General features: G+C 44.6%; 2 protein-coding genes across 2 annotated transcripts in view; both read left to right on the top strand.

Moving 5' to 3' along the window:
- The window catches only part of LOC140389142 (natural cytotoxicity triggering receptor 3-like), a 2,746-nt gene extending 1,215 nt beyond the window's left edge, over positions 1–1,531 (top strand). Inside the window, exon 2 of the mRNA XM_072473299.1 lies at positions 1,377–1,531. Coding sequence (XP_072329400.1) covers positions 1,377–1,531 — 155 coding nt within the window. The remainder of the gene's footprint in view (positions 1–1,376) is intronic.
- A 29,671-nt stretch (positions 1,532–31,202) lies between these two features.
- LOC140389421 (uncharacterized) lies at positions 31,203–49,729 on the top strand. Its single transcript, XM_072473565.1, has 5 exons — positions 31,203–31,251; positions 33,250–33,588; positions 42,013–42,147; positions 43,142–43,173; positions 48,982–49,729. Exons 1-5 carry the CDS (start codon positions 31,212–31,214, stop codon positions 49,177–49,179), a joined length of 744 nt encoding a protein of 247 aa, XP_072329666.1. The 5' UTR covers positions 31,203–31,211; the 3' UTR covers positions 49,180–49,729.
- The last annotated feature ends 22,360 nt before the right edge of the window (positions 49,730–72,089 follow it).

The following is a 72,089-nucleotide window of genomic DNA, read 5'->3' as shown; positions in this document are numbered from 1 at the left end:
ATATACGGAGGAAAGGCGCATATACGGAGCAAAGTCACATCTGTCATGATCCCACTGAAACACAAAATATACAGGAGGATATTAATGACCTTCAGTTCCTAGCCATAACACCAAACATGTCCCTTGCTGTGATCCCCGGAGATGCTGATAAACTTTCACAAACAAATCTAATTTCAAGATGATAGTGGAAATCTCAACACGTCAACATCTCATTTTAAAAACTTTTACTGTAGAAAAGAGCTAAAAATGCCCTAAAAGGGATACTATTGACTGAAAATGTGCAAGTAGGTGGATTGACCATGCTAAACTGCCCCTTAGTGCTCAAATGTTAAATGGGGTTACGGGGAAAGGGCGGGAAATGGGCCTGCGTGGGATGGTGTTCGGGAACGTCGGTGCGGATTCGGTGGGCCGAGTTCCTCCTTCTGCATTATAAGCGTTCTCTCATTCTACCGCCTTTTAGCAAACAGTGCACGGTTGCTCCCAGATTCCAATGGGTTGTCCCCAAAGTAGCAACTTTGACTGCCTAGACTACAGGAAGTGTACATTCGATCAATGGCCATCTCCTTTCGGAATCTGGCTGTAGTGGCTCACAAAGCCATGCAGACTAAATGTTATTCTTCACCACACAAAGTTGCTGCCTCTCTGTTATAATCAATGATTTGTAGGGAAGCCTTCAAACTTTGCTTCCTCTACTCCCGTCCCATGGCAACGTGAAACTTTGTGTCGAGCTTTAAATGCTGACTTGTAATTCTGGATGGCAAGTTCCTTCCATTTTAGAGATAAATGGACGGTGTATAATGCAGCTAGTTTCAACTCTCTGCCTTCAGTAACTTTCTCTGCTACCGGAAGTCTCGGGGACTACTGATTGTCAACTCAGACTCGTTCGATTGTCTCAAAGAGCAAAGGCCTTGCATCGTCCAATCATTTATATACGCCAAACCTCCCTTTATCGTCTAACAAGGAAACTAAATAGGCCGACCTCCGAGCAGACTGCTGAATAGGCCACATGACCCACTTCGTGTACCGAAGTTTAAAGCTGCAGTCACAGAATATACTAATTTTATAACCCCCATAAAAGGACGAAAACATTGTTCAACGCTTTGTATTGTAAAACTTGTGGCACCAAAGGAGTGAGTAAACTATTCAGAAATAATAGAAAATCAACGCCAGGATCCAAAACAAACTGGAAGGACTGAGCCCAATCATTAGTGCAAAGTTAGTTGTCCAGAATACAACTGTGAACACAATATATTATGGACAATCTGCGCGTACGAGTGCACAAGTCAATCGGAAACTCACTTCGTGAATATTTCGATCAGCTGCTCGAGTGGAATAAATACAATAATTGTTCAATTTGACTGTTTCGTTCTCCACAGGCCAGAAACAACCCGATGGCACTGGAAGTTCGCTGCCAAGGCAGCTGATTTTGATGGGAGTGAAACTTACAGGGTTTGCAATGTCCATGTCTCTGCTAAGGTATCCACTGCAGATCGAGAAGAAGCCACCCCAGTGGGCAAGCGATTCATGGTAAAATGTTAAACTAAACCGACTGACAATTTGGATAACTTCTGTTCGCATTCAATTATGAATTTAAAGTTTAAATGAAATAATTCTAGCTGTTAAATGGAAACGCAGAAAAATGTCTATTATGTCCCAACGTGACTTGTGTTCGGGTACGTGTATATATCCTTCATTATCTTCCGGCACTTTTACATTGAGGCGGTTTACGATTAAAACATTGCATTCTGTGTTATTGGAATACGTTTGTTGGAAGGTGTAGTTATACGCAATTTCATGTCTCAGTTCCCAGTTTAAGTAGTTTTACTTCTTAATTTCTGAAAAATCACAACCGACATCGACATATGTTAAAATATTTCTACCACGTCTCCGCCCCCCCCCCCCCTCCCCCAGCGAAGACAAGAAGAGGTGAAAGGGGTCATTTAACATCAATGACACAAGGAACAGAAGACCACGTGACGTAGAAGCTGGATATTTATCACTATAAGAGATTATTTGTTGTGTCACCTCGTTCATAATCATTAAATGTAACTGTGGTTTGTATATTCTACATGCATGCAACTCTGGACTTAAAATTGCTATTATCGTCTGAAATAAAGGGAAGGCGTTTGTTTCGTTGAGAGTCATTCAATTTATGCAAAACACTTCCATAGAATCATAGAACCCCACATTGCAGTTCCCTGAAACGTAAATCACAGTCACACTTCTGACACGGAGAATTTTAATTTGGTAAAGTATGACTGTACATCACTGATGAGAAGTCGTGGCTTTATTTTTGATTTTCCTTGTCGGTTTCCGCTAATTATTTGTTGTCGGTGGTTGCCGTTTAGCATTGAAAGGCAGCACGGCAGCATTGCGGGGCAGCACGGTAGCATTGTGGGGCAGCACGGTAGCATTGTGGGGCAGCACGGTAGCATTGTGGATAGCACAATTGCTTCACAGCTCCAGGGTCCCAGGTTCGATTCCGGCTTGGGTCACTGTCTGTGCGGAGTCTGCACATCCTCCCCGTGTGTCCGTGCGTTTCCTCCGGGTGCTCCGGTTTCCTCCCACAGTCCAAAGATGTGCAGTTTAGGTGGATTGGGGTTGATAAATTGCCCTTAGTGTCCAAAATTGCCCTTAGAGTTGGGTGGGGTTACTGGGTTATGGGGATAGGGTGGAGGTGTTGGCCTTGGGTGGGGTGCTCTTTCCAGGAGCCGGTGCAGACTCGATGGGCCGAATGGCCTCCTTCTGCACTGTAAATTCTATGAATTCTATTCCGATTTGTACACCCACCGTGCAAATAAAATAACCGTATATGAGGTTCAGTACAGCCCACGGGCAACAACAAAGCCCTTCTATCGTTACCTAAGCATGGGACTGAACAACGCCTTGGGAAGCAAACGTTGTCTTGTGGCTAATATTGTACGCTTTTCCACCATGTTTCATAATATGATTCGATACATTCCACGGAATCGTCAGCTTGTGATAACTGTGGCTGCTGCTCCCCGCAGTCGTGCCATTTTGCCTTTTCAAAGGACATTGCTCACCAAGCTCTCCAAAGTCAGGCACACGTGTTGTTCGTCAACGCAAGGAGGAATGCAAGCAGGCCCGATAGGCAGCATAAATCAAAACTAAGCAAGAGGTAAGGGGTCTACCTGGCGTTGGACGATATGTCAAATATTGATTGCAACGAATACTGTGGCAAACAGGGTTTTAGAAAAGTAAATCAAGGTTAACGAAAATGATTCTGAAATGTCGCACGGTCTATCATTACAACCAAATACAGAAACGTAAATTAATCAAATCTGCCAATAGATCAACCGTGGACTTTAAAATAAATCATCCAGATCCGTTGAACTTTGCTTTCTCTTCTTTAAAGTAAGGAGACCTGCAATTTACTATTGTTACGTATCGCAGTGGTTAGCACCGTTGATTCACAGCACCAGGGTCCTAGGTTCGATTCCCGCTTGGGTCACTGTCTGGCCGAAGTCTGCACGTTCTCCCCGTGTCTGCGTGAGTTTCCTCCGGGTGCTCCGGTTTCCTCCCACAAGTTGCAAAAGACGTGCTGTTAGGTAATTCGGACGTACTGAATTCTCCCTCAGTGTGCCCGAACGGGCGCCGGAAGATGGCGACTCGGGGCTTTTCATAGTAACTTCATTGCAGTGTTAATGTAACCCGACTTGTGACTGTGGAAGGGAAGTTAATGAGTTACGAATTTAGAAGCATGCTGGGAATATTGACTATATTTTAACACTGCTTTTGAGCGAAAATAAGTAGGTCAAGTAATGTAAACTAAATACTGCTCAGTATTTTGTACTCTGCATTATTATGATAATAAGTTGTTCTTTCGAAGGACAACAAAATGCGTACTCGAATTATTTTTAAATCAAGGGTAAAACATTCATATTTCCTCTTGCGTATGTTCCCAAGCTTTATCTCTTCAAAATTGTTTATTTCAACCTATAAATATAATGGTTTTTGACTGCATAACTCAGAGTGCAGTGCCTTGGCTTTGCAGCTGAAACACTCTCTCTCCACAAGTATATTTGTGTAAATAAATTTCCTTAAATCGAACCTCGAGGTATTTGTCTTTATTAAGATTTCCACGACAGTGACAATAAAGATCATTATTATATTGTTACTTCATGCTGAATTTTTTTTCTTTTAAACTTGATTATGAATTTTGCTTACTTCCTTTTCCTCCTCATCCCCCTTTGGAATCAATGGCAGGATACTTTCTGAATAACTTAGTTATCCATCTATCTATCTATCTATCTATCTATCTGTCTGTCTGTCTATCTATCTATCTATCTATGTATCTATCTATGTATGTATGTATGTATCTATCTATCGATCGATCGATCGATCTATCGATCTATCTATTGATCTATCTATTATCTATCTATCTATCTATTCATTCTAAGGGTCCGAATGTTTCAACCCTGATTGTTCCCTGTTTCTCCTATTACTTTTTTTGCCATTACAATTTTTATCCGTGGATATTTAATGGGCCCGTGACTTTAATGCTGGCGTTGCTTTTAATTCAAGCAGTAGACATCAGTGATGACTCAGTTTTACTGACTTGGCTGGCCGCAAATGAACTGGCTCCCAATGCTGGACTTTGCCGATAACCAGTGACGGTTGGTTTGGATTTCTCTGCAAATATTTCTTACTCGGACAAGACTGGTTTTCCCTTCAATTTTGATTCAGAAACGTGGATGAAGGAACTCTAACTCTCTCTCTCAAAGATCTGAAGAGCTTCCGACAAATATCCAGTGCCAGAACTCTTCACTCTCTCCAGTAAGGCTGGATGTCGTTTATTGAACCAACTAAGGATTGAGATTAAATCTCGGGATGTAAGCTGGGTTTAATACGAGACAAAAAGGCTTAAAATAGACGTAGACTCAGAGTAGATCTATGAGTTGAAGGCCCAATTTAATCAGAGCTAACGTGACTCTCCAGAAGAAATCATACTGCCTGTGAGTATTGAATGCATATGTCTGCAAGAAGAAGATCACCAACTGCACGCCGGTAGCTTCCCTCAATCAGTATGTTGGGAGGATACATGCTGCAAAGAATTCAACATAGAAAGCAAATAGTCTTTCCTTTCTTTTATCTTAATGCGTATTGCTGTTATTTATTTATCCCCTTCTACCCGTCTGTGTTTTTATGTATTGTGAGTGTGTGGCCGAGGTGAGACATTAAAAATGAAGGGTGTGGTAGGCTAGCTTGCCGTTATTCAGATGTAATTACTGCATATGTCATCTCTATTGCTGATATAAATAAACAGTAGTTGTGTTTCAACTTGCAAACCTGGTGCCTGTAAATTATTCAGCAGCCAAGGACCAAAGATTTCGAGAATCTTCATACGAATTATGGGTTAATTCACATGTGTTGGGACCCCGGAGCCTGTGGGGCTGGAATTGACTGCGCAATAGCTCGGGGTGTCGTAATATAAATTGGGGGCTCATCCAGGATCTTTGCAACGTTAGCTGGCAGAGTTTATGTTAGAGTGTGAATTTAAAAAGGACTCTAGTTTTGCAATGATATAACAAGATGGTTCTGGGAGCTGCTTAGTGTTTTCTTCCGGTAGAAAACTTAAATCCGGATAATTTAAAGGAGCTCTGCAAAGACATACTAGTGGAATTGGTAGGTTAATTAAAATAGATGTAGCAGCTAGAGCTTGGAAGGCAGAGGTAATTGAAGTGATTGCTCAGAATTTAAATTTGAAAGGAGTGCAAGAACGGCAGCAATCAAATAGAATTGGCTGAAATCGAGATACAAATGAAACAATTGGAGAAACAGCAAAAATAAAAACAAACGGAGCTGAGGCAGAAATAAAAATATTAATAAACAGCGATGAAGCAAAAATGAATGGAAATTATGCCGAAAGAAATGGAGATGGAAATCAGGAGAGAGGAAAAAGAAGAACCAGAAAGGAAAAAGAAAATGAGAGAAAGAGCAAGAGGAAGAGAGACAGAGGAAAAAAGAGAGAGAGGAAAAATAAAGAGAGAGAGCCGTCCAGTTTAAGGCAATACAAATGATTGGGAACATAAGAATTAGGAGCAGAAGTAAGCAATTCAGCACTTCAACTCTGCTCCTCCATTCAATTAACCCATGACTGATCTCTTTCTGGTCTCAACTCCAGCTCCCTACCTTTTCTACATATTCCGTTAACTCGTGTTTTGTCAGAAGTATATCTGTCTCTTTCTTAAAACAATTGAATAACTCCGTTTCCACAACACTTTGGGGCAGCTAATTCCACAAATTCACCACCCTCTGCGAGAAGTTGTTCTTCCTCATCTCAGGTCTAAATCCACCGACTGTCAAACTATATCCGTGACGTCTCGTTCTAGATTTCCCCACAAGTTGGAACATTTGGGCCACATTTACTTTCCCTTTTAGTAATTTATAAACCTCGGCCAGGTACCCTCTCATCTTTCTGAACTCCAGCTATAAGCCCAAACTGTTTAATCTCTCCTCAGACGTCAAACTTTCAACCCGGAATCAATCTGGTGAACCTCCTCTGAACTGCCTCCAATGCCACCACATCTTTCCTCAACTGAGGGGACCGAAACTGGACACAATGCTCAAGATGTGGTCTCATCAACAAACTATACAATCGCAACAACACTTCTCCACTTTTATACTCCAATCATTTAGCAATACATGCTAACATTCTGATTATCTTTTTAATTACATGCTAAACTAGCATTCCGACTTTCTGCGATTCATGAACAAAGACACGCAGATCTCTCTGCCACTTGGATCTTGAATCTGCTTTACGTTCAGATAATAATTTGCCTTTCTACTTTTTTGGCCAGAATGGATAACCTCACACGTATCTACATTAAACGCTATCTGGCATATTTTGGCCCAGTCTCCTAGCCTATGTATATCAGGCTCTATTTTTTAAATCTCCTCTCCACCGCCTACGTTCCCAGCAACTTTAGTATCATCCACAAATGTTGCTATGTTACACACTTGCAGATCATTTATATTAATTGTAAACAGTTGAGGTTTGAGGACTGACCCCTGCAGCACCCTTCTAGTTACAGTTCGCCAACCAGAGAAGGATCCATTTATCCCAACCCTCTACTTTCTGTCAGTCAGCCAATCCTCAATGCAATCTAGCACTCTACTCCCAATCCTCTGCGACCACATTTTATGGACCAGTCTTTATTGCAGAAACGTATCAAACGCCTCCTGGAAGTCTAGATATACCACATCCACAGGTTCCCTGTCATCTGCCTTGCTGGTTAGGTCCTCAAACAACTAAAGCAGGTTTGTTACACATGAGTCACCATTCATAAAACGTGCTGACAATGGTGGATTGAGCTTTGTCTTTGCAAAGTTTCAGTCAACTCCTCCTTAATGATTGATTCCAGCTAGTTCCCCATTACAGAGGTCCAGCTAATCGGTCTATAGTTTCCTACGTTTTGCACCTCTCCCTTTTTGAATCGGGGCGTCACAGTTGCGTGTTTCTAAGCCATCGGGAGCTTTCGAGAATCCAGGAAATTCTGAAATATCATAGCCAATGCATCCACTATCTCCGCTGACACCTCCCTTTTTACGCTAGGGTGCAGGCCATTACATCCCGGAGACTTTCCTGCCCTTAATCACATAGGTTTACTCAATACCATCCGCTTAATGATGGTTATTGCACCAAATTCCTCTACATTAACTTTCGTTTTTGGATTTTTAAAATTATCTTCCACCGTGAGGACAGCAGCAAAATATTTGTTCAGTGCCTCCACTATCTCGGTGTTCCCCATAATTACCTCACCAGTAACTTTCTCCAAAGGACCACATTTACTTCAGGTACTCGCTTCCTTGTTTAGATACTTACAGAAGCTTTTTGTATTAGTGTCTATGTTATATGCTAGTTTCATTTCGTAGTTTATCTTCGACTTTTTGATTTTATCTTTTGAAGTTTTTGCTGAACCACAAGGCTCTCCCAATCCTACATCTTACTACTAGCTTTTGCAGTATCGTATGCCCTGGTAGTTACCTTTTTGCCTTCCTTGACTTCCTTTTTTAGCCGTGAAACGTTTTTCTCCCTTTTACAATTCCACTTCCTCGCAGGAATGTACATTAATTGAGTATTATTTAGTATCTGCCTGAACATCCACCATTATACCTCAATTGTTCTACCTTGAATTATCTGTGCCCAGTCTACTTGGGATAATCTTTTCCTCAGGCCTGAATTACCTCTGCCCAACGCTAAAATTCTTGTACGGCACCCTGTCTTCTCTCGCACAATCTAAATTTGAATTCAAGCATGCAGTGATCACTACTTCCAAGAGGATCGTTAATGACAAGACTATTTATCAAATCTTCTTTGTTACAGAACACTAAATCTAAAATACCCTGCTGCCTTGTTGGCTCCATAACACATTGCTAAGAAACAATCCCTCGTACATGAAAGTTCCCTCCAGGCTGCCCTTGCCAATTTGATTAATCCAGTCAATATGCATATCACAATCACTCATGACCCATTATTAACGCTGTGGCCGTCTCACAAGCCCTCACTATTTCTTGGTTTATCCTGTGCCCCAGTTAGGAAGAATTGCTTAGGGGCCTGTAAATTATTCCAACCAAAACTTTTTTTCCCTTGTCTTTTATTTCCATCCATTTCGATTCAACATTTTGGCCCTTGGTGCGAATATTATTTCTCAATACTGCCTTGTTGTCGTCTTTAACCAATAAAGCAACTCCATCCTGTCTATCCTTTCGGAATACTGAGTACCATTGGACATTCAACTCCTACGCGTGTTCCTGATGCAACCATGTTTCAGTAAATCTCTCCAAATGATACCCATTTGTCTCTATTTGTGCTGTCAGCTCATTGACCTTATTCCGAACATTGCGTGCACTGTAGCTTGACCCTTTCGCCCCGCACGCCCCCCCCCCCGCCCCCACACACACACACATTTGCTCGTTTAAGTCCTTGTGATGACCCCATTTATCCTTTCCGCAAGACATTTGGTCCCAGATCGGTTCAGGTGGAGACCGTCCCAACGGTACAGGTTCCCTGTGTCCCGATACTAATGCTAGTGCCCCATTAAATGGAACCCCTCTTTCGAGCACCACTCTTTTAGCCACGTGTTGGCTCTTCTAATTTTCTTACCTATATGCCAATGTGCACGTGGTTCCGGTAGTAATCCGGAGATCACAACCCTTGAGGGCCTGTTCATTAATTACGTTCCTAGTTACTGATAATCCCCAAACAGGTCCACTTTCCTAATCTTGCCTATTTTGTTTGTCCCAACGTGGACCATAACAATTGGATCCTCTCCCTTCCACTTCAGTATTCTTCAAAACGGGTTAGAGATGCCCCTCACCCTGGCACCAGGCAGGCAACATACCATGCGGGACTCTTGGTCCAGCTTGCAAAGGATGTTATCAGTTCCCCAATTATAGAATCACCTACAACTACCATTTATCTTTTTGCTCACCCCACCCCCCACTTAAATGCCGTCCTGTGCTCCGGTGCAGTGGTCAACTTGCTCATCCCCCATACAGTCTTATTCCTCATTCAGACCAGGAGCAAGTACCTCGTATCTGTTGCACAAGGTCAAGGGCTGAGTCTCATCCAATTCTGAATTCAGGAACCCCTTAACTGCCTGACTTGCAGTCACACCCTTCTGTCCCTGACCACTGATTGAATTTGAGGTACTTAATCTACGGGGTGTGACCGCCTCCTGAATCAAAGCGTCCAGTTAACTCTCCCCCTCCAGGATGTGCTGCAGTGTCTGAAGCTCAGAGTCCAGCTCAACAGTTCTGCACCATAATTACTTGAGCAACAAACACTTGCTGCAGATGTGTTTTTTGCACTTCACAATGGATTCTGCCAGCTCCCACATGATGCAACTACAGCACATCGCCTGCCCAGCAATCTCCAATTGTTAATTAATTAGATTTGCAGTGTTTTATTTTCAACTTATCGCCGATTGCCTGTCAGCGAATTAGCTCACAGCTTTCCGGAGATGTCAGATTTTTCAGTTGCTTTGGAATCTCCGATATTCACCGCTACGATGCTCCGCCCTCCTTTAATATCCCGGCTCCTCTTGTCCCATAAGAACATAAGACCATAACACATAGCAGCAGAATTAGGCCACTAGACCCATAGAATCTGCTCCGTTATTCGATCATGGCTGATATTTTTCTCATCCCAATTCTTGTGCCTTCTCCCCATAACCCCTGATCCCTTGATTAATCAAGAACCTATCTCTCTCTCTCTCTGTCTTAAAGACATTCAGTGATTTGGCGTCCACTGCCTTCTCGCATAGATTTTCCTATAATTTACAGTGCTGACGAAGGCCCATCGATTGTGCACCGGCCCTTCGAGAGTACACCCTACTTAAGCCAACACCACATCATATCCCCATAACCCAGTAACCCTACCTAATCTTTTTGGGACACTAAGGGCAATTTAGCATGGACAATCCAGCTAACCTCCACACTTTTGGACTGTGGGAGGAAAGCGGAGGACTAGGTGGAAAGGGACGCAGACACGGAGTTCCACAGATTCACCACCCTCTGGCTGAAGAAATTCCTCCTCATCTCTGGAATATTCTTGTCGGGTGGCCTAATTTATATTGCAACAACCCTTGCAACCAATAAATGATTTATTAATATTAACTGTGGATAAACTATATACAAAACAATAGATGAATAACAGTAAGATCAAGCACAAGCAATCTCTGTCTTCCAGCTCTCCAATCCGACTGAGGTTACCTGACTATAACATTCACTTATATACAAATGAGACTCCAACTGGTCAGTCGATGAATTACAACAAACCCATGCTATCACCGTAACCTCTGTTTTAAAAGAAGTCCCTTCAGTCTGAGGCTGCGCCCTCAGTTTGTAGTTTTTCCGACTAGTGGAAATGTTCTCTCCACGTCCACTCTATGCAGGCCTTGCAATATGCTGTAAGTTTCAGTAAGATCTCCCCTCACCCTTCTGGACTCCTATGACTACCGAGTCATTAACAGCTCCTCATATGACAAGCTCTTCATTCCAGGGAACATTCCTGTGAACCTCCTCTGGACCGGCTCCAAGGCAAACACGTCCTTCCTTAATACGGGGCCCAAAACTGCTCACAATACTCCAAATGGGGTCTGACCAGATAGTACATCCCTACTCTTGTGATCTAGCCCTCTCAACAAGAAGCGAACATTGCATTTGCCTTGCTAACTGCCGTTTGAACCCTGTACACTAACCTTAAGAGAATCTTGAACTAGGATTCCTAAGTTCCTTTGTGCTTCCCATTTCCTGACAATTTTACCATTTTGAAAATAGTCGATGCCTCCATTATTCCTCCAAAAGTCAGATTCTCACACTTTTCCACATTGTGTTCTATCTGCCACTTTTTTGCCCAATAACCTAGCCTGTCCAAGTCCTTCTGCACAACCCCTGCTTCTGCAGCGCTATCAGTCCCTCTGCATATCTTTGTATCCTCTGCAACCTGATCAACAGTGCCCTCAGTTGCACCTTCCAGATCGTTAACGTATATTGTGAAAAGTTGTGGTCCCAACACCAACCCCGAGGCACACGACTAATCACCAGCTGCCATCCTGAAAAAGACTCCTTTATTCCCACTCTCTGCCTTCTGTCAGTCAGCCAACCCTTCATACATGCTAGTATCTTAACATTAACACTATGGGCTCTTAAACTTATTCAACAGTCTCCTATGCGGCACCTGCCAAAGGCGTTCTGGAAATCTACATAAATCACGTCCACTGGTTCTCCTTTGTCTAACTTCCGTATTACCTCCTCAAAGAACTCTAACAGATTTGTCGGACATGACCTCCCTTTGACAAAGCTGTGCTGATTCAGTCCTATCTTATCATACACTTTCACGTATTCCACAATTTCATTTTCAATAAAGGACTCTAAAATCATACGAATGATCGCCGTCAGACTAACTGGCATCTACTTTCTCATCTTCTGGCTCCCTCCCTTCTTAAACAGGCGTGTTACATTAGCTGACTTCCAGTCCTCTGCGACACACCATGCCTCCAGTGATCCCTGAAAGGTCACCACCAATGTCTCTACAATCTCCTCCGCTATCTCCTTCAGAACCCTGTGGTTTAGTCCATCCGGTCCGGGTGTGTTTTCCATCTTTAAACCTTTCAGTTTTCCTAGAAAGTTCTCCGAGTGATGGCCATGACACTGACCTCTGCCCCTTGATCCTCCTGGAGCTCTGGTATCCTACTGGTGTCCTCCACCGTGGAGACTGATGCAAAGTAACTATTCAGTTCCACTGAGATTTCTGTGCTTCTTATCACTACTTCTCCAGCCCTATGCTCCAGTTGACCGATGTCTATTCTTGCCTCCCTCATACCTTTTATCTCTTGAAAAAAATTCTTGCTATCTTCTTTTATATTGCTAGCTAGCTTGCTCTAATACTTCATCTTCTCCCCCCTTATTGATTTGTAAGTTGTTCTCTGCGTGCTTTTAAAAGCTTCCCAATCTTTCGGATTCACACGAATCCTCGCCAGTTTGCATGTTTTTGTTTTTGTTTTTATGCTGTCCTTGCCTTCCCTGGTCAGCCATTGATTACTCGCCCTCTCCTTGGCATGTTTCATCCTCCTTTGGATACATTTCTGTTGTGCCTCCCGAATTAAACCCCAAACTTCTGCCATTGCTGTTCCACTGTCTTCCCTGCCATGCTCCCCTTCCAATCAACCCTGGTCTGCTCCTCCCTCATGTCTTTGTAGTAACCTTTATGTAATTGTAATACCGTCACATCTGATTCCAGCTTCTCCCTCTTAAACTGCAGGATAAATTCTATCATATTGTAGTCACGATCCCCTAAGGGTTCCTTCACCCTTAGCTCCCTAATCATTGCACATCACCAAATCCAGAATTGCCCGTTCCTTCGTAGGCTCTGACACAAACTGCTCCAAAAACCATCTCTTAGACATTCCACAATTTTCTTTTCTTGGGACCCACTACCAACCTAGTTTTTCCAGTCCATCTGAACATCGAAGTCCACCATGATTCTTGTAATATTGCCTTTCTTACATGATTTTTATGTCTCCTGATTTATTTTCTGCACCAGATCCTGACTATTGCTGGGGGGGCGGTACATAACTCCCACAATGGTCCTTTTACCTTTTCAATTCCTCAGCTCTACCCATAGAGATTCTATGCCTTTTGATCCTATATCGCTTCTTGCTGTCGCTTTAATTTTATTCATTACTGACAATGCAACCCGTTCCCCTCTGCCCCTATGCCTGTCCTTTTGATACGTCCCAGCCCTGATCCCCTTGCAGCTACGTCTCCGGGATGCCCACAACATCTTACTGGTCAATTTCAATGTGCGCAACAAGCTCATTTACCTTGTTCCATACACTGTGTGCATTTAAGTACAACGCCATCATTGACTACCGCCCTTGTCATATTTGTCACTTTGTTTGCTCTGTCTGAAGTTATATTCTTGTCACTATCTGAACTCACCGTTCTATTACATGTTCTGGAAACATTGCGAACCTCTCCTCTGCCCGTGGCTCCGTTTACTCGTTTAAAGTCCCCGTCATTCACCTACACGTGTACCTTCTCCTTGAACATTGATTTTCTAATTCTGCATGCAACTGAACCCTCCCCCCACTATTTAGTTTTAAGCCCCATCTCCAGCCCTAGCTATGTGATTCACCAGGAATCTGATCCCATGGTTCAGATGAAGACAGTCCCACCGTATCGGGTCCCCTCTTCCCCAGTACTGGTGCCAATGTCCCATGAATTCAAACGCATTTCTCCCAAACCAATGTTTGAGCCACGAATTTACCTTTTTAATCTTATTGACCCGATGCCAATTAGCTGGTGGATCAGGAAGTAATCCGGAGATTATTACCTTTTTGTTTCTCCTTTTTAATTTAGCTCCTAGCTTTTCACACACCCTTAGCAAAACATCTGTCCTGTTCTACCTATGTCGTTGGTACCTACGTGGACCACGACAACTGGATCACCCTCCCACTCCATGTTCCTCTACAACCCAGATGAGATATCCCGAACCTGCGCATAAAACAGGCAGCACAACCTTCGGGATTATCGATTCTGGTCACAGAGAACAGTGTCAATGCCCCAAATTATACTGTCCCTTATTACGACGATCTTTCTTTTCCCACGCCCACTTGAATGGCTCCCAGTACCACGGTGCTGTGGTCAGTTTGCTTATCCTGCTTGCAGTCCCAGTTCCTGTCCACAAGGGAGCAAGCATCTAGAACGTGTTGGACCTCCTTGAATCTCCCATTTCCTCCCGCGCTCTTTGAATCTCCGGCTCCTCTCGCCTTCCTTGAATCTCCCAGCTCCTCTCAATCTGCTTGAATCTCTCCGCTCATCTCGCACCCTTTGAATCTCCAGCTCCTCTCGCACTCTTTGTATCTCCCGGAGAGCTAGGTGAAAGCTGAGGCATTAGTGAATGGTATATGTGGAGGGTGTAGCCCACTTTTATTGTATAAAGTGCAATTAGGGTGCGGTTTAGTGTCAGGTCCAGTAGTTGTCAGAGTGGTAAAATAATTCCCAGTGGAAGGAGTAGACTTAATTTTTGGGAATGATTTGGCGAGACTGGAGGCCGCAGCTTCACCCATAATTACAGAAAGTTCAGAGAAAGTACTGCAGATAGCACATGTTATGTCAAACGTAGGGCAGGTGAGAGTTGGGCAAATCCATTGGGCAGTGAATGACTCAAAGAAAGAAATGTTCACAGACGTTGATCACATATCAGATGACAGTGGTACTGAACCTGATTCTGGCAATTCTAAGACTGAAGGTGTCCATCCGAAAGAGGAGTCCGAATTTTAGTGTGAAAGTATCCAATATCGCCATACTTTGCTTACAGTCGTGCCACTGACCGAGAGCTCCTGTCAGGACCTGGGGAGTAGCGGGGGTGGCTAGGGGTTAGGCTGTGGGGTCTGGGTAGATAGGCATGGAACAACATTGCCAAGGCCGTCAAGGCAGCCATACAGCTGCGTACGCCCCACTGTGAACCACAGTGTTCCATGGGTCTCCCCACAGGGACCCCTCCCCTCCCGCTAGGTGCGCACAGGCCCAGGCCACCCCATCAGCGTGTTTAGTGCGCTCCAGCGCAACCAGTGTCATCGTGTTGGCTGGGATGAGTCAGTGGATGGTTTGAATGTTTGTGGAAGGGGTAGAAGTCAAGCGGGCTGCTTTATCCTGTATGGTTGCGAGCTTCTGGACTGTTAATGGAGCTGCACTCATCCAGGCAAGGGGAAAGTATTACATTACACTCCTGACTTTTGCCATATAGATAGTGGATATGCTTTGGGGGAGGGGGGGGGTGTCAGGAGGTGGGTTTCTCGATGTAGGATTCCGAGCGTTTGACCTGCCCTGATTGCCATTGTATTAATATGGCGAGTCCAGTTCAGTTTCTGTTCAAGGATAACCCCCAGGATGTTGATTGTGGGGGAATTCAACGATGGTAATGCGTAAAGTCGACTATTTATTCGAAAATAAAGCAAGTATAGTAAATGAAGAAAAGAGGAGAATGGGAATTAGAGAACTAGAAATATAAAAGGCAGGAAGTATAAGAAAAACCTCAAATAAAAGGGGTGGTACGACAACACAGTGGTTAGTACTGCTGCCCCACCACGCCAGGGTAATGGATTCCGACCTTAGGTGTCTGTTTGGTGTTTCCATGATCTCCCCATGTGGATTTCCTCCAGGTGCTCCGGTTTCCTCCCTCAGTCCAAAGGTGTGCAGAAAAGGTGGATTGGCCGCATTAAATTGCCCCTTTGTTTTCAAAGATTAGGTGGGGTTATGGAGATAGGGCGGGGATGTGGGCATGGGTAGGGTGCTGTTTCAGAGGGACGGCACCGACTTGATGAGCCAAATTACCTCGTTCTGCACTGTACAGATTCTATGACTTCAAGTCTGTAATAATTATCGTCCTCAGGCAAAATGTGATCAAGCAACACGAGATAATTGGCTCAGAATGCACAAGTTTAAAAGTTTTATTTCAATTTTTCCTTTCATTATATTTACCTCGCCATTAAGAATTAATTGCAAATGCATAATATCTATTTCGGCATTAAAGATAAATGAAACAATATACTGAGAACAAAGCTTTATTCAGATTGAAACTGTTAGGAGGTCAAAAGATGGAAGTGCCAGGAGCGCTTTCATACTATGTTGCACAGAGTGGGATGTGCCTACGTTTAACTCTTCCCGTACATGGTTACAGCAACAAGTCAAAAAGAATATTGGTTGTGCGTCAGTAGCAGTACCCCCCATTTTCAGACAGCAACCTTAACTAGATGAGCTAGCAAATATAATCACCTGGCAATATTGAATGGCCACGTGGTTTCCGAGATATGCAGCAAAATTTTATTTTGGAAGGCTAAACCGTACTTGTCACATTGTTATAAAAATATGACACATACAGAGAATCAAAATTTAGCAAGATGCGATCTTAGAGCCTCCAGCTTCAGCCTGCAACAGGCAGCGTATTGTGTCTGTAACCACAGTTCATGAAAGTGAATGCTGTATTGCTTATTACTTCTCAAGCATACACATATAATATACATGTATTGACATCTTTACTGGATGTTTTAATTTCGTGGAAACAATCGGTAATCCCTACCGGGACGAATTACGGCATATTTTTTCTTCCGCTTTTACAATGGGAACTATCTGTGTCAACCAAGAAGTGTATAATTCACATCTCCATTCATTTTGACAAGATTTATGTTCAGGCTTCTTTTACTGGTCACCCTGTGATCGCCATTCAATTCCATAAAAATGGTCCATACGTTTCTAAAATATCTCTCGTGCCACTATCCTTGGGCAGGTTTGAGTGTGGATGAATGGGAATTTCCGTGTCTCAGAGTAATGTTACATAGAAAGCAGGACAAAGCTCTTCACAATCTAAGAATGGAATAATAGAAACTTATCCTTTCGAATTTAAGAGATTGAGAAGTGGCCTTAAAGAAACATATAAGGGGGACTTAACAGAATGGAGACTGAAAGGATGTTTATTTTGTGGGAGACAGGGCAACCAAGGGATACAGTATAAGAAAAGGGGTCTAGCATTCCAGGTGGAGAAGAGAAGATTTATTTTTTCTCCCAGAGAGTAGTGAGCTTTTGGAACTCTCTTACATGAAGAGCAGTGGAGACAGCGTCAATGAATATACTGAAGGCTGATTTAGATAGATGGTTGACTAACAAGGGAGTCTAAGGCTATCAATGGTAGGCGGAATGTGGAATTAGGACCATTGACATATAAGCACTGATCATATCTAATGGTGGGCAAGCTCGAAGGGCTGAATGGCCTACTCCTGCATCTCATTTGTATGAGCATAAAGGGCCAGGTTTAAAGTTTACCCATTTTAATAAACTATCCACTGCACCACTGCTCCTGAAATACATACATAGATGTTCGCAAAAGTTGCTTCTCATGGTATATACAGTGTTAGATTGAAAATCTGTGTTATTTGAGCATGTGGAGGCTGAAATTTTAAACAAGCAGAGTTCATCTTTTTAGTCTACTTAAGTAGTCAAGTATATATATTGTATACATATAAATTTATATGTATATATACACATTTATATATATATAATATATATATGCATTTCTGTATATATATAATATATACTTGACTACTTAAGTCTCTTTTTTACCATTTCAGTCTCCATATATATATATAGAGAGAGAGAGAGAGAGAGCAGCAAGAGTAATGAAACAAATGATCGCCACATATACCCAAAATAAATGTCATGTATTACTTGGAATACTATTAACAGGTCTGTGAGATTCGGTTCCTACTTTAATTATCTTCAGTACTCCTTTATATGGAGATATTATGCATGTTCTCTGTAGAAGTCGCCCGGTTCAGTTTCTAATCCTCTTTTTTGTTCTTCGAGGAAACGCTGACGTGTCCCTTTAATGGCTGTAAAACAGTATGTTTCCCGAATGTGTTCCACAAATAATTTTGTAGCAGAACAGGCGAGGGGTAAGTGCAGTGGTGTATTGCAAATTTCACTGTCAAGTTCAACTAAGTGGATTTTTATATTTCTGTTCCTTAGTAACGCAGAAGGCATACTCTATATTTATTTGCGCATTTTTAACTGGTCTTATTGTGTAATTGTAAGAAAATGTTGAATATTAATTGATACATGACATGTGAGCATCGCTGGCAATGTCAGCACTTGTTATCCACCCCGAACTTTCTTTGAACTTAGAGGTCCACGAGACCATTTAAGAGGGTCGGGCACTTCGCTGTAGGTCCTAACTCATATGTAGGCCAGGCTGGTTAGGCTGGCAGATTTACTTTGCTAAAGAACATTCGTGAAACAGAATTGTGTTTAGGACAATTGTTGAGAGTTTCGTGAGCTTCATTACTGAGATAGCTTGAGATTCCAGATTATATTAATTAATTAACCGCATGTAGTTGAACGTATATGCCCAGTGCAATAAAACTAAGATAAAATACTATGGATGTTGTAAATATGAAACAGAAACAGAGTGCTGCAAAAACGCAGCAGGTCAGACAAGGAGAGATAAATAGAAGGCGGCAAGGTGGCACAAGACTTATGGATGCTGGCGTACAGCGTCAAGGAACCGGAGTTCAATTCCGGCCGTGGGTGACTGGGCGCAGTTCGAACATTCCCGCCCTGTCTGCACGGGTTTCATCCAGCTGCTCTGCTTTCCTCACACAGAGCTAAATATGCAGGTTAGGTGTTTAGTCCATGCTAAATTGCACCTTAGTACCCAGTTTGGTTTACGGGTTCTGGGTCTAGAGCTGAGTGGACGGGCAGGGGTGGAGTGTTCAACTACTCTTTCTGCACTGTATGATTCTATGAGAGTTAACGTTTCGAGTCCTTGTGCCTGCTCTTTAGCCTCTTTTTTATTCTAGCCTAGTGAGTAAGCCACTGTCTTGATTGATGCGTTTCCGTAAATAGTACTTATATTTAATAGACTATTAACTTGCATTGTATGTCAACGGTAAATGCTCATGAATATACTGGAAGATTAATCCTACATAGAACATAGAACATAGAACGATACAGCGCAGTACAGGCCCTTTGGCCCACGATGTTGCACCGAAACAAAAGCCATCTAACCTACACTATGCCATTATCATCCATATGCTTATCCAATAAACTTTTAAATGCCCTCAATGTTGGCGAGTTCACTACTGTTGCAGTAGAGCATTCCACGGCCTCACCACTCTTTGCGTAAAGAACCTACCTCTGACCTCTGTCCTATATCTATTACCCTTCAGTTTAAAGCTATGTTCCCTCGTGCCAGCCATTTCCATCCGCGGGAGAAGGCTCTCACTGTCCACCCTATCTAACCCCCTGATCATTTTGTATGCCTCTATTATGTCTCCTCTTAACCTTCTTCTCTCCAACGAAAACAACCTCAAGTCCATCAGCCTTTCCTCATAAGATTTTCCCTCCATACCAGGCAACATCCTGGTAAATCTCCTCTGCACCCGCTCCAAAGCCTCCACGTCCTTCCTATAATGCGGTGACCAGAACTGTACGCAATACTCCAAATGCGGCCGTACCAGAGTTTTGTACAGCTGCAACATGACCTCCTGACTCCGGAACTCAATCCCTCTACCAATAAAGGCCAACACTCCATAGGCCTTCTTCACAACCCTACCAACCTGGGTGGCAACTGTCAGGGATCTATGTACATGGACACCAAGATCCCTCTGCTCATCCACACTTCCAAGAACTTTACCATTAGCCAAATATTCCGCATTCCTGTTATTCCTTCCAAAGTGAATCACCTCACACTTCTCTAAATTAAACTCCATTTGCCACCTCTCAGCCCAGCTCTGCAGCTTATCTATGTCCCTCTGTAACCTGCTACATCCTTCCACACTGTCGACAACACCACCGACTTTAGTGTCGTCTGCAAATTTACTCACCCACCCTTCTGCGCCTTCCCCTAGGTCATTGATAAAAATGACAAACAGCAACGGCCCCAGAACAGATCCTTGTGGTACGTCACTTGTAACTGAACTCCATTCTGAACATTTCCCATCAACCACCACCCTCTGTCTTCTTTCAGCTAGCCAATTTCTGATCCACATCTCTAAATCACCCTCAATCACCAGCCTCCGTATTTTCTGCAATAGCCTACCGTGGGGAACCTTATCAAACGCTTTACTGAAATCCATATACACCACATCAACTGCACTACCCTCATCTACCTGTTCAGTCACCTTCTCAAAGAACTCGATAAGGTTTGTGAGGCATGACCTACCCTTCACAAAGCCATGCTGACTACCCCTGATCATATTATTCCTATCTAGATTATTATAAATCTTGTCTCTTATAATCCCCTCCAAGACTTTACCCACTACAGGCGTGAGGCTCACCGGTCTATAGTTGCCGGGGTTGTCTCTGCTCCCCTTTTTGAACAAAGGGACCACATTTGCTATCCTCCAGTCCTCTGGCACTATTCCTGTAGCCAATGATGACATAAAAATCGAAGCCAAAGGTCCAGCAATATCTCCCCTGGCCTCCCAGAGAATCCTAGGATAAATCCCATCAGGCCGCAGGGACTTATCTATTTTCAGCCTGTCCAGAATTGCCAACACCTCTTCCCTACGTACGTCAATGCCATCTATTCTAATAGCCTGGGTCTCAGCATTCTCCTCCACAACATTATCTTTTTCCTGAGTGAATACTGACGAAAAATATTCATTTAGTATCCCGCCTATCTCTTCAGACTCCACACACAACTTCCCATCCCTGTCCTTGACTGGTCCTACTCTTACCCTAGTCATTCGCTTATTCCTGACATACCTATAGAAAGCTTTTGGGTTTTCCTTGATCCTACCTGCCAAATACTTCTCATGTCCCCTCCTTGCTCATCTTAGCTCTCTTTTTAGATCCTTCCTCGCTACCTTGTAACTATCCATCGCCCCAACTGAAACTTCACACCTCATCTTCACATAGGCCTCCTTCTTCCTCTTAACAAGAGATTCCACTTCTTTGGTAAACCACGGTTCCCTCGCTCTACGCCTTCCTCCCTGCCTGACCGGAACATACTTATCAAGAACACGCAGTAGCTGATCCTTGAACAAGCTCCACTTATCCAGTGTGCCCAGCACTTGCAGCCTACTTCTCCAACCTAACCCCCCCAAGTCACGTCTAATGGCATCATAATTGCCCTTCCCCCAGCTATAACTCTTGTCCTGCGGTGTATACTTATCCCTTTCCATCATTAACGTAAATGTCACCGAATTGTGGTCACTGTCCCCAAAGTGCTCTCCTACCTCCAAATCCAACACCTGGCCTGGTTCATTACCCAAAACCAAATCCAACGTGGCCTCGCCTCTTGTTGGCCTGTCAACATATTGTGTCAGGAAACCCTCCTGCACACACTGTACAAAAAACGACCCATCTAATGTACTCGAACTATATCTTTTCAAGTCAATATTTGGAAAGTTAAAGTCTCCCATAATAACTACCCTGTTACTTTCGCTCTTATCCAGGATCATCCTCGCCATCCTTTCCTCTGCATCCCTAGAACTATTTGGAGGCCTATAGAAAACTCCCAACAGGGTGACCTCTCCTTTCCTGTTTCTAACCTCAGCCCATACTACCTCGGAAGATGAGTCCCCATCTAACATCCTCTCCGCCACCGTAATACTGTTCTTGACTAGAACATAGAACATAGAACATAGAACAATACAGCGCAGTACAGGCCCTTCGGCCCATGATGTTGCACCGAAACAAAAGCCATCTAACCTACACTATGCCATTATCATCCATATGTTTATCCAATAAACTTTTAAATGCCCTCAATGTTGGCGAGTTCACTACTGTAGCAGGTAGGGCATTCCACGGCCTCACTACTCTTTGCGTAAAGAACCTACCTCTGACCTCCATCCTATATCTATTACCCCTCAGTTTAAAGTTATGTCCCCTCGTGCCAGCCATATCCATCCGCGGGAGAAGGCTCTCACTGTCCACCCTATCCAACCACCTGATCATTTTGTATGCCTCTATTAAGTCTCCTCTTAACCTTCTTCTCTCCAACGAAAACAACCTCAAGTCCATCAGCCTTTCCTCATAAGATTTTCCCTCCAAACCAGGCAACATCCTGGTAAATCTCCTCTGCACCCGCTCCAAAGCCTCCACGTCCTTCCTATAATGCGGTGACCAGAACTGTACGCAATACTCCAAATGCGGCCGTACCAGAGTTCTGTACAGCTGCAACATGACCTCCCGACTCCGGAACTCAATCCCTCTACCAATAAAGGCCAACACTCCATAGGCCTTCTTCACAACCCTATCAACCTGGGTGGCAACTTTCAGGGATCTATGTACATGGACACCTAGATCCCTCTGCTCATCCACACTTTCAAGAACTTTACCATTAGCCAAATATTCCGCATTCCTGTTATTCCTTCCAAAGTGAATCACCTTACACTTCTCTACATTAAACTCCATTTGCCACCTCTCAGCCCAGCTCTGCATCTTATCTATATCCCTCTGTAACCTGCTACATCCTTCCACACTATCGACAACACCACCGACTTTAGTATCGTCTGCAAATTTACTCACCCACCCTTCTGCGCCTTCCTCGAGGTCATTGATAAAAATGACAAACAGCAACGGCCCCAGAACAGATCCTTGTGGTACTCCACTTGTGACTGTACTCCATTCTGAACATTTCCCATCAACCACCACCCTCTGTCTTCTTTCAGCTAGCCAATTTCTGATCCACATCTCTAAATCACCCTCAATCCCCAGCCTCCGTATTTTTTGCAATAGCCTAGCGTGGGGAACCTTATCAAACGCTTCGCTGAAATCCATATACACCACATCAACTGCTCTACCCTCGTCTACCTGTTCAGTCACCTTCTCAAAGAACTCAATAAGGTTTGTGAGGCATGACCTACACTTCACAAAGCCATGCTGACTATCCCTGATCATATTATTCCTATCTAGATGATTATAAATCTTGTCTCTTATAATCCCCTCCAAGACTTTACCCACTACAGACGTGAGGCTCACCGGTCTATAGTTGCCGGGGTTGTCTCTGCTCCCCTTTTTGAACAAAGGGACCACATTTGCTGTCCTCCAGTCCTCTGGCACTATTCCTGTAGCCATTGATGACATAAAAATCAAAGCCAAAGGTCCAGCAATCTCTTCCCTGGCCTCCCAGAGAATCCTAGGATAAATCCCATCAGGTCCCGGGGACTTATCTATTTTCAGCCTGTCGAGAATTGCCAACACCTCTTCCCTACGTACCTCAATGCCATCTATTCTATTAGCCTGGGGCTCAGCATTCTCCTCCACAACATTATCTTTTTCCTGAGTGAATAATGACGAAAAATATTCATTTAGTATCTCGCCTATCTCTTCAGACCCCACACACAATTTCCCATCCCTGTCCTTGACTGGTCCTACTCTTTCCCTAGTCATTCGCTTATTCCTGACATACCTATAGAAAGCTTTTGGGTTTTCCTTGATCCTTCCTGCCAAATACTTCTCATGTCCCCTCCTTGCTCGTCTTAGCTCTCTCTTTAGATCCTTCCTCGCTACCTTGTAACTATCCATCGCCCCAACCGAAACTTCACACTTCATCTTCACATAGGACTCCTTCTTCCTCTTAACAAGAGATTCCACTTCCTTGGTAAACCACGGTTCCCTCGCTCGACGCCTTCCTCCCTGTCTGACCGGTACATACTTATCAAGAACACGCAGTAGCTGATCCTTGAACAAGCCCCACTTATCCAGTGTGCCCAACACTTGCAGCCTACTTCTCCACGTTATCCCCCCCCCCCCCAAGTCACGCCTAATGGCATCATCATTGCCCTTCCCCCAGCTATAACTCTTGCCCTGCGGTGTATACTTATCCCTTTCCATCATTAACATAAACGTCACCGAATTGTGGTCACTGTCCCCAAAGTGCTTTCCTACCTCCAAATCCAACACCTGGCCTGGTTCATTACCCAAAACCAAATCCAACGTGGCCTCGCCTCTTGTTGGCCTGTCAACATATTGTTTCAGGAAACCCTCCTGCACACACTGTACAAAAAACGACCCATCTATTGTACTCGAACTATATCTTTTCCAGTCAATATTTGGAAAGTTAAAGTCCCCCATAATAACTACCCTGTTACTTTCGCTCATATCCAGAATCATCTTCGCCATCCTTTCCTCTACATCCCTAGAACTAATAGGAGGCCTATAAAAAACTCCCAACAGGGTGACCTCTCCTTTCCTGTTTCTAACTTCAGCCCATACTACCTCAGAAGAAGAGTCCCCATCTAGCATCCTCTCCGCCACCGTAATACTGCTCTTGACTAGCAGCGCCACACCTCCCCCTCTTTTGCCTCCTTCTCTGTGCTTACTAAAACACCTAAACCCCGGAACCTGCAACATCCATTCCTCTCCCTGCTCTATCCATGTCTCCGAAATGGCCACAACATCGAAGTCCCAGGTACCAACCCATGCTGCCAGTTCCCCTACCTTGTTTCGTATACTCCTGGCATTGAAGTAGACACACTTCAAACCACCTACCTGAACACTGGCCCCCTCGTGCGACGTCAAATCTGTGCTCCTGACCTCGATACTCTCATTCTCCCTTACCCTAAAACTACAATCCAGGTTCCCTTGCCCCTGCTGCATTAGTTTAAACCGCCCCCCCAAAGAGCACTAACAAATCTCCCCCCCAGGATATGTGTGCCCCTCAGGTTCAGATGTAGACCATCCTGTCTGTAGAGGTCCCACCTTCCCCAGAAAGAGCCCCAGCTATCCAAAAATCTGAATCCCTCCCGCCTGCACCATCCCTGTAGCCACGTGTTTAAATGCTCTCTCTCCCTATTCCTCATCTCACTATCACGTGGCACGGGCAACAACCCAGAGATAACAACTCTGTTTGTTCTAGTTCTGAGCTTCCATCCTAGCTCCCTGAAAGTCTGCCTGACATCCTTGTCCCCTTTCCTACCTATGTCGTTAGTGCCAATGTGGACTACGACTTGGGGCTGCTCCCCCTCCCCCCTAAGGACCCTGAAAACACGATCCGAGACATCACATACCCTTGCACCTGGGAGGCAACATACCAAACGTGAGTCTCTCACGCTCCCACAAAATCTCCTATCTGTGCCCCTGACTATAGAGTCCCCAATTACTAATGCTCTGCTCCTCTCCCCCCTTCCCTTCTGAGCAACAGGGACAGACACAGTGCCAGAGGCCCGTACCCCATGGCTTACCCCTGGTAAGTCATCCCCCCCACAAGTATCCAAAGCGGTATACTTGTTTCTCAGGGGAATGACCGCAGGGGATCCCTGCACTGACTGCTTTTTCCCAGGCCCTCTTACAGTTACCCACCTATCTCCAATCTTTGGTGTAACTAATTCCCTGAAGCTGCTATCTATGACCCCTTCTGCCTCCCGAATGATCCGAAGTTCTTCCAACTCCAGCTCCAGTTCCCTAACTCGGTCTTGGAGGAGCTGGAGATGGCAGCACTTCCTGCAGGTAAAATCAGCAGGGACACTAACTGCATCCCTCACCTCAAACATCCTGCAGGAGGAACATTGCACTCCCTTCCCTGCCATTCCTCTAACTTTCTACCAAGATCTGGCTAACAACTAAATTAAAAAATAATAATAATAATAATACAATATGGTACTTACCTCACACCAATAGGTTTTATTATTAGGTTAGAGGAGGAGGGTGGGTGGGAGACACTACACGTGTAGTGTCTCAGGTTTCCTCTCCACCAGAATTTATTGGTGAGGGTCTTCCCAGACGTCCGCGGGTCGACTTCCTGTTCCCGCCTAAAAAACTAATTTAAAATTCTCAGCTCCTGCTGAAATTGACTAACCAGCCAACTCCACTCCCGCCGAAATCGACTGGCCTGCCCCTGCAGAGACAAGTGCTTTTAAAGGTTGACTTACCTCCCAGCAACCTCCTTCCGCAATGCTCCCGCTGAAACTGACTCACCAGCTGTTCTCACGCCTAATTCGACTGGCCTGCCCCTGCAAAGACAAGTGCTTTTAAAGGTTGACTTACCTCCCAGCAACCTCCTTCCGCAATGCTCCCGCTGAAACTGACTCACCAGCTGTTCTCACGCCGAAATCGACTGGCCTGCCCCTGCAAAGACAAGTGCTTTTAAAGGTTGACTTACCTCCCAGCAACCTCCTTCCGCAATGCTCCCGCTGAAACTGACTCACCAGCTGTTCTCACGCCGAAATCGACTGGCCTGCCCCTGCAAAGACAAGTGCTTTTAAAGGTTGACTTACCTCCCAGCAACCTCCTTCCGCAATGCTCCCGCTGAAACTGACTCACCAGCTGTTCTCACGCCGAAATCGACTGGCCTGCCCCTGCAAAGACAAGTGCTTTTAAAGGTTGACTTACCTCCCAGCAACCTCCTTCCGCAATGCTCCCGCTGAAACTGACTCACCAGCTGTTCTCACGCCGAAATCGACTGGCCTGCCCCTGCAAAGACAAGTGCTTTTAAAGGTTGACTTACCTCCCAGCAACCTCCTTCCGCAATGCTCCCGCTGAAACTGACTCACCAGCTGTTCTCACGCCGAATTCGACTGGCCTGCCCCTGCAAAGACAAGTGCTTTTAAAGGTTGACTTACCTCCCAGCAACCTCCTTCCGCAATGCTCCCGCTGAAACTGACTCACCAGCTGTTCTCACGCCGAAATCGACTGGCCTGCCCCTGCAAAGACAAGTGCTTTTAAAGGTTGACTTGCCTCCCAGCAACCTCCTTCCGCAATGCTCCCGCTGAAACTGACTCACCAGCTGTTCTCACGCCGAAATCGACTGGCCTGCCCCTGCAAAGACAAGTGCTTTTAAAGGTTGACTTACCTCCCAGCAACCTCCTTCCGCAATGCTCCCGCTGAAACTGACTCACCAGCTGTTCTCACGCCAAAATCGACTGGCCTGCCCCTGCAAAGACAAGTGCTTTTAAAGGTTGACTTACCTCCCAGCAACCTCCTTCCGCAATGCTCCCGCTGAAACTGACTCACCAGCTGTTCTCACGCCGAATTCGACTGGCCTGCCCCTGCAAAGACAAGTGCTTTTAAAGGTTGACTTACCTCCCAGCAACCTCCTTCCGCAATGCTCCCGCTGAAACTGACTCACCAGCTGTTCTCACGCCGAAATCGACTGGCCTGCCCCTGCAAAGACAAGTGCTTTTAAAGGTTGACTTGCCTCCCAGCAACCTCCTTCCGCAATGCTCCCGCTGAAACTGACTCACCAGCTGTTCTCACGCCGAAATCGACTGGCCTGCCCCTGCAAAGACAAGTACTTTTAAAGCACTTGCAGCGCCACACCTCCTCCTCTTTTGCCTCCTTCTCTGAGCTTACTGAAACACCTAAACCCCGGAACCTACAACATCCATTCCTGTCCCTGCTCTATCCATGTCTCCGAAATGGCCACAACATCGAAGTCCCAGGTACCAACCCATGCTGCCAGTTCCCCTACCTTATTTCGTATACTCCTGGCATTGAAGTAGACACACTTCAAACCACCTACCTGAACACTGGCCCCCTCCTGCGACGTCAAATCTGTGCTCCTGACCTCTATACTCTCATTCTCCCGTACCCTAAAACTTCAATCCAGGTTCTCATGCCCCTGCTGCATTAGTTTAACCCCCCCCCCCAAAGAGCACTAACAAATCTCCCCTCCCCCAGGATATTTGTGCCCCTCAGGTTCAGATTAGACCATCCTGTCTTTAGAGGTCCCACCTTCCCCAGAAAGAGCCCCAGTTATCCAGAAATCTGAATCCCTCCCGCCTGCACCATCCCTGTAGCCACATGTTTAATTGCTCTCTCTCCCTATTCCTCATCTCACTATCACGTGGCACGGGCAACAACCCAGAGATAACAACTCTGTTTGTTCTAGTTCTGAGCTTCCATCCTAGCTCCCTGAAAGCCTGCCTGACATCCTTGTCCCCTTTCCTACCTATGTCGTTAGTGCCAATGTGGACCACGACTTGGGGCTGCTCCCCCTCCCCCTTAAGGACCTGGAAAACACGATCTGAGACATCACGTACCCTTGCACCTGGGAGGCAACATACCAAACGTGAGTCTCTCACAAAATCTCCTATCTGTGCCCCTGACTATCGAGTCCCCAATTACTAATGCTCTGCTCCTGTCCCCCTTCCCTTCTGAGCAACAGGGACAGACTCCGTGCCAGAGGCCCGTACCCCATGGCTTACCCCTGGTAAGTCCCCCCCCCCACCCCCCCACAAGTATCCAAAGCGGTATACTTGTTTCTCAGGGGAATGACCGCAGGGGATCCCTGCACTGACTGCTTCTTCCCAGTCCCTCTTAAAGTTACCCATCTATCTCCAATCTTTGGTGTAACTAATTCCCTAAAGCTGCTATCTATGACCCCCTCTGCCTCCCGAATGATCCGAAGTTCTTCCAACTCCAGCTCCAGTTCCCTAACTCGGTCTTGGAGGAGCTGGAGATGGCAGCACTTCCTGCAGGTAAAATCAGCAGGGACACTAACGGCATCCCTCGCCTCTAACATCCTGCCGGAGGAACATTGCACTCCCTTCCCTGCCATCCCTCTAACTTTCTACCAAGATCTGGCTAACAACTAAATTAAAAAATAATAATAATAATAATACAATATGGTACTTACCTCACACCAATGGGTTTTATTATTAGGTTAGAGGAGGAGGGCGGGTGGGAGACACTACACGTGTAGTGACTCGGGTTTCCTCTCCACCAGAATTTATTGGTGAGGGACTTCCCAGAAGTCCGCGGGTCGAACTTCCTGTTCCCGCCTTAAAAAATAAAATTAAAAAAAAAAACAAGAGCAAAGAGGGACAGAAACGGGACCAGGTAAGTGTTTACTTAAATACTCACCCAGCAGCAGCCCCCTCACTCCGGTCCCGCTGAAACTCCATGCGATGCTCCTGTAAGTTAAGTTAATTTAAACTGCAATACTCACCCAGCAGCAGCCTCTGCACTCCGCTCCCGCTGAAACTCCAACTGATTTCCCCTGCAAGATAAGTTCTTTTAAACCTAAATACTCACCTACCGGCAGCCCCTGCACTCCACTTCCCAGAAGTCCGCGGGTCGAACTTCCTGTTCCAGCCTTAAAAAATAAAATTGCCCTACGTAGGGCAATAAAACCTGATCTTGTCGGCGACGCCCACATCCCATAAAGGAATAAAATATATGTATTAAGCAACAATTTTATCACCGCCTATTCCTTCTCCGCTTTTTCTTGACCCTCGACTCGTCAATGACTCAAGTCTTCCTATTGCTAACCCAACACCGCCTGATAGCTCCTTCAGCTGGCCATTCCATCATTACCTTGTCTCTAATCTGCACCACAGTCCACCATCAACACAGATTTGAGTCATAATTGTTGTTACCTTCTCCCTATCTTCGAAATTCCCTCATGGAACCCTTCCCCTTTTCAGGTTTGTTACTCTCTGTTAGACCACTGCTGAAACTGACCTTACAAGGTATTAGTCAATTCGCTGATCATTTTCTGTTCGGTTTAGAGACCGTCCCACAAAACCTCTCTGATGCGCACTTGGACTGGAATCTACAATAAATGGGTGCAATTGGCCATCAGGGACACAGAGCACACGGAATTACATTTGACTACAAGTGTACCGCATGCTTGATAGTCGGGTCTACGGAATTCAAGAGAACTGAATATTCGCCGCCAGTCATTGTTTTGAAAACTCTCATCGCTGATTGGGAAGGTGATAGGTTTAAGTCCCAATTGGTAACAGCATTCAAAGCAATTGCTCCAAGGCACAAACAGTGGTTCCTTGTCATAGGTGCTATTTTGTGAATAGAGGCTGAAGCGGTACTCTCGTCCGTTTCATGCGGACGAATGGTTGCGAGCACAATTTCTGATGCCCTGGCAGTATGTACCCCGAATCTGTCCATTGTCACTGAGTTCTCTACATTGAAACAATCACTGTACTTGAAAACGTATTTATAAAGCTCAACAGGAACGTCTGTGATCATAAAAGGTGCAATGAAGTGCAAGTCTTTTTTTAGCCAATGTTATGTCGCCTGTTTTTCATGCCAGTTCATATTCCAATTCATTTCTACGCTATGGATAAATGTTGCTATTTTATTTCGCAGTATAGGGCAGAATAATAAACATTATTTTATTAGGTCAGTTGGATTTCCAGCAAAAAAATAATTGAAAAGAGCGTCAGTGGCAAGTAATAGAAATGAAACAGCCATTCTACTCTCTGTTCTCGCAGCAGAACAATACGCTCACAAGCGGAAGCTAAAGCCCGGTGAATATTTGAGTGAAAAGCCACAAACTCACCAAAAACTCTGTATCCCATTGCAGTCATCACGTATATATGTAATGTCCGTACAATGCATGGGCACGCAGACCTTGGGAGTCGAAATAGACGATGCAGTCCTTCGAACATATTTGGCCATTCAATAAGATCATGGCTGATCTTGTGGGCTCAAATTCTCGCCGCTGTCTCCAATAAATCTTGATTCTCTTATCCACCTGAAACCGGTCCAACTCCGTCTTGAATAAATCCAATCCGAAACCCAGCATCCATTGATTTCCGGGAAGCAAGTTTCACATCCCAACGACACTCTGGAGGAAAGAATCTCCTAATTACCATCTTCAAGACCCCTTATTCTGAAACTGTGTTCCCTGGCTCTAATTTCTCCCAAAAGTGAAAGCATCCTCCCGCTAATAAGCCAAAGAAATACCAGCAGGATCCTATATGTATCAATTATCACCTCTTATGCATCTAAATTCCAATACATATAGGCTCGAACTGTCCAACCTCATTACATTGAACTTTCAGGTCAACAACCCGAAAGTGAGTTATCAAAAATATCTAGGTATAATGTTAAGTGTATGGTTTTCCTATCATCATCCTAACTGTGACAGAAATCCACAAAAAGGCTGATTATCGCCTAAGCATGTAAAAATTAATATTAGAACATGGGCAATGACCCTTACCAGTTCATCATGGGTTCTACATCCAGGAGTGGTTCAACTTTATGCCAGGGTGTTTGCAGCTTTTCACTGACCTATGGCCGTCAAGTGCGCGAAAGCCACGGAAATTCTCCTCCACTTATGCAAAACAAATGAAGCACCTTAATCAAAGATTGCCTTTTCAAGAAAGTAAAGCTCAGGTGTGAAGAACTTTCGATTAAAGCTGCAAAACTAAATGCAAATTAAATTTGTGGTGGTAACTCTTGTGTTCATTATTGTATTCACAGGAAAGATTAGAATCATGTACTCAGAGATTATCATCCGTGTATTGCTGATATCTGGTAAGTCTTGGATTTAGGGGAAAGTCTTGGATCAACATTCGTTGATAAGATGTTGGCTGTAATGTCTCAGGCAAGGTAGCACTCAGAAGCGATGCCTGGAGCAAAACAAAATCGGTTTTATTCAGGTTACTATACACTCCGCCTACTCCCCGAAGGCTCTCCAACACTCGGCCGACACCTGGGCCAGGATGTTTATATCTCAGCAGTCGTTTGGACAGAGGGGTTAGCTCCACACCTCATCTGGGTAGATCATATCCACGTGAGGTCGCAGGGACTCTGATGCAGCATATCCCCGGCCTCCTGGAGGGTTATAACACGGGCCTCACTGGTAAGGCCATCATTTATTGCATACCTATTCTTCTTGAGAAAGAGGCAGTATGCCGCCACCCCGAATTGCTGCAGTCCTTGTAGTTGAGGTATCCCATTGTGTTGTTCAGTGGAAGTTCCAAGATTCTCATGCAGTGATATGGTGGGGTGGACATATAGTTCCAAGTTCGGATGCTGTGTATCCGGGAGGTGAATATATATGTGCTGCTGTTACTATGCATCTGGTGCCATTTTCTCTGGAGGTGTGAGAGGTCGCAGATTCAAAAGGTGCAGTTGAAGGACGCTTGGAGAGTTGTTGCAATAGGTAGTACTCACTGCTGTAGCGATGTGCCAATGCTAGAGGGACTGAATGTTTAAGGTGATGGATAAGGGTGCCGATATAGCAGGGTGCTTTGTCCCCAATGGTTCCAATCATCGACAGTGTTCTTCAGCCGCATTCATTGTGATAAGTGGGGATTGTTCCATCCCTCTTCTGTCTTGTGTATTTCAAATGTTTTGGGAAACGGGGGATGGGTTACGCGCTGCAGAATCCCAAGCCCTTGACACTCCCCTGTAAACACAGCATTTGTTTTATGAATTTATGGGATGTGACCGCCTGGCCACGCCAGAATTTATTTCTCAACCCCAATAGCATTTGAGAAGGATTTGATTAGCTGCCTTCTTGAGATACGAAGGAGAAAAGGAAATGTGCAGTTGAGCCCACAATTATATCAGCCATGATATAATCTTACGGCAGAGGTATTTCCTGACGTTGAACGGCCTCCTTCTGTTCCTAATTCCTGTGTCCTTGTGGAATGATCAGTTATGGAGCCCACGTAATCAGCCGCCTGAATGTTATCAGGCCCCACACCACTTTCCCTTTTCAATGCTTTCAGTAATTTCTTGATAACACATGGATTGAAGCGAGTTAGCAGAAGCAACAAGTTCGATTGCTTGGACATTAGCAATTCGTTGGTGTGGATTATTCATTCTGCACATCTGGCTGAATATGGTTCGACATGCCTTCGCTCTTTAAACTCACGTGCTGGATTCTTCATTGATGACGATGGTGGACACTTATGGAGCCTCCTCCAACAGTTAATTCTTTCATTACTCTCAACCATTCCTGAATGGATGTGTAGGACTGCAGATATTTGATGATTTCCGTTGGTTTGGATGGATTATTATGATTATTATTAACATGTTGCTTTTATTATTTAGCTTCCCTGTGTTGTATCGACCCCAGGTTGGTTCCAGATCTTTAGGATCGGCTGGTGCTCACCTGTCATGTTCTCTGCCACTTCTCATTGAATGGGTAAAGAACTCTGGAAAGGTCCTGTGAAAACTGGCGGTCATTGGCCTTTACCACGGTCTGCTGACCGACTCAGTGGGCATGAAGGAGATGGCAATGTCCAACGTGCGACGTATACGTGAAATTGGATGGGATGCTGATCCCAAGATATTGCGGTTCAGGGTTAAAGGCTGCAAGAGAAAATTTGTCCACACCGAAATGGTTCATGGCAGGAAAATTGATGGTTATATCACCTTTGAAAGTCAGGGGGTGTAACTGGGGATTCGTTGTTTGAATTCGTCATTAGCCACACTTGCATCGTTTGCAAGGTGTGAGGACAAGTAGTTTGAAGTACGGGGTAGATTGGTCGGACGAGGATAATTGGTGTCTCTGTTTTACAGCTGTTGCTATTGCTGACCTCAAAGTAATTCAAAAGCCAAAACTTATCGAAATAACAGAAGGAGAGGAGTTTCAAATCTTCTGCAACTTTACTGCGTCTACCATGCCAAACAGTTATGGAATCACCTGGTACAAGCAATTATTAGGTCGTGAAAATCGTACAGTTACGAACAAGTCCGAAGAATTTATTGGTCGAATATTGGAGAACTACGATACATTTTCAAAATCCAAACAACTTACAGTCATCGACGCAACTCAGAATGATTCTGGGATATATTATTGTAAAGTGGATTGCGTAACTTTTCGAGGAACAGGAATGGGCACACGGGTAACAGTCAAAAGTACGTCACTATTATGTTAATATCTGCGTTTCTTTCCATGTATGTTTTTCAACAAGAGGCCAAACTAATTACTCCTCCAACATCCCCTCTAATTCTTAAACAAGAGGTATGAACTATATTTATAAATATTGGATCCGTGGAGATTTATGCTCTTTTAGTCTATTGTAAATCAAACTAATCTGTTTATTATGAACTCTATAAAAGCTCAAATTTCAATGTTGAATCTATATTAGTCTGGACAATAGATAAATGTCTAAATCGATTAATTGTATTTTAACCTCTCTGAGAATTTGAATTGATCTGGACAGATTGTCATTTTTTCTACGTGTTGTAGTGCCCCTCTTTTAACAATATAGCTCTCCTACTCTTTAGTTTACTTAAACCTCTCCGAATGCTATACTTTGCACCTACGTTCAGTTAGATCATCCGAAAACGCTACACTATGTTATGACCAGGACGCAGCGGAATTTTGCGTACCCCCGCCGTGGTAAATAAACAATTAAGTGTCAATTAGGCTTGTTATGAAGTCTAATTGACCCCGATATTGGGCAGAAGCAAGAATATCCGCCCCTCACCACCCATTCCTCGCTGATGAGCACCACAGTGCTTTATGGCGGTGGGGTGGGTCGGCGTGAAGCAACTTTGTTTCCAGGGGACGTTGCATCGCTGCAGCAAGATATTGGGACGATTTCGATCCCCGTCACAAATAATATTTGATGACCATTGTCCCAGTTGCTGGTAATTGTCTAAACTGAGTAAGGCATTTCCCAATCTTGGTGCCTCAGTTGATCGCCAAGTTTCAATCTCTCCTTACTGCAATAACTGACTTAATAACTAACAATGCAATACTTCCTCCTCTCTTACCACCTCTTCTCTCTCGCCCTACGAAACTATATCCGGGATGTTGAGCTACCAATCCTGCACCTTCCTCAACCACATCTCTTTAATGGCTACGATGTCACAATTCGACGTTTCAATCACTCACGACAAAAATAGAAAATGCTGGACAATATTAGCAGGTGTGTCAGCATCTGTGGAGAAACGTGAGCTAACGTTTCGAGCCTGGATGACTTTTTGTCACCTGTCAATCCTCGCACGTAACTCATTCGTTTTACCAGTAATACCCCTGGCATTAACGTAGAGCACCCAGCCTTATTCCCTTGAAGCAAAATACTGCTGTATTTTCTCTGACTTGATTGTTTAGCTGTATTATTCTGTGCTCCTAGTCTGCTAACCGTCTGTATCCGCCGCCCCCCCCCCCCCCCCCCCAATCCCTGCCGAATTGCGTTCAACTTCCCCCAACAGCACTAGCAAATCCGCCGGTAAGTATGTTTGTCTCACTTTGGTTCAGATGAAGCTCGTCCCATTTGTACAAGTCTCAGCTTCCCCAGAAACGGTCCTAATGATCAAGGAATCTAAAACCCTCCCTCCTGCACCAACACTCAAACGAATCATTCATCTGTGGTATTCTCCGATTCCTGTACTCGCTAGCACGTGTCACTGGGAGTAATCCAGTGATTATAACCTGAGACGCCCTGTATTTTATTCTACCTCCCATATCCCTGAATTCTTGCTGCAAGACCTCAAAGGTCTTTCTATCCATGTCATTGGTACCAAAATGTACCATTGCCTCTGCCTTGCCTTTGCTATCCTTTCGGGATGCACTGCAGCCGTTCAGCGACTTTGCAGACCTTGGCACCAGGAAGGCAATGCACTATCCTGGAGTCAAGTTGACGGCCACAGTAGCGCCTATTTGTCCCGTGCCCAATTGAAAATCTGACTGAAAAGGTAAAAGTCTCTGAATTACTACCTAAGCCACGGTCCGACTGGCAAAAAAGGTCAATAAGATTAAAGAGGGAAATGCATGGCTCACAGGTTGGTGTGGGAGGAATGGGCTCGATTTTATGGGACATCAGCACAAGTGCTGAGGACTCAGACAGCCGTTCCGATGGGACGGTCCTCACCTGAATCATGCTGGGTCCAGAGCCCCAGCGCATCACAGAACCAGGACTGTTGATAGGACTAGTTGGGAAGTTGTGTGGAAAATTAGAAAATCAAAGCTAAAGGAGAATATGGGAGTGCAGGTTAATGACTAGGACTTTAAAGTAGTTAAAGGCGGTTGAGGGGTGAGGAGAAGTTAGTAAAGTTTCCAGACAAATAATAGAGCAGACAGTATGGAAAACGCCAGGAGTGTAGCTTCAAGCAAAGCAGATATGGACATATGTGAGAGCAGGGGTGGTGAACGCAGAACTGAAGATGTTGTACCTAAATACACGAAGTATAGGAAACAAAGTAAATGTGTTTGTAGCGCATATTGACTTTGATGAGTATGGTGGTGTGGACATCACAGAGATGTTTCAGCAAGGGAATCAGGGCTGTGATCTAAATATGTATCCTATCGAAAGGACAAGCAGATGGGTAGAGGCGGCAGGGTTGCCTTGTTAGTGAGAAATGGAATTAAATGAATAGTAAGAGGGGATATAGAGTCGGAGGAAGTAACAACTGTCTGGGTAGAGTTGAGGAATCACAAAGGAAAAAAGACTGATGGGTACAGGCCCCCGAGCAGTAGTCAGGTTGTGGGGCAGCACATACTCAGGAGACAGGAAGGGCATATAAGGAAGGTACTATTATAAGAATCCGAGCGGACTTCTATATGCAGGTAGACATCAGGTTGGTTACGGATCCCAAAAAAGGATTTTGTGGAATTTCAATGTGATGGTTATTTTGAGCAGTTGCAGTAGAGCCCACTAGGGAACAGTCAATTCTGGATTTGGTGATGTGGGATGGGCAGACCTGATGAGGGAACGTAAGGTGATGGAACATTTGGGGGCAGTGACGACAATATGATAGATGTCACCCTGCAGTTTTAGAAGAAGTTAGAATCAGATGTAACGGAATTCCCCTTGAGTAAAGATAACCACAATGATATCAGGGAGGAACTGGCCATAGTTGATTGGAAAGGGAGTCCAGTTGGGAAGACCATGGAACAGCAATGATAGGACAAAAGCAAATCACTGCGGATGCTGGGACCTGAAACAAAAGAGAAAATGCTGGAAAATCTCAGCAAGTCTGGCAGCATCTGTAGGGAGAGCAAAGAAGGACCTTTGGCGGGTTATTTTGGAGGCACAACAGAAATTCATCCCAACGTGGAGGAAACATGCTACGGGAGGATGAAGAAACCATGGCTGACAAGAAAGTAAGAGGCAGCATAAAAGGCAAGGCATATAATGTGGCGAGCAGTAGTGGGAAACTGGAGGATTTGGGAGCTTTAAAATAAAGCAGTGGACAAGTGAGAAAGCAATAAGGGGAAGAAGATGAAATATGAGTTTCGGTGACTAGCAATAAAAAAGAAGATAGCAAGAGTTTTTTTCGCTTATTACACGTTTACAGAGAGCGAAGAATGGACATTGGACCACTGGAAAATGAGGCTGGAGAATAAATGAGGAACAAAGAAATTACAGAGTTACCTTCCTTTGGGCAGCACCGTAGCATGTGGACAGAACTGTGGCTTCACAGCGCCAGGGTCCCAGGTTCGATTCCCCGCTGGGTCACTGTCTGTGTGGAGTCTGCACGTTCTGTCCATGTCTGAGTGAGTTTCCTCCGGGTGTTCCGGTTTACTCCCACAGTCCAAAGACGTGCAGATTAGGTGGATTGGCCTTGATAAATTGCCCTTAGTGACCAAAAAGGTTAGGAGGGGTTATTCGGTTACGGGGATCGGGTGGAAGTGAGGGCTTAAGTGGGAGGGTGGAGACTCGATGGGCCGAATGGCCTCCTTCTGCACTGTATGTTCTATGTAATATGTATGTAACTGAATAGATACTTTGCATAACTCTTCACGGTTGAAGGCACCATTGGCATACCTGAACTTCAAGAGGTGAATGCATTGGCCACCATTGAGGAGAAGCTACTGGGAACGCAGAAAGGTCTGAAGGTGAAGAAATCACCTGGACCGGTTGGACGACACCCCAGGACTCTGAAGAAGATAGCTGAGGCGATTGTGGAGGCAATGGTGGTGATCTATCAGAAATCACGGAGGGTCTTAGAGGACTAGAAAATGGCTAATGTAAGACCCCTTGTTTCAAGAAGGAGGGAGGCGGAAGATGGGAAATAATATGCCGGTTAGCCTGACTTCGATCATTTGTAAGATTTTAGTGCTCATTATTAATGTTGTGGAGTAAATGGAAGTGCATGGTAAAATAGGGCGGAATCAGCAAAAATCGTGGAGCTCATGTCTGACAAGTTTGTTGGAATTCAGTAAGGTGGTAAGAAGGAAGTTAGAGAAAGGACAGTCGATGAACGTGATCTATTTGGATCTCCAGAAGGCCTTTGACAAAGTGCCACACAGGAGGCTGGTAAATAAGATACGACCTAATGGATGGAGAATTGCCTGACTGGCAGAGAGTACAGATAAAGTGGCTATTTTCAGGATGGCAGCCAGCGACAATACGTGGTCCTCATGGTCAGTATTGGAAGCACAACAATTGAATATCTACATTGACGGCTGGAAGAAGGAACTGAATGTTCAGTATGCATTTGGCAGAAAGATATGCAGAGGGACAGGTAGTGTTGAGGAAGCGGAGAGGCTGTAGAAGGACTTGGACAGGCTAGGAGAATGGGCAATAAGTGGCAGATAGAATACAATTTAAAAACTTGTGAGGTTATGCACTTTGGTAGAAAGAACACAGACAGAGACTATTTTCTAAACGAGGAAAGGCTTGGCAAATTGAAAGCACAAACGGAAATCAGGGTGTTACCTCAGGATTCTCTTTTTAAAATAAATTTAGAGCACCCAATTATTTATTCCAATTAAGGGACAATTAGCGTGGCCAATCCTCCTACGCTTCACATCTTTTGGTTGTGCGGGTGAGACCCACACATGTACGTGGAGAAACGGACAGTGACCCAAGGATCAAACTTGGGTCAGTGGCGTTGTGAGTCAAAAGTGCTAACCACTGCACCACCCTTTTCAGGATTGTCGTAAGGTTTACATGTCGGTTCAGTTGGTAGTTGAGAAGGCAAATACTTTAGTATTCACTTCGACAGGGCTAGAATACAAGAGCAGGAATCTGCTTCTGAGGCTGTGTAAGGCTTTGGTCAGACCCCATTTGGAATATTGTGAGCAGTTTTGGGCCGCATATCTAAGGAAGGATTTGTTGACCTTGGAGGGAGTCCGCAGGAGGTTTGCAAGAATAATCACAGCAATGAAGGATTTGTCATATGATGAGCCGTTGAGGACAGTGCGTTGTTTCGGAATTAAGGAGGACGAGAGAATCCCATTGCAATTTCTACAATACAGGGAGGCCAAGATAGTTTGGACGTGGATAAGACGTTTCCACAAGTAGGGGAAACTAGAACCCGAGGGCAGAGCCTCAGACTGAATGAATGATCCTTTAATACTGAGACGAGGAGGAATCCCTTCAGCAGGAGGGCGGTGAATCTGTGAAACTCATTGTCGCAGAAGGTGGTGGCGGCTAGGTCACTGATTGCCTTTGCGTTACAGGTAGAAAGATTCTTGTTTAATAAGGGCTTCAGGGGTCACGGGGAGAGGGCAGGTGAATGGAGATGAGAAACATATCAGCCATGATCAAATGGCAGAGGAGGATGGATGGGCGGAATGGCCAAATTCTGCTTCCACATGTTATGGTCTTCTGGTACAATCCGAAACTGAAAGATTTATGATAGAGAGCAAAGTAATGTCAGAGCAATCAGACAACGACTGCATTTCTGTCTTCACGGGGGAAACACAAATAACTTCCCAGAAATGGTAACGAATCAAAGGACTACTGAGAAGGAGGAATTGAAGGAAATTATTATTACCAGAAAACACTTTTGGAGAAATTAATGAGACTGAAAGCCGATAAATCCGTATGGTTTTGCAATCAACATCCCAGGGTTCTGAATATGCTGGCCATGAAAATAGTGGATGCGTTGTTTGTCATCTTTCAAAATTATGTACATTCTTGAACAGGCCCGCAGATTCGAGTGTCAACATGTAACCCTGCTATTTCCCAAGTGAGTGGGTTAGAAAACAGGGAATTACAGACTAGTTATCCGAATATCAGGAGCAGTGAAAATGCTGGCATCGCCTCGGGGACGCAGTTGCGTATGGTCATTTCGCTGGACTAGTCATCCAAGGGCCCAGGGAAATGCTCTTGGGACCCAGATTCGAATCCCACGAGGGCATATGGTGAAATTGTAGTTAAATATACATTTGGAAGTAAACGTTTGATGATGATCACGAAATTCTAACCATTGTCGATTGTCTTAAAACCCATCGGGTTCACTAATAGCCTTTAGGGAAGGAAATGTGCAGCCCTGACCTAGTATGGCCTTCATGCGACTCCAGACCAAGGCAATTCGGTTGACCCTTAACTGTCCTCAGAGATGGGCAATAAATGCTGGTCCAGCAAGCCAGGCCAATATCCCATTAAATAATAAAAATAAATAAGGAATGTAATACCAGCACACTTATGAAATATCATTGTGATTAGACAAAGTCAACATGGATTCATAATGCTTGACAAACGCACTGGACGTTGTAACTGGTAGGAGAGATAAAGATGAACCAGTGGATGTGGATTATTGGGATTTTCAGAAAGCTTTTCAGAAAGTCCCACAAAATAATTTAAAGTTCAAAATTAAAGTGCATGGGATTAAGGATATCATAACGGCACAGGTTGAGATCTGGTTAGAAGGCAGGAACAGAGTATGAATAAATGGGTCTTTTTTGAAATGGCGAGTACTGATTATATGGTGCCGCAGGGGCCAATGTTTGGCCCCAGATATTCCCCATCAATGATCTGAATGATGAACCAAAAGTAATAGCTCCAAGTTAGTTGATGGCACGCAACGGGATTCAGGGTTATGGTGTTCGGGCCGGAAAGTGGAGCTGAGTCCACAACAGATCAGCCATGATCTCATTGAATGGTGGAGCAGGCTCGAGGGGCCAGATGGCCTACTCCTGCTTCCAGTTCTTATGTTCTTATGTAATGTGGTGGTAAGGTTAATGCTGAGAAGGGTATTAAGAAGTTTTAAGGTGATTTAGACAAGCTGAGTGAATGATCAAATACACGGCTCATGCAGTATTACGTGGATACATGTCACGTTATCGACTTCAGATGGAGAAGCAGAATGGCAGAGTAATATTTAAGTGGTGATAAATCGGAATTTTTTGACAGTTTTCTTGCACCCCGAAAACAAGCATGTGAATACAGCAAGCAGTTAGGAAGGCAAATGTTTGTTGCTTTCATTGGAAGAGGAGATGACCACTGGAGCAAGGATGTACTTTTACAGCTTCAGAGGGTCTTCGTGAGACCACATCTGAAATGTTACGTGCTGTTTTCGTCTCCTTATCGAAGAAAGAGTATACTTGTAATAGAGGGAGTGCTATGAAAGTTCAGCAGACTGATTCCTGGAACAGCAAGATTATCGTATGAGGAGAGATTTGATTAATGGAGCTTGTTTTCACTGCAATATAGAAGAATGAGAACGAATCTAATTGAAACATGTAACATTCTGAGAGGGTTAGTCAGGTTGGATGCAGTGATGCTGATTCTTCTGTCGGTGGGTCAAGACCAAAGGGACACAGTCTCGGGATACGGGAGAGGCCGTGTAGGACTGTGAGGAGGTAACACACCTTCGATCAGCGGGTGGAGTCCCTATGGAATTCTCTACCACAGAAGACTGCGGAGGCCAATACACTGAATATATTTAAGAAGGAAATTGTGAGATTTATAGTCTATAAGGGTGTCAAGGGGTATAGGGAGACTGCTGGAGTATGATATAGAGTCAGAGGACCAATCAAAACCATGTTTAATGGTCGCTCGCATGGCCGTACAGCCTACTCCTGCTCCTGTATACTATGTATTTATGTTTCCTTCATTGGCGTCTTGTCAAAATGACAGAAAGTTTTTTTTGCTCAGGCTGGTCAAATTATATATGGCTACCCTGTTTCATTTCAAAACTAGTGCGCCTAAAGGTATAACCTTGACTTGGTGTTGATACGCAAATATTCGTGCAAACGCATCTATTCATCCGTAGATATCGGAATATCAACGCCTGGGCGTTGTTCTATTCACATCGTCTTCGCCAGATTGCATCTTCGATTATTCCAGGATCAACGAATTAGGGCTTACTTCGTGATTGTATAACAGGGCAGATCCTAAATTTCCCTCACGATTGTGCATAAACCCACACTCAGATGGTTGCACGCACTCTCAGGTAGATTTATTTGCACGCGCTTATGTACCTTGGCAGAACACACAAGAGTAATGTACGACCACATAATGTAACTGAAAGGAAACTAAATGCTTAAAAATATTTTATTTTCCAATAACTTTACAATGACCCACGGATTTGGTGTTCAGTTCAGTTAAAGCAAAACGACTAGGATGCCATTATTACTCATCGTTTTCTATTCCCCAGGTGTAAAAGACAACAAGACGGAAGTGTCCATTGCAAAGCGCAACTTGAGCATTTTGCCTCCAGTGTTGATGGTCACTATATTACTGCTGCTCCAAGTCACAATTCTTATCGCTTTGGGCAGCAACAAATGTCAAGGTAACTGTTATATATATTATGGTGGCGAAAAGTGAACGGAGGTACTTAGGGTGAAAAGCATCCTGGGATGGAAACGCATGAGTTTGACATTGACTGCCTCGTGTCACAAAGACAAAATGTTTGTCTAATTCCTTGACGAATGAGTTGGATTGGATTGGACTTTTGTTGATTGTCACGTGTCATGCCTTACACGCAACATCCAAAATTAAAAGCAACTAATTAATTTACAAAGTGCTGTATGGTTGGACATAAGCTTATGGAGCATTGCTGCTCCAGTTACGCATACATAAAGCTGAGGGTTTGTGGAATGTCATACAGAATGAAGCGCTATAATACCTTCAGAGCGAAGAAGTATATGGTAACTGATTGGTCCATATCTAGTATCGGGATGTGTTTCTTTCCTGTTTCATATATACCTTTATGGGATGCTATCGCTTTAAGGGCAGCATTTGCTGCCCACCGTGATTGCCTTTGGGAAGGTGGTAACTCACCAACGCCGTCCATCGCCTTTTCCGCAGCGGTTTAGTCCAACTGAACAGGGTAGCAGGCCACTTTCGGTGGCAGTTCATACTCAATGACATTGTTGTGGACCTGGGGCCATGTGAAGACCACATCATTTAAGACCGGTCCCTCAGAGATATTATTGAACTGGACGTGTTTTGGGCGAAATCAAGGGTTCATGGCTGCCATTAATGAGACAGAGTTCCATTTCCTGGCTTCTTTAGTAATTGAATTTCTATGCTACCAGCTGCCCTAGTTGGCACGTGGACTCATGAGAGAGCAATGTGGATTACTGGACCAGTAAAATGGCCAGGTTTTCTTCAGCTCACTTGATGGTACAAACATTATCGATTCAGATCCGACCAGATAGCTTACATTTTGGCTTTGTATCTTTATTCGACGATAATTCGATGCAGCTGAGGAACTGATTTCTTCAATCCATTTACTTTCTTCACTCTATACATATGACATCTTTATCTCAAACATTCTCCAGGTAGAACATCAAGAGCTGGAAATGAAGTACAGGTAAGAATGATACACCGCGTTAGAATTTAGTCGTATTTATTGTTTTAACAAACTGTGGTTCTTGATGAAAGTCAGGGGTGAAATCTCAACACATAAAAGATATTGGGTAAACCGCAGATTATCAGCTCCGCTGGTATTATAAATCTGAATTATAAATCTACTTAGCTTTAAGACAATGGTACTCCTAAAAGCTGAGGCATTCTCTTCATAATGACCAATGTATTTTCTCTTCCATGTGAATATTTTATTCGACAAAATAAACAAATGCATTCACACAATAATGAAATGTTCTTCCGATCGCTACTTGGTCTTTTTTTGGAAATACATTAGCGATAAATTCGTCACAAGGACTTTAAACTAGCAAGTTGGGGGGAAGGGAAGTGTAAAGCTATGGACAGTATAATGGGTAATGGAGATCAAGGCAGCAGGTTACGTGACAGGTTATTATGTAGAGATATGGGTTCAAAGACAAGGAAAATTAGGAGAAAGGGTAAGAGGAAAAATAAATTGCGAAATGTTACTGATCAAGGTGTTAGGATTCATAACAAAGATATAAAAAACAGCATAAGTGTACTTTACCTGAATGCTCGTAGTATACGAAATAAGGTAAATGAGTTGATGGCGCAAATCATCGTGAATGACTATGATTTAGTGGCCATTACTGAAACATGGTTAAAAGCTGGTCATGACTGGGAGTTAAATATCCAAGGGTATCAGACTATATGAAAGGATAGAATGGACGGTAAGGGCGGTGGTGTAGCTTTGTTGTTTAAGGATGGCATCCGGGCAATAGTAAGGGATGATATTGGTGCTATGGAGGACAAGGTTGAATCAATTTGGGTGGAAATCAGGAATAGTAAGGCGAAAAGGTCACTGATAGGAGTAGTCTATAGGCCACCAAATAGTAACAGGATGGTAGAGCAGGCAATAAGAAAAGAAATAACGGATGAATGTAGAAATGGTACAGCGGTTATCATGGGAGATTTTAATCTGCATATCGATTGGTTTAACCAGGTTGGTAAATGCAGCCTTGAGGAGGAGTTTATAGAATGTGCCCGGGATAATTTCCTGGAACAATATGTAACGGAACCTACAAGGGAACAAGCTGTCATAGATCTGGTCCTCTGTAATGAGGCAGGATTGATTAATGATCTCATAGTTCGGGATCCTCTTGGAAGGAGCGACCACAATATGGTGGAATTTAAAATACAGTTGGAGAATGACAAGGTAAAATCAAACACTAGTGTTTTGTGCTTAAACAAAGGCGATTACAATGGGATGAGAGAAGAACTAGCTAAGGTAGACTGGGAGCAAAGACATCATGGTGAAGCAGTTGAGGAACAGTGGAGAACCTTCCGAGCGATCTTTCACAGTGTTCAGAAAAGGTTCATACCAACAAAAAAGAAAGACGGTAGAAAGGGGAAAAATCGACCGTGGATATCTAAGGAGGTGAGGGAGAGTATCAAATTGAAGGAAAAAACATACAAAGTGGCAAAAATTTGTGGGAGACTAGAGGACTGGGAAGTCTTTAGGGGACAACAGAAAGCTACTAAAAAAAACATAAAGAAGAGTAAGGTAGACTATGAAAGTAAACTGGATCAGAACATAAAAGCAGATAGTAAAAGCTTCTACAAATATATAAGACAAAAAAGAGTGGCTAAGGTAAATATTGGTCCTTTGGAAGATGAGAAGGGAGATTTAATAATAGGAGACGGGGAAATGGCTGAGGAGCTGAACAGGTTTTTTGGGTCAGTCTTCACAGTGGAGGACACAAATAACATGCCAGTGACTGATGGAAATAAGGATATGATAGGTGAGGACCTTGAGATGATTGTAATCACTAAGGAGGCAGTATTGGGCAAGCTAATGGGGCTAAAGGTAGACAAGTCTCCTGGCCCTGATGGGATGCATCCCAGAGTGTTAAAAGAGATGGCTAGGGAAATTGTAAACGCACTAGTGATAATTTATCAAAATTCACTAGACTCTGGGGTGGTCCCAAAGGATTGGAAAGTAGCAAACGTGTCACCACTGTTTAAAAAAGGAGGTCGGCAGAAAGCGGGTAATTATAGGCCGGTAAGCTTAACTTCGGCTGTAGGGAAAATGCTGGAATCTATCATTAAGGAGGAAATAGCAGGGCACCTGGTTGGAAATTGTCCCATTGGGCAGACGCAGCATGGGTTCACAAAGGGTAGGTCGTGTCTGACTAATTTGGTAGAGTTTTTTGAGGCCGTTACCAGTGCAGTAGATAACGGGGAGCCAATGGATGTGGTATATCTGGATTTCCAGAAAGCTTTTGACAAGGTGCCACACAAAAGGTTGCTGCATAAACTAAAGATGCATGGCATTGAGGGTAAAGTGGTAGCATGGGTAGAGGATTGGTTAACTAACAGAAAGCAGAGAGTGGGGATAATTGGGTGTTTCTCTGGTTGGCAACCTGTAACTAGTGGGGTCCCTCAAGGATCCGTGTTGGGCCCGCAGTTGTTCACAATCTACATAGACGATTTGGAGTTGGGGACCAAGTGCAATGTGTCCAAGTTTGCAGACGACACTAAGATGAGCGGTAAAGCAAAAAGTGCAGAGGATACCGGAAGTCTGCAAAAGGATCTGGATAGGTTAGGTGAATGGGCTAGGGTCTGGCAGATGGAATTCAATGTTGCCAAGTGTGAGGCTATCCATTTTGGGAGGAATAACAGCAGAATGGATTATTATTTAAACGGTAAGATGTTAAAACATGCTGCTGTGCAGGGGGACCTGGGTGTGCTGGTGCACGAGTCGCAAAACGTTGGTGTGCAGGTTCAACAGGTGATTAAGAAGGCTAATCGAGTTTTGTCTTTCATTGCTAGAGGGATGGAGTTCAAGACTAGTGAGGTTATGCTGCAATTGTATAAGGTGTTGGTGAGGCCGCATCTGGAGTATTGTGTTCAGTTTTGGTCTCCTTACCTGAGAAAGGACATATTGGCACTGGAGGGAGTGCAGAGGAGATTCACTAGGTTGATTCCAGAGTTGAGGGGATTAGATTATGACGAGAGGTTGAATAGACTGGGACTGTACTCATTGGAGTTTAGAAGGATGCGGGGGGATCTTATTGAGACATATAAAATTATGAAGGGAATAGATAGGATAGATGCGGGCAGGTTGTTTCCACTGGTCGGGGAAAGCAGAACAAGGGGGCATAGCCTCAAAATAAGGGGAGGTAGATTTAGGACGGAGTGTAGGAGGAACTTCTTCACCCAAAGGGTTGTGAATCTCTGGAATTCCTTGCCCAGTGAAGCAGTTGAGGCTCCTTCTTTAAACGTTTTTAAGAAAAAGATAGATGCCTTTCTAAAGAATAAAGGGATTCGGGGATATGGTGTACGGGCCGGAGAGTGGAGCTGAGTCCATAAAGATCAGCCGTGATCTCATTAAATGGCGGAGCAGGCTCGAAGGGCCAGATGGCCTACTCCTGTTCCTAATTCTTATGTTCTTATGTTATATTTTCCAATTATGGAACAATGGGTGCCATGGGCACAAAGAACATTCTTCTTAGACTTCAAGAGGACGCTAGGACAGTGGATGGAATTAATTTCAGTGATGCCTATGCCGTTTGGTTACAAACTGGAGTGGAGGCCTACAGCTAAATGGTACACAAAGATAATACAGTCAGAGATAGCCATTTAGCACTCGAATGATGAGGAATCGATTCACGCAGAGAGTGCTAAATCTGTGAGCTCTCTACTCCAGAAGGCTGCGGAGACTCATTCCGTATGTCAAAGAATAGGTCGTTAGATTCTGCACATAAAAGACATTAAGGGATGTTGGGATAGTGCAGGGAAATGGCTCTGAAATATAACAGCCTTGATCTAATTGAATGGCCCATCAGGCTCAAGGGGCTTTTAATGGCCTAACCCTGCTCCTATTTCCGTACGTTTCCATGAAGAGCAGAGCTTTAAGGTGTTTGACTGTAGTACCAAATATTAAAAAGGTACTGGTTACAGCATACGCAAAATTGAGCATTGGAAATAGAGACGTGCAATATTAAAGCCAGGCAGTTATCTTAAACTGGTGTGCCGTACAGCATACAGAGTGGGACAAAGAAACAACAGATAAAGACAATACCAGATATCAATAGCCCAGTGCTGCAGAAGGCCGACAGGAGTGTTGAAAGTGCAGGGGTGAAATTAAAAACTAATGCACACACATTAACTATGGTAATACGAAATAGAGAAGCCACAGTGACTTGCAGGTTTGCGTATATGAACATTTGAAGTTCAGAGAGTAAGATAATACGGTAATGGGATTTGGGGTTTCTGTATAGCTGCATTGAGTGCGAAAACAGGAAAATCAAGCTGTATAACGCTTTGCTTATGCTACAGCTAGAGTATTGCGCCAAATTATGATCACCATACTTCAGGAAGACAGACGGGATCATTGGAAATGCTCAGAGGAGATTTACCAGAATGGTTCCGGGGATGAAAGATTTTAACTACAAACTTATGTCGTAGAATTTGGGGGTGCTCTCCTAGGAGCAATCGTGCTGGTGCAGATTTGTCAGGTTTAGATAAGAGCGACAAAGAAAGCCTTTGCCTGCCAATAGATGGTATTGTGATTTGCAGAGACAGGTTTCAGGTTTGCGGCAAGAGAAAAACAAGGTAGTATGAGGCAGGACTTCCTGATGCAGGGAGTGTCTGTGACCTGGAACTAGTGCAGGCAAGAGAGGTGGAATAGTGTGGAAGCAGAATGGATAAAGGATTTCAAAAGGAAATTGGATTGTAACTTCTACGTTTGCGCCAAATAGGAATAAACAACTTTTGGAGTTCACCTAGTCATTCCTTGAATGTCCGCCATTAGTTGTCCGCTGTCCTTCCTTTCAATAATGTTTCCCAGTCTGCCATAGCCAACTCATGCCTCATACCGCTATTGCTACCTTCATTGAGTTTCAGGGCCCTGGTATATGGAATCAACTACCTCACTATTCACGTTGATAAAGAATTCGACCATATTCTGGTCACTCATTCGCAAGGGTTCTTTCACAACTAAATTGCCAACTAATCATTTATCATTGCATAATACCCAGTCCAAGATGGCCTGTTCCCTTGTTGGTTCGGCAACATCCTGGTCCAGAAAACCACCCCGTATACATGCCTGAAATTCCTCCTGTATTGTTCTGTGACTAATTTGACTCGTCCAATCTATATGTGGTTAAAATCACCCATAATTAGAGATGTTCCTTTATTACATGCATCTCTGATTTCCTGTCTGATGCTATTCCCAACATTACCACTGCAATTTGGAGCTCTGTATACCACCGCAACGAATGGTTTTTGCCCCTTAATGTTTATTAACTCGACCCAGCCAAATTCCATGTCACCTGTACTAATACCTTCCCACAATATTTTATCAATATCTTCTTTAATCAACAACGCAATCAGCATCTTTTCTTTTCTGTATGTCCTTGCCAAAAACGGAATAGCGTCAACGTTTAGTTCCCATCCTTGGTCACCTTAGAGCTATGTCTCGATAATCCCAACTATATCATACCCCTTTACATCTATCTGCGCAACTTATATACCCTTCCGAACAAAATAAACTAACCATGTTAGATGTAAATAGAAAATTTGAACTACATTCCCTTCTATATTACGGCAGTGGCTGAAGTTTTGAGTAGTTTCTGAATTCCATATTGTACTGCAGTGGATCCGAACAGTGGATGCAAAAACAACTGCTGCGTTATGTTAAGACAGGAATCCAGCAATCGCACCCTTATACTGAACACGTGCAGCGTCAACTATTTCATGTCCTTTGTTCATTTTCAAATTTGTTTCTTTTGAGGGAGATACATCGAACACTGTTGATGCTGAGATGCGCATTGCCAAACCCCTAAAACATTCTCGAGGGTATCACGTGAATGAGCAAATCGTGGGTCCAACCTCACCGGCGGATCAACAGGACGAAAACACTATTGTTTACGCGACCGTTGAAAAAAGAATTGAAGGAAGGGGCACCGATGAGAATTCCAAACAAGAATGAAGAACCGGTAGTTCGCGGGATGATTTGCACTCCGGTACACCAATGATGTCTCAGGCATAGATCCGCAGTGTGCAAGGATGACTTGAATAGAAAATGCAGAGTTCTGTAACCCTTTCATTTTGATCCTATAAATTGAGGAGTACCGCAGTTAGCAACACGTTGTTATTATTTTGTGTACTCAAATGTTCATAAGTGCGCGGCTCTTTCTATTATTTTACCCTTTATTTTGATTTACGCCTTGCGACTATGCTACGAATTATGATCATTTGTTTCATGTGTATCGTCTTCCCAATTTTGCACCTGCCACCCTAATCATTTTTTTCCTGTGAATCAATCATCTAATTATCATTTGTTTCCTGAAAATATTGAGGAATAGATATTCTTCAGGCATTTTGCTATTGCGGGCGAGAAGGTGATTGAATATGTCTGTGCTTTGTTTAGAGTGTGATGTTGGCGAAGCTTAATTCCTTCAATGCAATCTTTCATCTAAGAAATATTCGCAAATTTGCGTCGGTCGACAATAATGGCGGGGAATGTTATTACTTGACCTATTGCTGTAGAGAATAAAAAACTTGCAAAGCATAAAGTCTTGCAAAGAATATAAATCTTGCAAATGGAGTCGTGAGGCGAACGATATTCATGGTTACTTATGTGCAAGTAGAACTGCAAATTATTTTGAGTCAAGACGTGTTTGAATGCAGACATCTTTTACTGCCCTAGTTTCCATCCCGCCCGCACCCATCCCATGTCTAACATCACTTGCGAAAGTCTTCCAAAAACAGCATCTGTCTGTCTGGTTTAACACACATATAATCCGAGGGTTGACTCGCTTGAAGACTCCGTAGATCCTAGCAGATGTGGCTCGACAACAAATCTAATTGACCTTTAGATGCTTATTTTCATATACCAGGCATGATACCGATTTTAGTGTACAGCCCGCCGCCACCCTTCCCGTCCTCGTATTATGGGTGTGAACTTGCCGGTTGGCTGACAGGTGGCGATATCCCCCACCTACCGATTCGCTTTCTGCGGAAAACAAGCCTCCCTAGCATATCAAATAAATTTTGCAACTATAAAGCTTCATCCCTTCACGTTTCAATAATTGTTGGAAAAGCAGCTATTTTGTTGTAGCTATGAGAACAGACTCGAGAAGTTGGGGCATTTTTCTTGGAGAATTTAAGGCTCGGAGGAGACTGGATAACAGTTCACACAAACAATAACCTATTTACGTGTATAAAGAACGTTAAAACCAGGAACGCAAGGTAATTCCGCTGGACTCTATTATTACAACAGTTCAATGTTAAAATTGTTCATATCCCCGGAAAGGATAATGTGATTTCAGATGGCTTGTCGCACGTTTACGTGCTAACTAGTTACCAATTTAGATTGGGAAGGGAACGTGTATATTTTTGTTATTTCTGTCTTGCATGCCTCATAATTAAACGTCTATGCCCTGAAGTTTAATTCTTTTTTTTTTGGGGGGGGGGGGGCTGTTTGGTGGGGGGAGGCCCTTTCTGCTTATTCCCTTATTTCTCCTTTCTTTAATTTTTGACGTTACATTTCGATACATGGCTGATTAATGGACATGTGCCTTAAGGCAAGCAGCCTGCTTGTTTAATTCAAGGTGACAAGTCAAGAAGCTAGGGCTGGTTTAACCTGGTGGTTGCAAACTGCCAGGCATCTGTGAGAGAGATTAATTGGGTCTCGGTTTGATTGATTGGCTGGGGGCAATAAATTGGCCCCAAAGGCTGTACTTTGCCCGGTAACGGGTGGTGATTGGATTCTCTCCCTGGGTGATAGTTCAGAGAACCAAGAAGGATTCAGTTTCGATTCCGGCAGCACAGCCAACAGACCCAGAGAATTCTCTCCAGAAATATCCAACTAATAGTCTGCAGCAAGCCTACTGTGAGGGTTCTCTCTCTCTCTCCCTGCAGTAGTTTGAGGACGCTGTATTCATGGAACTACACAGGCCTGGAGACAAACAACGAATTGAAATAAAAGTTTGATGAGAAAGACTCTGCCTCTGCCTCCAGGAAAGTTGTACGTTTGGTATTTTTAAACTATCGAGAAGACCAGAACAGGCACAAAACAACAATGTTAATCTTCAAGTTTATTGAAAATAATGTATGCTACGAACAATCATTTGAAACAAAGATTCTTTCTTCCAATCACGTACGACATTTAGACTTTATCCACCTCTCTGTGTTTGGCTTTCTTGTGTGTGTGTGTGTGTGGAAGGCGGGGCGATTAAAGTAGCAATTTGGTATTAGTTAATAGTGAACCAACTTTATTTGCTGCGCATTTCATTATAGTTCTTGTTGTAAATAAACAGTAACTGCAATTACGTTTGCAAACCTGGTGACTGTAATTATTGGGCAGCCAAGCGTCAAAGACTTGTTTTTAAAAAAAGAATAAATAATTATTTAATTCACTTGTGCTGTGTCTCCAGGACGAGTGGGGCTGGAATCGACCGCGTGCTCACCCCGTGTATCGTCACATTGTTGATGAACTAGGAATGGAAATAGTATGTAGAAATTGAAGGTCAAACGTTTTTTAAAACAACATATTTGATGAGATGTAACCATCGCTGGGAAGGGCAACATTTGTTGCTTCTTTGCTGAACCACTTCAGAGTTCAAGATAAATCACGGTGGATCTGGAGTCACGTGTACGACAGATCAGGCAAGTTTGGGAGATATGCAGGCGGCCCAGAGAATATTCAGCAGGTTGATTCCAGGTATGGCGACATTTTTATCTGAGGAGAGGTTGAGTAGATTGGTAATGCACACATCTGAGTTTCGAACAATGGGAGGCGAAATTATTGAGACATATATGATTCTCAGGAGGCTTGACAGGATATATTCTAAGAGGATGTTTCATCTTGGAGGAGAGTCTATGACCAGAGGGCATAACCTCAAGAGTACGGAATCGCCCATTTAAGACAGTGATGAGGATTAATTTCTTCTCTGAGAGGGCAATAGATCTGGATCTCTTTACGTCAGAGAGTTGTAGAGGCTGTGTCATTGGTACGTTCAAGGCTGAGATAAACAGATTTTTAATAGTTAAGGGAGTTAAGAGTTATGATGATTTGGCGGGAAAGTGGAATTGAGGATGATCATATCGGATTAGTGCTAATCTTGCAGATTGGCAGAGCAGACTCGATGAGCCGAATGACCGACTCCTGCTCCTTTGTCTTATGATCTTATTTACTTCCCTAAAGAACATTAGTGAAACTGATGAGTGTTTACCACAATTAATTATAGTTTTAAGGTCCCCATAACTGACACTGCACCTCAAGTTCATATTTTAAAAAATGTGAATCGAATTTAAATTAATCTTTTTTATTAGTCTTTCATGGTATGTTGGTGTCACTAGCAACAATAGCATCTGCTGCCCATCCCTAATTGCCCTTGGACTGGCTTGCTAGTCCATTTCAGAGGACAGTTAATAGTTAAACTACACTGCTGTAGGTCTGGGCTCACACGGGGGCCAGACCCGGTACGGCAGATTTATTTACTTAAAATGGATTAATGAACCAGATGGACCTTTACAACAATCGATGAAGTTTCATGTGCACCATTCCTGAGAATATCTTTCATTTTCTGATTTATCAATGTCCCCAAAACATTAGCCCGAGTTTTTAAATTGCTCGCTCGTTCACATTACAACTAAGATTGATGTATTGCTACCCATCGTGATTTCGTTAAGTAGTGTATTAACTTGTGACATATGTCAATCCTGGTTGGAAGGACTGGATTTTCATAAGTATATGAGCTCATTTAAATGAAGGTGAATTGCTTTCAGCCGAGAATGTTATTGACGTGCAGAGGCCCTCGATTTTCTAACGATCCAAGACAGATTATTTCCCCTCCCTGTCTTTAAATCAACCCATATCCAAATTCAGCAATACCACCCGTTCACCACTTTTTTTATACGTTCATGGGATGTGGCCGTCATTGTCTGGTCTACATTAATTACCCATTTAAGAGTAAGCTACATTGATGTGTATCTGGACTCGCATGTAGACCAGGTAAGGGCAACAGGTTTCCTTTCCTAAAGGATGGGTTTACGACTATCATTTCATGGTCATCACTAGATTCGTATGGAATCCAAAATTCACCATCTGCCTTGACGGGTTCGAAGCATGGTTGCCAGAGCATTGCCCTGGGTCTCTGGATTATTCGCCCAGCGAGACTCACTCAGCTGCCATTGCTTCAACATTGCCCCCATCCCGTTCCCCTTGTAATAAAGACAAAAGACAATTTGTCCCTCTGGTTTGGGCGTAAAGCGCACAGAATTTTCTTTGTGCAGCAAGCTTAGGGTTGGTTCCACTTAACTCTGAAACTCCCGTACCAGCCTCCCAGAACAGGCGCCGGAATGTGGCGACTAGGGGCTTTTCACAGTAACTTCATTTGAAGCCTACTCGTGATAATAAGCGATTTCCATTTCCATTCCAACTGAATACCCACCGCAGGTTATAATGGATGTCTAATATAACCCTCCCCTTGCCGTCCCGCTGAATCAAAAGATGCTGAGGTCAAGTCACACTTGCACACACAATTCGAGATTGCCGTCGCAGAGCAGGCAGGGGGGCGTGCTAGACTGCCCGATGTGCCAACGTTTGGATGGGATGTTAAAGAGCGCTCTCATCTGCAAAGAGAGGTAGCTTTAAAAGAATAGAATCCCAGAATCCCTATAGTGTAGAAGGAGGCCGGCACGCTGAAAAAAAAAACCAAGCGAGGCCCACTCCCCCGTCCTATCCCTGTAACCCCATAACTCCACCTCACCGTTGGACATTAAAGGGCAGTTTTGCATGGCCAATTCACCTAACCTGTGCATCTTTGGACTGTGAGAGGGAACCGGAGCACCCGGAGGAAACCCACGTAGACACAGGGAGATAGTACAAACTGCATACGGTCGCTCAAGACCGGATTTGAACTCGGGCCCCAGGCACTGTAACGCAGCAGTGCCAACCACTGCCACCATGCAGTTTTCCAAATACTAGAAATTTCTGGTTTCCTGGACATTAATTATCCCTGAAACCGCTACGTAATTATTTGATAACTAGAGCATTCAAGCTTTTCCTAAATTCCAACATTCATTGCGATTAATAAAACGACCTCTGTAGTCTCGTGTTGTGAGCGGGGTGCTGCAGCCTTCCCGCGAGCTCTGGCTCTCGTTTTTAATCCTTTATTTTATCCCAGTGCACACTTCATAATTGAATTTTTGGGGGGATATATGTCCCTGGATGATCCTGATTGGAGTGTTGCGATTAGGAGCCGAGTTACATCGTCGAGAATACTCGTTTGGCTGAGGCGATCGGAGCTGGCTGGGGCTGAGGCCCAGCTTGCAGTGTGGTTGTTGCTGGTAAGCGAACATTCGCTTCTGCGGTGCTGCCTGTATCGGGATGGTGGCGGCCATTCTGAATGTTGTTCTGGATGATGATCGCGACTCTATCATGCAAACCTTCGGTGCTTAACTTGACAAACTGCGAGGTATGCTTGGGATAAAGGCGGAGGCACAGGAGGCAATCTTTGTATTCGATACAGCATGTTTCTTGTTCAGATTCGTGCAGTAACCCACTGCATGCGGTGTTGTCTCTCCAACGGGTTCGGGAGATAGGTGCCGGTCAAGGAGTATCATTGACCCTCGTCCATGGCAATATGGGCGAGACGAACTCTCGATTGATTTTAAAAATTGGCTGCCATGCTTTTGTAATCTTGACCTGGAGGCTGGGTGCATCAGGTTCAATGGAGGAGAATGTATCCAGTTTTTGAAACCAGTGGATAGTTGGGCTAGTCGACCATTGGACTTATGTTATCCTGTTCTCGATCCTCGACTTGAGGTGTTAGAGTTGGCCTATCATGCCATGTCATCCCACTAGCGGGGATATAGGTTGTGGGTTGCTTGGACGTTGAGCCGACAACATGGTGGAAGTGAAGATGCTTCATTCGCTGCAATTTCCAAGAGACACTGAGGAATATTTGATAACCCAGTTATGACTTTGGCCCTTTCAAACAAACAGATTGTATCATAATCCTACGGTTCTTCAATAACCCTGGATGTTGCTCCCTTGTGATTATGCTGATGATTATTTATTGTTGCATTTTCTCCTAGCAAGAGCGTGCAAGGTCGAGAGAAAAGGTCGCCTGTAATCCTGTTCCGGCAATAAATCATGTGGAGTCGATTATGTGATATATGGCCTGTACACAGTTTAAGTCCTATTTTTAGAGGCTGTGCTTTTTGTGATGGTGAGGGTAGTGCATTTTGGACATTCCTAAGCTTGTTCAATGTGAACATGAATTGAGCACCACAGGGTGATGGGTGAATGATTGGTGTGGATTTGACGGTTAGGGCTAGTTACTTCCTCCGGGAGATTGAGGGTAGCCCCCCGCCCCCCCTCCCCCCCCCCCCCCCCCCCCCCCCCCCCAGTTAGAGCTAACCAATTCGGGTTTTTGTTTGTGTTTTGTCATTTTGAATAAAAGGATCTGTACCTATCCCATTTGGTGGCCCGGGCAGATTTTGTATCCTGGGAGGATTGCCTTATTTATGACTCTACCCTTAAGTTGGCGAGTTGTTGTTTTTGTCTTTTTTCGATGAAGCTATCGATAGGCGAAATTGAGTGGCGGCACACGCTGAGTTGGGCTCAGTTAATCCTGGATTAATTAGGTGAAGGGACAGTCTGTATGTCTCTATGTTGTTGGAGTCCTTCCTTGGGGGGGGGGGGGGGGGTGGGGGGGGTAAGTGTGAGTAGGGAGTTAGGCGCCATTCTCCAAGTTGTCAAATATCGTTGTTTCCTCAGTGTCCTCCTCGTTCTTGTTGGGCTTTTCATGTGAAGACAGTGTTTCCGCCCCTATTGAAGCGGCGCTGCGTTTTCCCTTAATATCCTTCTTGCAATCACGGCAGCGGTGGACAGTGGTGAATATTTCTAGCTCGAACATTCTTCCCTGAGGGTTTTTAAAACGCGATCTCTCGGTCTGAGGTGGGCGGAATCGTTTTTAATGTCAATGGAGGAGGGTCACATCTCTAGGTGTGGTTCGTGAGGGACTGGCCCACCTGAAGTGTAGGTTTTGGGGTGTGCTGGAGGTCCTGTGGGTATTGCCGCTTTGTGCCAGAGAGTGCTGGGCGAGACAAGGTCCGGTGCAGTGGTTGGTATTCTGTTACTCTCTGGAGATTGTGATGTCGCTTCTAAAAACGCAGTTAATAAGGACGTCTTCGGAGGCTGGGTTTTGCTTTGGAGATGCTTAAATATCAATATAACGTATGAGCGAATTTGCCTACGCAGGCCTGTGGTTGAACCGAGTCCTGCACTTTCTTTCATATTCTCTTGCAGCCCACCCTCCACCCCTGCCACAAGGCGGTTTCTTGTTTGAATTAATACTTTTCTTCTCTTCGTCAATGGGTGATGGGCGTGTGCCATGGGAAACGGACCCATGGTTGGGTTCTGATCCGTTTTTGTCCTGTGATCCACTCCTGGTAGTTCCATTTCCTTACTTGTTTGTTGCAAGCCGTGGACGGCATTGATCAAAATTCAGTATACAGCTGCTAGTCCTCCCCGTATACAGGCGTGGAATTATGTTGGTTCTGTAACGAGCCTGAGTTTGGGGTTATTTTGTGTGATATATGTGTAACATCTTCTTCCCATTAGGCTTGTCGTGCATTTTCATAGTATTTTTCATTTTTTCAAAGGGTGGATGTAACGAAGCCATGACTGGTTCCTGCAGGGGTATAGACGGGTCTGGTATCCGAGGGGAGGATGTTGTGATGCATCATTGATGTCTCTGCTGCTGCTGGAGTTAAGAGAGGTGTGCCTTGGTGAGCGCCCAAATATGGCGTGAAAAATCTATCCTGACCTCTGGTGGCAGTTGTGAGAAATGGGGGCATTGGTTGGTGTGCACCATTTTCCCAAAGTATTCATGGCCGAATCCTTTCTCCTTTCTTCTCTGGTGGGGCGTCTAGTGGCATGTAGCGTGTCGAATGATTGTATTGACGCAGTTGTAACGGTGTTCTCCTGTCCCCTTTAGTATTCATGTATGTTGAGCCTTTTTTCTCATGATTGCTGTGCTGTACCGATTGCTGTATTGTTCCGTTGTTTGTTAAAATGTAAAACTTAAATAAATATTCCGTTAAAAAAACTTCCTTCACTTGGGATTGCTGTGGCTAAGCTACTGCAAATAAATGAATGTTTATTGATCGAAGCCAAACCACCTACTTTCTTTCACCGCTTAAATTCAATTCAATGACTACTGTAAAGATAAGTGTTAGTATTGCATTAATTTGTTTCACGGCAGGTCAAATGCAGCAGAGGTGGTGTCACCGTGATATGCAGCCAGGAGGGAGATGCCCTGTGAGTCCTCAACATCGAATCTGGACCCCAGATAACCTCATGGCTTCAGGGCAAACAATGGCATGGACACGTCCTGCTGCTTAGCATGCACCACCCACCACCAGCTGATGAATCAGTACTCCTCCATATTGAGCACCACTTGGAATAAACACTGAGGGTGATAATGGGGCAGAATATACTCTGGGTGGGAACTTCAATGTCCATCATCGAGTAGTTCGATAGTGCTGCCACAACCCGAGCTGGCCGGGTCCTAAAGAACATAACTGATAGACTGGGGCTGCAGCAGGTGGTAAGGGAATCAACAAGAGAGAAAACATACATCTCACCAAAGTGCCTGTTGAATATGCACCTATCCATGACAGTATCCATAGAAGTGACCACCGCAAAGTAATTGTGGAGACGAAGTCCAGTCTACATATTGATGATACCCTCCTTTGTCTTGTGTGGCACTGTCACTGTGCTAAATAGGATTGACTTTGAACAGATCTAGAAACTCAAGGCTGGGCACCCACGAGGTGCTGTGGGGCATCAGTAGAAGCAGAATTGTACAGAAACACAAACTGCAACTTCATGCCCTATCATATCATCCACCCCAGCATTACCACCGAGTCAGCGTATCAGCCATAGTTCAATGAAAAGTGCAGGGGAGTATGCCAGGAGCAACAGCAGACATGCTTAAAAATGAGGTGTCAACCTGGTGAAGCTACAACACAGGACTACTTGTATGCAAGCAGCATATACAGCAAGTGACAGAGCCCTCCAGGCAGCACGGTGGCACAGTGGTTAGCATAGCTGCCTCACAGGGGCTGGGGTTTGTTTCCGAACTCGGATGATTGTGTGGGTTTTCTCCCGGTGCTCCGGTTTCCTCCCTCAGTCCCAATAAGTGCAGGTTAGGTGGATTGCCTATGGTAAATTGGCCCTACTGGGAGTTACGGGGATAGTGTGGGGTTTGGACCGACGTAGGATGCTCTTTTAGAGGGTCGGTGTAGACTCGGTGGGCCGAATGGCCTCCATCTGCACTGTCAGAATTCTATAGTTCACAGCAAACGCATCAGATCGATGCTCTGCCACATCCAATCGTGAATTGTGATGGATAATTAAACCAACCCACTGCAGGAGAATGCTCCAAAATATCCCCATTCTCACTGATGGAAAAGCCCAGCACATTAATGCAAAAGGAAAGGCTGAAGCATTCACAAAACACTGCAGCCAGAAGTTCCAAGTGGACGATTCATAGATTCTTATAATTTACAGTGCAGAAGGAAGCCATTCAGCGCATCAAGTCTGCACTGACCTTGGAAAGAGCAACCTACTTAAGTTCATGCATTCACCCTATCACCATAACTCAATAACCCCAGCTTACGTTTTGAAAACTAAGGGGCAATATAGCGTGGCCGATCCACCTGACCTTGCACTGTGGGAGGAAGCCGGAGCACTGGGAGGAAACCCACGCAGATACAGGGAGAAAGTGCAAACTCCACAGAGATAGTTACGCGAGGCTGGAATTGAACGGAGCTCTCTGGAGCTGTGAGGCATCCGCACTAACCACTATGCCACCGTGCCGCCCGAGATCCATCTCAGTTTCCTCCAGAGGTCTCCAATATCACAGATGTTAGTCTGCAGCCAATAGAATTCACTCCACGTTGTAACAAGAAACGGCTGAATACACTGGGTACCGTAAAGGCTATTGGCCCTGTCAATATTTAGCAAATAGTCCTAAATCTTGAGCTACAGAACATGTGCACTCCTAGCAGTTCCAGTAAGGCTGCAACACCAGCATCTACTGGAGAATGTGGAAGTTTGCACAGGTCTGTCCTGTACACAAGAAACAGGACAAATCTAACACAGCCAATTATGGCCCTAGCACTCCACTCCATCATCAGCAAAGGGATTTAAGGAGTCAGCAACATGTGTTATCAAGTGGCACTTGGTCAGCAGCAACCTGCTCACGGATGCTCAGTTTGGTTTCCGCCAGGGTTATTCAGCTACTGATTTGACTGCAGCTTTGGTTCAAACATAGGCAAAAGAGCTGAATGCCAGAGGTGAGGTGAGACTGACTGCCTTCGATATAAAGGCAACATTTGTTCGAGCATGGCATCAAGGAGCCCTAGCTAAACTGGAGTTAATAGAATCAAGGGGAATATTCACTGCTGGCTGGAATCATACCTGGCACAAAGGAAGATGGTTGTGGTGGTTGGAGGTCATTCATCTCAGCACGCCATCACTGCAGGAGTTCCTCAGTGTAGTGTCCAAGGCCAAGCCATCTTCAGCTGCTTCATCAATAACTTCGATTCCATCATAAGATCATAATTGCAGATGTTCACAGATGACTGCATCATGTTCAGCACCACTCGCAACTCCACAGACAATGAGCAGTTTATGTTAAAATGCAGCAAGACCTGGACAAAGATAAGGCGTCGGCTGACAAGGGCCCAATAACATCCCCATTCTGACCTAATGGTGGAGAGAAGGTTGTTGATAAAGCAGATGAAGACTTCCGGTAGCAGCTAAGGAGTGAGTGGTCGCACATTCGGTGGCTCACGCTCAAGGTGTATTTTTTCGATCCTTCCCCACTCGAATGTGTGGTATTGGCGGGCAAGAGGTGCACAAGTTCCCAGGGGAGGTAATACTAGTTTGGTGAGGTTTGTGTATGGATCAGTGGCCGAGGAGTGCTACGTGAAAGAGCGAGAAGTTGGAGCAGGAAAGTTTTCACGGTGCGCCACAGGTGAAGATAGCAAACGGCAAGGGAGGACCGTTGCTGCCCAGTAGTTGACAGAGCAGCTGGTGGACGTTTTGAATGGGGAAATCCAGCAGGGGATGGAGGTAGATTTGACCCTCCAAAGCTGTGCCGATCATGATGCCCTAAATACAAAAAAAAACCTCTTCTGCCCTTATTCGGTCCACACCCCTCTATTTCCTCCCTATTCACGTACCCATCTAAATGCCTCTTAAATTTTGTTAAATGCCTCCATCCACCTCATCTGCAGACACTGTGTTCCAGGCACCAACTACTCTATGTGCGAAAAACATACCCCGCATATCTCTCTTCAACCTTTCTCCACTCATCTTGATCATGTGCCCCATTGTAGTTGACATATCTACTCTTGGGAAAAACCTCTGTCTATCCACCCCGTCAATGCCTCTCATAATTTTGTAGACCTCTATCAGTTCTCCCCTCAGCCTCCGTCTTTCCTGTGAAAATAATCCTAGTTAATTAAACCTTCCCTCATATCCAACACCCTCGAGACCAGGCAGCATTCTGGTGAACCTTGTTTGCACTCTCTCCAAAGCTACCACGTCCTTCTAATAATGTGGTGATCAGAACTACACGCAATACTCTAAATACGGCCTACCCAAGGTGTTATATATCTGCAACATAATTTCCTAACTCCTATGCTCAATGCCCCGGCTGATGAAGGCAAGCATGCCATATGCCTTCTTAATAACCTTGGCCACCTGTGTTGCCACTGTTAGGGAACTGTGGACCTGCATGCACAGATCCTTCTGTATGTTAATGTTCCTAAGGATTCTGCCATTTACAGTATAATTAATACCTAGATTTGATCCTCCAAAATGCACCACCTCTCATTTGTCCGGAATAGACACAATCTACCATTTCTGTGTCCAAGCCTCCAATCTATTTATTTCCTGTGTATCCTCTGACGATCCTCAGCACTATCAATAACTCGGCCAATCTTTGTGTCATCCGCAAATTTACTAATCTGATCACCCACATTTTCCTCCAGATTATTTATATATACTATACACAGCAAAGGTACTAGCACTGGTCCCTGTAGAACTCCACTAGCTACATATATTCATTCTGAAAAACATCTTTCACTACAACTCTCTGTTTTCTATAACCAAGCCAGTTCTGTTTCCACCTAGCCGGCACACGCCAAATCCCCTGTGATTTTAGTCTTTGTACCATTCTGCCATGTGGGACCTTGACAATGGCCTTACTAAAGTCCATATAAACTACATCCACAAGCCCTTCCCTCACCAGTTTTCTTTGTCACCACTTCAGAAAACTCAAAGCAATTTGGTGGGACATTACCTCCCCGTACTAAATCATGCTGCCTGTCACTAACTAGTCCATTTTCCTCCAAATGTACATATATCCTGTCCCTCAGTATAGTTTCTAAAAGCTTCCCCACCACTGATATTAGGCGCATCGGCCTATAATTTGCTGGATTATCTATGCTTCCTTTCTTACACAAGGGAACAACATTGGCTATTCTCCAGTTACCTGGAATCTCGACTGTGATCAAAGAGGACATGAAAATATCTGTTAAGGCCTCAGCTATTTCCCCCCTTGCCTCCCGCAGTAACCTGGGATAGATTCCATCTGGCCCGAGGGCTTATTTACCTTAATGTAAATCAGGATACTCAACACTTCCTTCTTTGATATATTGACGTTTTCAAGAGCGTTCTCACTCGTATTTCTGACCTCAACACCCTTCATGCCTTTCTCCCTGGTGAATACCGATACAAAGTACTCATTAAGGATTTCACCCACTACCTATGGTTCCAGGCATAACTTCCCTCATTTGTCATTGAGTGGTCCTACTGTTTCTTCTGCTACCCTCTTGCCCCTATTTATGCATAAAATGCCTTGGGATTCTACTTGACCAGGTTAGCTAAAGACATTTCATGGCCCATTTTAGCGTTCCTAATTCCACGTTTAAGCTCCTTGCTACTTGTACTGTGTTCCTCAATAGTTCCTTCAGTTTTTAGATGCCTAAACCTATTGTATGCTTCCTTTTGACTAAGCTTACAATTTCCCTCGTCATCCATGGTTCCTAAATTCTGCCATTTCTATCCTTCATTTTTGCGGGGACGAGCCTGTCTTGGATTTCAATCAACTGGCCTTTAAAAGCCTCCCACATGTCAGACGTGGATTTTCCCAGCTCGTGTATAATTTGGATGTAATTGGCCCTCGCCTAATTAAGCACCCTCACTGGGGACCACACCTGTCCTTATCCATGACGACCCGAAATCTTACGGAATTATTCTCGCTAATACCAAAATCCTCTCCCACTGAAACATCAATCACCTGACCTGGCTCATTCCCCAATACCAAGTCTAGTATGGCCTCTCACTGGTTGTATTGTCAACATACTGTATCAAACATCCCTCCTGGAAACATCTAACAAATTTCTCTCCATTCAAGTCCATGGCTGTAAGGGATTCCCAGTCAACACGGGGAGGTTAAAGTCACCCATCACAACTACTCTGCTTTTTCCCGCCTTTTCAGTATCTGACTACACAAATATGTCCCTGTGGGCTCTTGGGAAGTCTTTAGTACACACCCAACATTGTGATTTCTCCCTTCTAATTCCTGAGCTCCAGCCATAGTGCCTTACCACAAGATCCCTCCATAGCGTCCTCCCTCAATGTGGCTGTGATTTGCTCTCTAATCAGCAATGCAACTCCCCCACCTCTTTTGTTCCCCCTCCTGTCCCGTCGAAAAAAAGATAACCCTGAATGTTAAGCTGCCAGTTCTGTCCCTCTTTTAGCCATGTCTCTGTATTTGCAATTCCATGCAGTAATCCAGGCTTTGAGTTCAAATGTCTTACCTGTTATACTTCTTGCATTGAAGCAAACCCACTCAGACCCATAGTCTCGCTGAGCCCTTCAGCTTCCCTCTGTCGGCTCTTAGTCTGCGCTATTTACCTCAGACTCACATTTTTACCCAGTCACTACACTTAGTGGCCTGCTGCTCCAGTTCCCACCCCCTGCCACGCTAGAGGGTGGTGAATCTCTGGAACTCTCCCCCGGAGGGTGATGGTTGTTGGATCATTAGAATATTAATACTAAAAATAATATTTATTCGTGTCACAAGTAATCTTAAATTACACTGCAATGAAGTTGCTGTCAAAATCCCCTAGTCGCCACGCACCAGGAGCAGTTCGGGTACACTGAGGGAAAATTCAGGATGTCCAATTCACCTAACTCGTGGGAGGAACCGGAGCGCCCGGAGGAAACCCACGCAGACACGGAATATTGAAAGTGGGGGTAGATAACTATTTGATAGATCGATGAATAGCGAGCTATGGGGAAATGGCACAGAACAGGAGTTGAGGCCGGCCTAGTTGAACCATAATTGTATTAAATAGTGGGCAGGTTTTTAAGGGCCGAGTGGCCAACCCCTGCTTGTGTTGCTCAACAGTTGTTTCACAATCTATGTAGATCACGTGGGGGGCAAATGTAATCTTTCCAATTTTCCAAACGGGTATTGTGTGCAGTTTTTCACGCCTTACCCGAGGAAGGATGTACTTGCCACTGAGGGATCAGAAGATCGTTTCTGATTGAGATATGGAAAAAGTGCTTCACTGCGAGAGTGGCGATTCTATGGAATTCACAACCCCAGAAGCCTGTGAAACTCAACCATTGAGCAGGGCAATCCAAAAGTCGCCGGACTTCTGCTCATAAATCAAGAGGCTGAACAATAGTGGGGGGAAATGGCGTAGAGATAGACAGTCAGCCATAATATGTTTGCATGTTATAGTCGGTTCGACGGACCGAATGGCCTCCTCCTCTCCAGTTTCCCACGTTCGTATCTCACAGTCTTCTGAAGGAAGTTGAAAGTGGTTTGTGGTGGCAAATTCCTGAATCCCTTACTGGCTGATGGTCTTTCATGATATAATTTATTTATAATTTATTTAACGAAGGGTGCACTCATTTATAGAAAATAGAACACAACCATTTGGAAACAAAAGCTTATATTTTAAAAAATACATATTTTTCATAAGTTTTTGAACAATCCTGTTTCACAAAGTAACAGAACATGTCAGGGAGCAGAAAATCTTGAATTGTTTGTGTTTTAATTCGGGGGTTTTGGTGTGCACTTCAAGACTTAACTTCGGATGTCTGCTTTTTTGCAAACTGTGCAACCACAGATAGCTTCACTATGACTGGCACTGTATCTGCGCATGTGCAAGGAAGGTTGCAGCGAGATCAAAATAGTCTTTTCAGAAAGTATGGTTGCACAACTTCTGCTGAAATAGGAACAAGGATTCTCGCAATGTTTCGGTCAGTTTCAGACTACATGTCTGGGCATGTTATTCATTTCACAAGTATTCTTCATAAAATTTTGTTTTACCAAAGCCGTGAAACATTGAACACCTTACAAGCAAATATTTGGAGATTGCATTTCAACAGGGGTGGTATTCTGTTCAGATATTCAACTTGAATACAAAGAACAACAAAGAACAATAAAGCACAGAAACAGGTCCTTCGGCACTCCAAGCATGTACCGGTCATGATACCACCCTTGGCCAAAACCCTCAGCACTTCCTCATGTCCTATCCCTCTATACCTATCCTGTCCATGTATTTGTCGAGATGCCTTTGGAACGCCATCAAAGTATCTGCTTCCACAACCTCCCCTAGCAACACGTGGCAGGCACTCACCACCCTCTGTGTAAAATATCTGCCGTGCAAGTCTCCTCTAAACTTTGCCCCACGGAGCTGTAACCTATGCCACCCTAGGAAAGAGAGCCTCCCCATCCACTCTATCCATGCCCCTCATAATCTTGTAGACCTCTATTAGGTCACCCCTCAACCTCCGTCGTTCTAATGAAAACAGTCCGATTCGATTCAGCCTCTCCAGACAGCTAACACCTTCCAGACCACGCAATATCCTGGTAAACCTCCTCTGCACCCTCGCCAAAGCCTCCACATCCTTCTGGTAGTGTGGTGACCAGATTTGTGTGCAATATTCCAAGTGTGGCCTTACCAAGGTTCTATACAACTGTAGCATAACTTGCCAGTTTTTATACTCGATACCCCGTCCAATGAAGGGAAGCATTCCGTATGCTTTCTTGACAACCTTGTCCACTTGTGTTGCCACTTTCAAAGATCTGTAAACCTGCACGCCCAGATCTCTCTGACTTTCTGTATTCCTAAGAGTTTTACCATTTACGCTATATTTCCCCTCTATGTTTAACCTACCAAAATGCATTACCTCACATTTGTCCGGATTAAACTTCATTTGCCTTTCTCTGCCCAAGTCTCCAACATATCTATATCCTGCTTAATCTTCTGTCAATCCTCAACACTACCTGCCACTCCACAAACCATGGTGTCATACGCAAACTTACTGATCAGACCGGCTACATTATCCTCCAAATCGTTTATGTACACCACAAACAATAGAGGCCCAAGCACAGATCCCTGTGGAACACGACCAGTAACAACCTTCTATTCAGACAAACGCCCTTCTACTGCTACCCTTTGCCTTCTGTGACCGAACCAGTTCTGTATCCACCTTACCACCTCACCTCTGTCCCGTGTGACTTCAACTTTTGTACCAGTCTGCCATGAGGCACCTTATCAATGGCTTTACTGAAGTCCATGAAAACAACATCCACCGCCCTCCACTCATCAATCATTTTTGTTACCTCCTCAAAAAACTCGATTAAGTTAGTGAGGCACGACCTTCCCTTCACAAAACCATGCTGTCTATCGCTTATGAGTCCATTGTTTCCAACTGGGTATAAATCCTGTCCCTGACAATTCTCTCCAATAATTTACCTGCTACTGACGTGAGGCTCACCGGCCTATCATTTCCTGTATCATCCCCTGTACCTTTCTTAAACAGTGGTACCACATTAGCTATTTTCCAGTCCTCTGGGATCTCAGCTGTAGCCAATGAGGATACACAGATATCAGTCAAGGCCCCAACAATTTCCTCACTTGCTCCCCTCAGTCTTCTGGGATAAATACTATCTGGCCCAGGAGACATTTGTATCTTAATAACTTTTAGAAGACCGAATTCCTCCTCCTTTTCGATGTTAACATGATCCAGACCGTCCACACACTCTACCCAAGAATCATCTCCGACAAAGTCCCTGTCTTTGATGAACGCTGATGTAAAGTATTAATTTAGTACCTCGCCCATTTCCTCTGGCTGAACACATAGATTCCTCCACTGTCTTTAAGTGGTCCAATCCTTTCCCTGACCACCCTCTTGGGTTTTACATATAAATAAAAAGCTTTGGGATTCACCTTAATCCTACTTGCCAAGACCTTTCCATGACTCCTCCTAGCTCTCCTAATTCCCCGCTTCAGTACCTTCCTACTTTCTTTATACTCCTCAAGGGGTTCGACTGTCCCCACACTTGTGGACCGTACAAAGTCTCCTTTTTTTGACGAGGTTCACAATATCCCTCGTTATCAAAAACTCCCCACACTTCCCATACTTTTCCTTCATTCTCTCAGGGATGTGACTTTCCTGAATCCTAATCCGATGTTGATTTAGTATCCAACAGCCGCACCCAATCTAAATTCCTCAATTCCTGACTAATGTTATCGTAATTTGCCTTTCCCAAGTTTAGCACCTTAACACGATGGTTATCCTCATCCCTGTCCAAAAGTACCCTAAAACTTACGGAATTGCGGCACTACTCCAAAAATGTTCCCCGACTGAAACCTCAACCACCTCTCCAGGCTCATTCCCCAATACCAGATCCAGTACTGCCCCTTCCCTAGTTGGACTATGTACATAGTGCATCAAGAAGGCTTCCTGGATACACCCATCTCTGTCCCATCCAAACCCCTAGCACTAAGTGAGCCCCAGTCAGTATAGGGGAATTTGAGATCCCCTACCACAACAACTCTGTTACTTTTGCATCTATCCAAAATGTCTCTATCTATCTGCTCCTCTATCTCTCGCTGGCAGTTAGGGGGCTTGAAATAAACGCCCAACATTGTGATTGCCCCCTTCGTGTTCCTGACCTCTAACCAGATTGCTTCATTGCATGAGCCCTCCAAGGTGTCCTCTGCAGAACGGCTATAATATTCTCCTTAACCAGTAATGCTACTCCCCCACTCCTTTTACACCCCCCTCTATCTCTCCTGAGATATATCCTCCAAAGTTCAGTTGCCAATCCTGCCCTTCCTTTAACCGTGTTTCTTTGATAGCAGGACAAAAGAGCCCACTTGACTGATATCCCTTCCACAAACATTCAAACCCTCCATACCCGACGAACACGAACAGCCATGTGTAACATCTCTAAGATGCACCGCAATAACACACCAAGGTTCCTTAGACAGCACCTTCCGAACCCATGGCCGAACGGAAATATATTGCCGGTAGTTCACTTTCGCTGGGACAACATCCTGGAACTCCCTCTCTAACAGCACAGTGGGCGTTCCTGCACCTCAAGGGCTGCAGCGGTTCAATAAGACAACTCACCACCACTTTCTGAAGGGTAACTAGCACTGGGCAATAAATGTTGCACTAATCAGCGATGCCCATATCCCGTAAATGAATGAAAACACAAAATTTGACCTATCTACTTCGATGGCCGGGCCTGATTTTCCATGCTTGGGAGGACTGGGTTCCTTCCGATTCTTCCTTGAGGTTGGCTGCTTTTTGTGGTGTTTTTCTTTGAAGGTATTAGGATGGAAGAGAATGAGTAGCAGCACATTCTGAAGTGGACTCGGTTAATCCTGAATTGATTTGTTGAAGATAACTCTGTATGCCATGCCTCTATGTTGTACGAGCTCTTCCTTCCTGTGGGGGTAAGTGTGATTAGTGAGTTAGGCACCATCCTCCGAGTGGTCTTATGTCATGGTTTCTTGAGTGTCCTCCATGTTGCGGTTGGGTAATCCATGTGGAGGCAGTATTTCTGTGTCTGTTGATAGCGTGCTGTTCCTGCAATAGCGGACACTGCTGGGCAGTGGTAATATTTCTAGATCAGCCCGTGTGTTCCTCTATTAGGGCTTTTTTTACTTAATTTCTTCATCTGGATGAGAGGTGGGCTGTTATAAATTGTGGTCTTGTCCGATTGCCAATAGAATGGAGGGTCCCTTTCTTGTACGTGAGGGAGAGAATGCCCCACCCCCGCCTCCCAGGGCGCCCAATTGCTAAGTTTCTGGACGAATCGTCTTCAATTTGTTGCTGGGATCTCCCCGGCAATGGCTAGCATAACATATATTAGTGTCTAAGGGGTGGTGCACTTCTTGGGTGTGGTTGGTGCGGTGCAGGACCAATTGGGGCGAATGTTTTGGGGTGCGCTTGAGATCCTGTCGGTATTGACTCGTGTGTCAGAGTGTGCTGGGCAAGACCAGTTCCTGCGCTGCGGTTGGCATTGTGTTGTTCCATGGAGCTTGGGATGTCCCTTCCCCAAGACATTTATTCGGGACATCGTGAGAGGCTGTGTTCTGCTTTGGAGGTGTTTGAATATCTTAACTTATGAATGCTTCTGTTCCCAAAGACCTGGTATTGAGACAATTCCCTTGATATCTGCTTGTCCCCCGTAAGTTTGGGACGTATTCTTGTTTCAATGAGAAGTTTTGTCTCTTCAACAATAGATGATGGGCATACACCAGGAGAATAGGGACCAATGGTTGGATCCCGGTGATCTTTTTTACTGTGATCCGCTCCTTGTAGTTGCCCTCCCTTATTTTAATTTTGTTGCAAGACTTTGACGGCGTTTATCATTATCCACATATACAGCTGCTTGTCCTCTCTGTATAAAAGTGTGGAATCATGTTTGTTCTGTATTGGGCCTGAGATTGACGTTATGCTGAGTGATATATGTGTAATATCTTCTTAGAACTGGGCTCCTCGCATATTTTCTTTGTACTTTGATTACTATGTACTATGTTCGATTATCATAGATTATCATAGAATGTACAGTGCAGAAGGAGGCCATTCGGCCCATCGAGTCTGCACCGGCTCTTGGAAAGAGCACCCTACCCAAGGTCAACACCTCCACCCTATCCCCATAACCCAGTAACCTCACCCAACACTAAGGGCAATTTTGGACACGAAGGGCAATTTATCGTGGCCAATCCACCTAACCTGCACATCTTTGGACTGTGGGAGGAAACCGGAGCACCCGGAGGAAACCCATGCACACAAGGGGAGGATGTGCAGACTCCGCACAGACAGTGACCCAAGCCGGAATCGAACCTGGAACCCTGGAGCTGTGAAGCAATTGTGCTATCCACAATGCTACCGTGCTGCCCATGATGTCCTATGATTTTCTTTTTTTAAGGGTGGGTATTAAGAAGCCATGACTGGTTCCTGCAGTGTACAAGCTGGTCTGGTATCCGAGGGAAGGATGTTGCGGTGTGTCCTGGATACCTCGGGCATTGCTGAAGTGAACGGAGGTGTGTGTCTTGGTGAGAGCCCAAACATGGAGTGAAAATCTTATCCTGAACTCCAGTGCTGGTTGCGAGCAGTCGCCACATTATAAGATGTGCACCATTTGAGCATGCTTTCATGGCATTGTCATGTTTCCCATTTCTTCCCTGTTGGGGCCTATAAAGGCATCTATTATGCCTAATACTTGTATTAACGTAGTTGTACTGCGGTTCTCCTGTTCCCTCTGTATTCATGAATGGTGAGCATTTTTCCTTGTTTGTTGCGCTGCACAATTTCCGTGCTTTTGCTGCGTTGTTTTTTGAAATATAAAACTTCAAGAAATATGCTTTACAAAGCCATGGTACAGTTGGGACTTCCAGTTGTCACGAGTAATGCAAAGGCAGCAAATTCTTTTGAGCGATGCTATACTGCCTACTTTCATCTGCCGTTCATATTCAATTTAATCTGTGCTATAAAATGTGTTGCTATTGAATTAAATAGTACAACACTGAATAATAGACATTATTTCAATGAAGCGGGTGACAATTTGTTTATGTGATGAAATATCTTAAGACTTATTAACGAAAACGAATAATGTTAAAAGGGAACAATAATGCTATTGACAGTGAACTGGTCCATATTCAAGAACACCGCGACCAACTTAAATGAGTATGCCACCACAATCACAGACTTCATCAGCAAATGTGTGGACGACTGCGTGCCAAAGAAAGCAGTACGTACATTCCCCAACCAAAAACTGTGGCTCAATCGCCAGATTGACCCCCTACTGAAGGACAGGTCTGAGGCGTTCAAATCAGACGACCCTGACCTATACAAGAAATGCTGGTACGCCCTCCGCAAAGCCATCCGAGATGCCAAGAGAGAATATCAAACCAAGCTGGAGTCGCAGACAGACTCTATGCGGTTGTGGCAAAGCCTAAACAGCATAACGGGCTACAAAGCGAAGCTGAGCAGTATCTCCGGCAGCAGCACATCCCTCCCCGATGACCTCACTGCATTCTATGCTCGGTTCGAGTAGAAAACCAACACTCCGCTGTCGATTGCCCCAGCAGCCCATAACACACCCATACACACCATCACAGCTTCCGAAGTCAGATCGGCCTTCTTGAAAGTGAACCCTCGGAAGGCGACGGACCCAGACGGGGTCCCTGGTCGTGCACTCAGAGCCTGCGCAGACCAGCTAGGAGATGTGTTCGCGGACATCTTTAGCCTGTCCATACTCCACTCCGAGGTCCCCACCTGCTTCAAGACCACCATCATACCAATGCCAAAGAAGAACCAGGCAACGTGCCTCAATCACTAATGTTTGCTGGCCCTGACTTCAGTCGTAATGAAGTGCTTCGAGAGGTTGGTCATGAAGCACATCACCTCCATGCTCCCAGAATGCCTTGATCCACTGCAATTTGCATACCGTGGCAACCAGTCCACAGCAGATGCCATTTCCCTGGCCCTACACTCATCCCTAGAGCATCTCGACAACAAAGACTCCGACATCGGAATCCTATTTATTGACGACAGCCCCGCCTCCAACACCGTAATCGCAGCCAAGCTCATATCAAAGCAATTGCAGAATGAGGAGCCAAGTCCTAGATTTAGGACTGGGCTCCTCACTCTGCAACTGGATTCTCGACTTTCTGACCCACAGACCACAATCAGTAAAAATAAACAACAACCCCACCTCTATTATAGTCCTCAATACTGGGGCCCCGCAAAGCTGCGTACTTAGCCCCCTACTCTAGTCCCGGTACACACAAGACTGTGTGGCAAAATGTGGTTCCAACTCCAGCTACAGGTTTTCTGATGATACGACCATACTGGGCCGGATCTCGAATAACGACGAGTCAGAATAAAGGAGATAGAGAACCTAGTGGAGTGGAGCAGTGACAACAATCTCTTCCTCAATGCCAGCAAAACTAAAGAGCTGGTCATTGACTTCAGGAAGCGACGTACTGTACACACCCCTGTCAGCATCAACGGGGCCGAGGTGGAGATGGTTAGCAGTTTTAAGTTCCTAGGGGTACACATCACCAGAAATCTGTCCTGGTCCACCCTCGACGACGCTCCCACCAAGAAAGCACAACAGCCCCTATACTTCCACAGGAAAGTAAGAAAATTTGGCATGTCCACATTAACGCTTACCAACTTTTCCAAATGCACCATAGAAAGCATCCTATCTGGCTGCATCACAGCCTGGTTTGACAACTGCTCGGCCCAGGAGCGCAAGAAACTTCTGAGAGTCGTGAACACAGCCCAGTCCATCACGAGTCTGCTTCTCATTCATTGACTCCATCTACACCTCCCGCTGCCTGGGGGAAGTAATCAAAGACCCCTCCAACCCGGCTTACACACTCTTCCAACTTCTTCCATCGGGCAGGAGATACAGAAGTCTGAGGACACGCACAAACAGACTCAAAAACAGCATCTTCCCCACTGTTACCAGATAG

Source organism: Scyliorhinus torazame, chromosome 14, assembly GCF_047496885.1.
Source record: "Scyliorhinus torazame isolate Kashiwa2021f chromosome 14, sScyTor2.1, whole genome shotgun sequence".
Classification (NCBI taxonomy): domain Eukaryota; kingdom Metazoa; phylum Chordata; class Chondrichthyes; order Carcharhiniformes; family Scyliorhinidae; genus Scyliorhinus; species Scyliorhinus torazame.
This window is presented reverse-complemented; position numbering and strand designations above follow the sequence as displayed.

Excerpts from the sequence above, each read along its gene's own strand:
- LOC140389421 (XM_072473565.1), top strand. The coding sequence starts at position 31,212 with ATGTACTCAGAGATTATCATCCGTGTATTGCTGATATCTG. Across the intron at positions 33,589-42,012 it reads CACACGGGTAACAGTCAAAA|GTGTAAAAGACAACAAGACG; the intron begins GTACGTCACTAT and ends TCTATTCCCCAG. Across the intron at positions 43,174-48,981 it reads GAGCTGGAAATGAAGTACAG|GGAGATACATCGAACACTGT; the intron begins GTAAGAATGATA and ends GTTTCTTTTGAG.